The following is a 70,881-nucleotide window of genomic DNA, read 5'->3' as shown; positions in this document are numbered from 1 at the left end:
TAGTTAGCATGTTAGCATGTTAGCATGCTAGTTAGCATTTTTTACAAAACTGCTAAAAATGATTAGCTAAGTTAGCTAAGTCACATGGTTAGCATAGTTAGCATGCTAACATGTTAGCATGCTAGTTAGCATTTTTTACAAAACTGCTAAAAATGATTAGCTAAGTTAGCTAAGTCACATGGTTAGCATAGTTAGCATGCTAGCATACTTAGCATGCTAGCATACTTAGCATGCTAGCATACTTAGCATGCTAACATGTTAGCATGCTAGTTAGCATAGTTAGCAAAACTGCTAAAAATGATTAGCTAGATTAGCTAAGTCACATGGTTAACATAGTTAGCATGTTAGCATTGCTAACTACTAAAAATGCATTAGCTAAGTTAACTAAGTTAAGTATTGTCCACCTATTTAACCGTTCAATCATTCCAACTTTATTAAACCTTATCTTCCAAGCAAATCATTTAACCATATAAACTATCCACCTATTTAACTGTTCAGTCACTCCAACTATATTAAACCTCATCTACCTAGCAACCAATATAGTTTGTTTTTACTCTGTATGATATTTTACATCATATTTTTTGCATTTTCATGCACTGTATTTCCTTCAGGAAATGCTTTTCTAGTTATTATTATTCTTCTTCTAACGCACTTAATGCAGCTTCAACCGTTTAACGTAGAAACTTCATTCAAACTATGTTACGTAGGTCTTACTTAGGACATGTGAGCTTTGTATTTTTCAACTTTGTAACTTTTATACTTTTTAAACTATTAATTAAAAACTAATCAAAATTTCCCCATTGACTTAACATTATGATTATGACATCACAATACGGCCGTTAAGCAATTAGAATCCTATGGCAGGTGTTCGGGCCACCTGTTTCAACTGCCAGTCTCAGGCTTTAAGCATACAAACTGGCCCTATTAAGACTACACATCCTGTTCAACTGCTTCCTCTGCCAAAAACTGTTTCAAAATAAAAGTCCTCACTACAATATTTCACTGTTAAACAATTTAACCCTTTAAACTACTGAACTTTTTAACTGTTCAGCCATTGTAACTGTTACTTGTCATCAACTATGACTCCTACCCACTGTAGCTAGTTAGCATGGTTAGCATAGTTAGCATGTTAGCATGTTAACATGCTAGTTAGCATTTTTTGCAAAACTGCTAAAAATGATTAGCTAAGTTAGCTAAGTCACATGGTTAGCATAGTTAGCATGCTAGCATGTTAGCATGCTAGTTAGCATTTTTTACAAAATTGCTAAAAATGATTAGCTAAGTTAGCTAAGTCACATGGTTAGCATAGTTAGCATGCTAGCATGTTAGCATGCTAGTTAGCATTTTTTACAAAATTGCTAAAAATGATTAGCTAAGTTAGCTAAGTCACATGGTTAGCATAGTTAGCATGCTAGCATGTTAGCATGCTAGTTAGCATTTTTTACAAAACTGCTAAAAATGATTAGCTAAGTTAGCTAAGTCACATGGTTAGCATAGTTAGCATGCTAGCATGTTAGCATGCTAGTTAGCATTTTTTGCAAAACTGCTAAAAATGATTAGATAAGTTAGCTAAGTCACATGGTTAGCATAGTTAACATGCTAGCATGTTAGCATGCTAGTTAGCATTTTTTGCAAAACTGTTAAAAATGATTAGCTAAGTTAGCTAAGTCACATGGTTAGCATAGTTAGCATGCTAGCATGTTAACATGCTAGTTAGCATTTTTTGCAAAACTACTAAAAATGATTACCTAAGTTAGCTAAGTCACATGGTTAGCATAGTTAGCATGCTAGCATGTTAGCATGCTAGTTAGCATTTTTTGCAAAACTCCTAAAAATGATTAGCTAAGTTAGCTAAGTCACATAGTTAGCATGCTAGCATGTTAGCATGCTAGTTAGCATTTTTTGCAAAACTACTAAAAATGATTAGCTAGGTAAGCTAAGTCTCATGGTTAACATTGTTAGCATTTTAACATTATTAGCATGCTATTTTTGCATTTTCATGCACTGTATTTCCTTCAGGAAATGCTTTTCTAGTTACAGTGCATGAAAATGCACTGTACTGTTATTCCAAGGCATTTTATTATTATTCTTCTTCTAACGCACTTAATGCAGCTTCAACCGTTTAACGTAGAAACTTCATTCAAACATTGACGCGTAGGTCTTAATTAGGACATGTGGGCTTTGTATTTTTCAACTTTGTAACTTTTATACTTTTTAAACTATTAATTAAAAACTATCAACATTTTCCCATTGACTTAACATTGCCCTTTATGACATCACAGCAATTAGAATCTTATGGCAGGTGTTCAGGCCAGCTGGCCCAACTGCCATTCTCAGGCTTTAAGCATACAAACTGGCCCTATTAAGACTACACATCCTGTTCAACTGCTTCCTCTGCCAGAAACTGTTTCAAAATAAAAGTCCTCACTACAATATTTCACTGTTAAACAATTTAACCCTTTAAAGATGAACTGAACTGGAATTTGAAGTAAAGGTGATATAACAGATGTATTTTATTTCTTCTCATTGGTACAATGATTAAAATGGCTGAATTTATTAAAAGGGATAAAATTGTACGTTGAAAGTGGTGTTGTTGTTACACGGGCGCCGCCATGTTGGATTTCAACAATCGGCTACGTCACTGGCATGGTAAGCTACTCTGCACTAGCACTAGCAGCCATAGCAGATAATGAGTCTGAGGCTAGCTGACATGGCTGAGGAAACTAACATTAGGCCTAGCTGAGTTACATATTGGCCATAAGCCATTTATCATAGGCTAGCCTACATCACAAAATCTCATACAAAATGAAACCAAACTAGTGAAACAAAGGCGAACACTTTAACAGGGGAAATTAATTTGGCATGAATCATACTGAACGCTATTTTGTCAATGAGCAGAAACACACACGACATTCAAACTATTGATAAGATGTGCACTATGGAAACTGGTCTGTAACTTTGGACGAATAAATGCCATTGACTTGCCATATCCTGACTTAAAAAACCCTTTTCTTGCTTACTTTATCGCAAACTCGGTGGAACAGCTTGTAGTCTTTTTCAATTCATAGAAAGGCGAGCCCACAGTCTATGTGCCATGGAGCCTAAGTTTCAACTTCGGCTTCGTTCATTCAATGCAGTCACTGGTCGCAATTACAAAGTCTGGGAAGGTTCGTTCAATCGTTTAAAGTTTTAAGTGCAGTAGCCTATCTGTCTCCTTTGGAATAATATCTCAAAGTAGCCTCAGGTGAGGTCCAGTGTTAGATAGGCTACCATACGATCCAACCTAGGAAAGGGCTAGCAGCTAACACCTTGGAAACACTCTTATGTCAAACTCCACAAGCTAGCACTCCGACCATAGAGAGTAAACCATGACTCCGACGATATCACAGATCGATAATAATGCTTTTACTAGCTGGTAACTAAACCACAGCGGGTCTGTAAACAGAATCCAATGTCCCTTTCTACTCACCCTGAAGCCAGTTGTTCACCGTCTCAGGACAGATTGTTGATGCGAGGGAGTTTAACTCGCAGTACTGCTATCCAAGAGACTCGTGCAATATCAACATCCACAAGGTAAAAATCTGCAAACTCTCCACTAACGTTAGCCTAAAATAAACGGCAAACTCGTGTATCCTCCGTGTATCTGGGGTCAACTTGGGGTAACGAAGTTTTTAACAGTTTCAAGGGAGGGAGAGAGAGAGCCCGTGTGAGTTGCTGTTACTAGTGCCAGTAGTCCATACTGCGTTAGCCTACATTGACGTGACAATGCGTGTTATATAGCTTATTTGTATATGCACGTAGCCTTCGCATAGGCCTAATGTAGTGGTGGTGAGTGAGTATGCAGTTGTGTGGAGGATGTACAGTAGGCAATGTATGTGTGTGAGGGATGGAGGGAGACAGAGAGACAGCGTGCGTGTTGCTGTCTCAAGCGCCCCTCGTCCAGTTTTCTACATGACCTAGGCTAGGTCTACAGTAGCCTATGTTGTGCCGCACAAAATGTATCTATGTTGTACATTGCACAAAATGTATACCCCCCGAAATAAACACATACATAAATAAACACATTTTTCCCGTCACTTTGGCTTCCTTGAACATTTTCCCTACGTTTCGCCACTGCTTTGCAACAGATAGATTCCAGTGTCCATGCTCCGGCAGCGCCCACAGTCATTTTCACCCAAATGATCCTACTGAAGGTTGAGCTGGAGCCTGAAACCCATCTAGTGGTAGTCAAGACACTACAGGCCTGTCCCTCACAGGCTCAAATTTGTAACCCATGCCATTAAAATTACAAATTTTCGTGTATACATAATATGCTGCAGCTGTTGCCTATAGAACTTCTCAGGTCCTACCATGCCAGTGACGTCATTGAACCTGGCAGCGTTCTAATACTAACAAACGCAATTTTGGTGTTGCTTAAAAAAGGCTACGTATTGATTTTTTTAAATTATTTTTTTAGTGTCATTTATTTTTAATTGTCATAATCAACACATTATCAATGTTGATTCTTTCAGTTCAGTTCATCTTTAAACTACTGAACTTTTTAACTGTTCAGCCATTGTAACTGTTACTTGTCATCAACTATGACTCCTACCCACTGTAGCTAGTTAGCTAAGTTAGCTAAGTAACTTGGTTAGCATAGTTAGCATGCTAGCATGTTAGCATGCTAGTTAGCATTTTTAACAAAACTGCTAAAAACGATTAGCTAAGTTAGCTAAGTCACATGGTTAGCATAGTTAGCATGCTAGCATGTTAGCATGCTAGTTAGCATTTTTAGCAAAACTGCTAAAAATGATTAGCTATGTTAGCTAAGTAATATGGTTAGCATAGTTAGCATGCTAGCATGTTAGCATGCTAGTTAGCATTTTTTACAAAACTGCTAAAAATGATTAGCCCAGTTAGCTAAGTCACATGGTTAGCATAGTTAGCATGCTAGCATGTTAGCATGCTAGTTAGCATTTTTTACAAAACTGCTAAAAATGATTAGCTAAGTTAGCTAAGTAACATGGTTAACATAGTTAGCATGTTAGCATTGCTAACATGCTAGTTAGCATAACTACTAAAAATGAAAACATTAGCTAAGTTAACTAAGTTAAGTATTATCCACCTATTTAACCGTTCAATCATTCCAACTATATTAAACCTTATCTACCAAGCAAATCATTTAACTGTATAAACTATCCACCTATTTAACTGTTCAGTCATTCCAACTATATTAAACCTCATCTACCTAGCAACCAATATAGTTTATATAGTATATATTTTTTGCATTTTCATGCACTGTATTTCCTTCAGGAAATGCTTTTCTAGTTATTATTATTCTTCTTCTAACGCACTTAATGCAGCTTCAACCGTTTAACGTAGAAACTTCATTCAAACTATGTTACGTAGGTCTTACTTAGGACATGTGAGCTTTGTATTTTTCAACTTTGTAACTTTTATACTTTTTAAACTATTAATTAAAAACGAATCAAAATTTCCCCATTGACTTAACATTATGATTATGACATCACAATACGGCCGTTAAGCAATTAGAATCCTACGGCAGGTGTTCGGGCCACCTGTTTCAACTGCCAGTCTCAGGCTTTAAGCATACAAACTGGCCCTATTAAGACTACACATCCTGTCCAACTGCTTCCTCTGCCAAAAACCGTTTCAAAATAAAAGTCCTCACTACAATATTTCACTGTTAAACAATTTAACCCTTTAAACTACTGAACTTTTTAACTGTTCAGCCATTGTAACTGTTACTTGTCATCAACTATGACTCCTACCCACTGTAGCTAGTTAGCATGGTTAGCATAGTTAGCATGCTAGCATGTTAGCATGCTAGCATGTTAGCATGCTAGTTAGCATTTTTTACAAAACTGCTAAAAATGATTAGCTAAGTTAGCTAAGTCACATGGTTAGCATAGTTAGCATGCTAGCATGTTAGCATGCTAGTTAGCATTTTTTACAAAACTGCTAAAAATGATTAGCTAAGTTAGCTAAGTCACATGGTTAGCATAGTTAGCATGCTAGCATGTTAGCATGCTAGTTAGCATTTTTTACAAAACTGCTAAAAATGATTAGCTAAGTTAGCTAAGTCACATGGTTAGCATAGTTAGCATGTTAACATGTTAGCATGCTAGTTAGCATAGTTAGCAAAACTGCTAAAAATGATTAGCTAGATTAGCTAAGTAACATGGTTAACATAGTTAGCATGTTAGCATTGCTAACATGCTAGTTAGCATAACTACTAAAAATGAAAACATTAGCTAAGTTAACTAAGTTAAGTATTATCCACCTATTTAACCGTTCTATCATTCCAACTATATTAAACCTTATGTACCAAGCAAATCATTTAACCATATAAACTATCCACCTATTTAACTGTTCAGTCACTCCAACTATATTAAACCTCATCTACCTAGCAACCAATATAGTTTGTTTTTACTCTGTATGATATTTTACATCATATTTTTTGCATTTTCATGCACTGTATTTCCTTCAGGAAATGCTTTTCTAGTTATTATTATTCTTCTTCTAACGCAGCTAATGCAGCTTCAACCGTTTAACGTAGAAACTTCATTCAAACTATGTTACGTAGGTCTTACTTAGGACATGTGAGCTTTGTATTTTTCAACTTTGTAACTTTTATACTTTTTAAACTATTAATTAAAAACTAATCAAAATTTCCCCATTGACTTAACATTATGATTATGACATCACAATACGGCCGTTAAGCAATTAGAATCCTATGGCAGGTGTTCGGGCCAGCTGCAGCAACTGCCAGTCTCAGGCTTTAAGCATACAAACTGGCCCTATTAAGACTACACATCCTGTTCAACTGCTTCCTCTGCCAAAAACTGTTTCAAAATAAAAGTCCTCACTACAATACTTCACTGTTAAACAATTTAACCCTTTAAACTACTGAACTTTTTAACTGTTCAGCCATTGTAACTGTTACTTGTCATCAACTATGACTCCTACCCACTGTAGCTAGTTAGCTAAGTTAGCTAAGTAACTTGGTTAGCATAGCTAGCATGCTAGCATGTTAGCATGCTAGTTAACATGCTAGTTAGCATTTTTAGCAAAACTGCTAAAAATGATTAGCTAAGTTAGCTAAGTCACATGGTTAGCATAGTTAGCATGTTAGCATGCTAGTTAGCATTTTTTATAAAACTGCTAAAAAATTATTAGCTAAGTTAGCTAAGTCACATGGTTAGCATAGTTAGCATGCTAGCATGTTAGCATGCTAGTTAGCATTTTTTGTAAAACTGCTAAAAATGATTAGCTAAGTTAGCTAAGTCACATGGTTAGCATAGTTAGCATGCTAGCATGTTAGCATGCTAGTTAGCATTTTTTACAAAACTGCTAAAAATGATTAGCTAAGTTAGCTAAGTCACATGGTTAGCATAGTTAGCATGTTAGCATGCTAGTTAGCATTTTTTATAAAACTGCTAAAAATGATTAGCTAAGTTAGCTAAGTCACATGGTTAGCATAGTTAGCATGCTAGCATGTTAGCATGCTAGTTAGCATTTTTTACAAAACTGCTAAAAATGATTAGCTAAGTTAGCTAAGTCACATGGTTAGCATAGTTAGCATGTTAACATGTTAGCATGCTAGTTAGCATAGTTAGCAAAACTGCTAAAAATGATTAGCTAGATTAGCTAAGTCACATGGTTAACATAGTTAACATGTTAGCATTGCTAACTACTAAAAATGCATTAGCTAAGTTAACTAAGTTAAGTATTGTCCACCTATTTAACCGTTCAATCATTCCAACTATATTAAACCTTATCTTCCAAGCAAATCATTTAACCATATAAACTATCCACCTATTTAACTGTTCAGTCACTCCAACTATATTAAACCTCATCTACCTAGCAACCAATATAGTTTGTTTTTACTCTGTATGATATTTTACATCATATTTTTTGCATTTTCATGCACTGTATTTCCTTCAGGAAATGCTTTTCTAGTTATTATTATTCTTCTTCTAACGCACTTAATGCAGCTTCAACCGTTTAACGTAGAAACTTCATTCAAACTATGTTACGTAGGTCTTAATTAGGACATGTGAGCTTTGTATTTTTCAACTTTGTAACTTTTATACTTTTTAAACTATTAATTAAAAACTAATCAAAATTTCCCCATTGACTTAACATTATGATTATGACATCACAATACGGCCGTTAAGCAATTAGAATCCTACGGCAGGTGTTCGGGCCACCTGTTTCAACTGCCAGTCTCAGGCTTTAAGCATACAAACTGGCCCTATTAAGACTACACATCCTGTTCAACTGCTTCCTCTGCCAAAAACTGTTTCAAAATAAAAGTCCTCACTACAATATTTCACTGTTAAACAATTTAACCCTTTAAACTACTGAACTTTTTAACTGTTCAGCCATTGTAACTGTTACTTGTCATCAACTATGACTCCTACCCACTGTAGCTAGTTAGCTAAGTTAGCTAAGTAACTTGGTTAGCATAGTTAGCATGCTAGCATGTTAGCATGCTAGTTAGCATTTTTTTAAAAACTGCTAAAAATTATTAGCTAAGTTAGCTAAGTCACATGGTTAGCATAGTTAGCATGTTAGCATGTTAGCATGCTAGTTAGCATTTTTTATAAAACTGCTAAAAATGATTAGCTAAGTTAGCTAAGTCACATGGTTAGCATAGTTAGCATGCTAACATGTTAGCATGCTAGTTAGCATAGTTAGCAAAACTGCTAAAAATGATTAGCTAGATTAGCTAAGTCACATGGTTAACATAGTTATAGCATGTTAGCATTGCTAACTACTAAAAATGCATTAGCTAAGTTAACTAAGTTAAGTATTGTCCACCTATTTAACCGTTCAATCATTCCAACTATATTAAACCTTATCTTCCAAGCAAATCATTTAACCATATAAACTATCCACCTATTTAACTGTTCAGTCACTCCAACTATATTAAACCTCATCTACCTAGCAACCAATATAGTTTGTTTTTACTCTGTATGATATTTTACATCATATTTTTTGCATTTTCATGCACTGTATTTCCTTCAGGAAATGCTTTTCTAGTTACAGTGCATGAAAATGCACTGTACTGTTATTCCAAGGCATTTTATTATTATTACAGTGCATGAAAATGCACTGTACTGTTATTCCAAGGCATTTTATTATTATTATTATTATTATTATTATTCTTCTTCTAACGCAGCTAATGCAGCTTCAACCGTTTAACGTAGAAACTTCATTCAAACTATGTTACGTAGGTCTTACTTAGGACATGTGAGCTTTGTATTTTTCAACTTTGTAACTTTTATACTTTTTAAACTATTAATTAAAAACTAATCAAAATTTCCCCATTGACTTAACATTATGATTATGACATCACAATACGGCCGTTAAGCAATTAGAATCCTATGGCAGGTGTTCGGGCCAGCTGCATCAACTGCCAGTCTCAGGCTTTAAGCATACAAACTGGCCCTATTAAGACTACACATCCTGTCCAACTGCTTCCTCTGCCAAAAACTGTTTCAAAATAAAAGTCCTCACTACAATATTTCACTGTTAAACAATTTAACCCTTTAAACTACTGAACTTTTTAACTGTTCAGCCATTGTAACTGTTACTTGTCATCAACTATGACTCCTACCCACTGTAGCTAGTTAGCATGGTTAGCATAGTTAGCATGTTAGCATGTTAGCATGCTAGTTAGCATTTTTTACAAAACTGCTAAAAATGATTAGCTAAGTTAGCTAAGTCACATGGTTAGCATAGTTAGCATGCTAACATGTTAGCATGCTAGTTAACATTTTTTACAAAACTGCTAAAAATGATTAGCTAAGTTAGCTAAGTCATATGGTTAGCATAGTTAGCATGCTAGCATGTTAGCATGCTAGTTAGCATTTTTTACAAAACTGCTAAAAATGATTAGCTAAGTTAGCTAAGTCACATGGTTAGCATAGTTAGCATGCTAACATGTTAGCATGCTAGTTAGCATTTTTTACAAAACTGCTAAACATGATTAGCTAAGTTAGCTAAGTCACATGGTTAGCATAGTTAGCATGTTAGCATGCTAGTTAGCATTTTTTTACAAAACTGCTAAAAATGATTAGCTAAGTTAGCTAAGTCACATGGTTAGCATAGTTAGCATGCTAACATGTTAGCATGCTAGTTAGCAAAACTGCTAAAAATGATTAGCTAGATTAGCTAAGTCACATGGTTAACATAGTTAGCATGTTAGCATTGCTAACTACTAAAAATGCATTAGCTAAGTTAACTAAGTTAAGTATTGTCCACCTATTTAACCGTTCAATCATTCCAACTTTATTAAACCTTATCTTCCAAGCAAATCATTTAACCATATAAACTATCCACCTATTTAACTGTTCAGTCACTCCAACTATATTAAACCTCATCTACCTAGCAACCAATATAGTTTGTTTTTACTCTGTATGATACTTTACATCATATTTTTTGCATTTTCATGCACTGTATTTCCTTCAGGAAATGCTTTTCTAGTTATTATTATTATTCTTCTTCTAACGCACTTAATGCAGCTTCAACCGTTTAACGTAGAAACTTCATTCAAACTATGTTACGTAGGTCTTACTTAGGACATGTGAGCTTTGTATTTTTCAACTTTGTAACTTTTATACTTTTTAAACTATTAATTAAAAACGAATCAAAATTTCCCCATTGACTTAACATTATGATTATGACATCACAATACGGCCGTTAAGCAATTAGAATCCTACGGCAGGTGTTCGGGCCACCTGTTTCAACTGCCAGTCTCAGGCTTTAAGCATACAAACTGGCCCTATTAAGACTACACATCCTGTCCAACTGCTTCCTCTGCCAAAAACCGTTTCAAAATAAAAGTCCTCACTACAATATTTCACTGTTAAACAATTTAACCCTTTAAACTACTGAACTTTTTAACTGTTCAGCCATTGTAACTGTTACTTGTCATCAACTATGACTCCTACCCACTGTAGCTAGTTAGCATGGTTAGCATAGTTAGCATGCTAGCATGTTAGCATGCTAGCATGTTAGCATGCTAGTTAGCATTTTTTACAAAACTGCTAAAAATGATTAGCTAAGTTAGCTAAGTCACATGGTTAGCATAGTTAGCATGCTAACATGTTAGCATGCTAGTTAGCATTTTTTACAAAACTGCTAAAAATGATTAGCTAAGTTAGCTAAGTCACATGGTTAGCATAGTTAGCATGCTAGCATGTTAGCATGCTAGTTAGCATTTTTTACAAAACTGCTAAAAATGATTAGCTAAGTTAGCTAAGTCACATGGTTAGCATAGTTAGCATGCTAGCATGTTAGCATGCTAGTTAGCATTTTTTACAAAACTGCTAAAAATGATTAGCTAAGTTAGCTAAGTCACATGGTTAGCATAGTTAGCATGCTAGCATGTTAGCATGCTAGTTAGCATTTTTTACAAAACTGCTAAAAATGATTAGCTAAGTTAGCTAAGTCACATGGTTAGCATAGTTAGCATGTTAACATGTTAGCATGCTAGTTAGCATAGTTAGCAAAACTGCTAAAAATGATTAGCTAGATTAGCTAAGTCACATGGTTAACATAGTTAGCATGTTAGCATTGCTAACTACTAAAAATGCATTAGCTAAGTTAACTAAGTTAAGTATTGTCCACCTATTTAACCGTTCAATCATTCCAACTATATTAAACCTTATCTTCCAAGCAAATCATTTAACCATATAAACTATCCACCTATTTAACTGTTCAGTCACTCCAACTATATTAAACCTCATCTACCTAGCAACCAATATAGTTTGTTTTTACTCTGTATGATATTTTACATCATATTTTTTGCATTTTCATGCACTATATTTCCTTCAGGAAATGCTTTTCTAGTTATTATTATTACAGTGCATGAAAATGCACTGTACTGTTATTCCAAGGCATTTTATTATTATTATTATTATTATTATTCTTCTAACGCACTTAATGCAGCTTCAACCGTTTAACGTAGAAACTTCATTCAAACTATGTTACGTAGGTCTTAATTAGGACATGTGAGCTTTGTATTTTTCAACTTTGTAACTTTTATACTTTTTAAACTATTAATTAAAAACTAATCAAAATTTCCCCATTGACTTAACATTATGATTATGACATCACAATACGGCCGTTAAGCAATTAGAATCCTATGGCAGGTGTTCGGGCCACCTGTTTCAACTGCCAGTCTCAGGCTTTAAGCATACAAACTGGCCCTATTAAGACTACACATCCTGTTCAACTGCTTCCTCTGCCAAAAACTGTTTCAAAATAAAAGTCCTCACTACAATATTTCACTGTTAAACAATTTAACCCTTTAAACTACTGAACTTTTTAACTGTTCAGCCATTGTAACTGTTACTTGTCATCAACTATGACTCCTACCCACTGTAGCTAGTTAGCATGGTTAGCATAGTTAGCATGCTAAAATGTTAGCATGCTAGTTAGCATTTTTTACAAAACTGCTAAAAATGATTAGCTAAGTTAGCTAAGTCACATGGTTAGCATAGTTAGCATGCTAGCATATTAGCATGCTAGTTAGCATTTTTTACAAAACTGCTAAAAATGATTAGCTAAGTTAGCTAAGTCACATGGTTAGCATAGTTAGCATGCTAGCATGTTAGCATGCTAGTTAGCATTTTTTACAAAACTGCTAAAAATGATTAGCTAAGTTAGCTAAGTCACATGGTTAACATAGTTAGCATGCTAACATGTTAGCATGCTAGTTAGCATTTTTTACAAAACTGCTAAAAATGATAAGCTAAGTTAGCTAAGTCACATGGTTAGCATAGTTAGCATGCTAACATGTTAGCATGCTAGTTAACATTTTTAGCAAAACTGTTAAAAATGATTAGCTAAGTTAGCTAAGTAAAATGGTTAGCATAGTTAGCATAACTGCTAGCAAACATTGGAGCCATTCCAACTGTTAGTTATCGTCAACTATCTGCCTAAATAAGTTAACCATTTCAATTATCAACTTATTTAACTGTTCAGTCATTCCAACTATATTAAACCTTATCTACCAAGCAAATAATTTAACCATATGAACGCATCATATTTTTGCATTTTCATGCACTGTATTTCCTTCAGGAAATGCTTTTCTAGTTATTATTATTATTCTTCTAACGCAGCTAATGCAGCTTCAACCGTTTAACGTAGAAACTTCATTCAAACTATGTTACGTAGGTCTTACTTAGGACATGTGAGCTTTGTATTTTTCAACTTTGTAACTTTTATACTTTTTAAACTATTAATTAAAAACTAATCAAAATTTCCCCATTGACTTAACATTATGATTATGACATCACAATACGGCCGTTAAGCAATTAGAATCCTATGGCAGGTGTTCGGGCCAGCTGCATCAACTGCCAGTCTCAGGCTTTAAGCATACAAACTGGCCCTATTAAGACTACACATCCTGTCCAACTGCTTCCTCTGCCAAAAACTGTTTCAAAATAAAAGTCCTCACTACAATATTTCACTGTTAAACAATTTAACCCTTTAAACTACTGAACTTTTTAACTGTTCAGCCATTGTAACTGTTACTTGTCATCAACTATGACTCCTACCCACTGTAGCTAGTTAGCATGGTTAGCATAGTTAGCATGTTAGCATGCTAGCATGTTAGCATGCTAGTTAGCATTTTTTGCAAAACTGCTAAAAATGATTAGCTAAGTTAGCTAAGTCACATGGTTAGCATAGTTAGCATGCTAGCATGTTAGCATGCTAGTTAGCATTTTTTGCAAAATTGCTAAAAATGATTAGCTAGGTTAGCTAAGTCACATGGTTAGCATAGTTAGCATGCTAACATGTTAGCATGCTAGTTAGCATTTTTTATAAAACTGCTAAAAATGATTAGCTAAGTTAGCTAAGTCACATGGTTAGCATAGTTAGCATGCTAGCATGTTAGCATGCTAGTTAGCATTTTTTGCAAAACTACTAAAAATGATTAGCTAAGTTAGCTAAGTCACATGGTTAGCATAGTTAGCATGCTAGCATGTTAGCATGCTAGTTAGCATTTTTAGCAAAACTGTTAAAAATGATTAGCTAAGTTAGCTAAGTCACATGGTTAGCATAGTTAGCATGCTAACATGTTAACATGCTAGTTAGCATTTTTAGCAAAACTACTAAAAATTATTAGCTAAGTTAGCTAAGTAACATGGTTAACATAGTTAGCATGTTAGCATTGCTAACATGCTAGTTAGCATAACTACTAAAAATGAAAACATTAGCTAAGTTAACTAAGTTAACCCTTAGAACCCTAAGCTGTTTTTAGGGCATTTTCACTACCTTTATTCATAAGGATTTATTCTGGTCATTGTAAGTGCCACACACATATATTATATATTGTTTTTTTCAGGAGAGTTTAGGCTATTCAGATCTGCCATCATTTCATGTATTAATACTAGCATTGATTTTATTTTGATTTTTAAAGAATTAAAATATAAAAAGTGTATTATAAAAATTCTTATATTTCGACATGTATCTCACCACTGCAAGCTCACAGCTCTACATGCATTTCATGTGTGTGTAGGGCAGACTGTCCTGAATCGGGCAATATAATTGCCATGTTGGAGGGATACTCTGGGGCTGAGCAATTTACAGAAATATTTGCTGTGTGATTTACGGAAATAAATGCCATTTTTTATTTATTGATGAAAAATGAACTTTCTGCGCTCCATATCTGTGACACGAACTGATCTGACCTGACTTGACCCGAGGTTGCGTGTTAGCCTGCGTGCCTGTGTGTATGCAGTCATAATAATTCTCAACTGTGTTCGAGTTATCAAGGAACTGCACGATATCGCTGTTGCTAGCCAACTAGCAAACAAACGTTTAAAAGAAAGTTGACACCGACGAGCCCTCGCCGCGACACGATGCCTCCCCTCAGCTGTGCACCAGGCTGCGACTCCTGCGTCCTTCTCAGCGAAAAGATAGTGGAACTCGAAGCCAGAATAGCGACCCTCCATCAGATTGAGAAGGATGAACAGTTCCTCGACACCATTCTCTCCGTAAGTAACGTTACCTCTCTTACACATACTAATGCCAGATGCCCTGATTTCACTCTGTCCTCCAATACTTTAACCATGCCATGCACTAATGCAACTTCTGTCCCTGTTGCCTCTCCCCGGCCTCTGCTGAGAACCAAGCCTGCTCTGCTGGCCAGCTCCACTCCACATCAGCCTGAGCCATGGCGTAGAAGCAAGCATCACAAGCACGGCAGACGGTCCGGACGGCACTCAGGCCCAGCCCAACCTATACGACTGGAAAACCGCTACGCCATTCTGACCGAGGATGAGGAGCCCCTCCTGCCCCGAGACAACCATCCTGGTCCCTCCTCAAAGTCGGCGCCCCCCCGACCCCCACCTCCCCGGACCTCATCAACCTCCACCCTGGTCATCGGCAGTTCCATGGTTAGAGACCTCTGCATTCCCCCATCATGTAGCGGTCCCTCCAAGGTCTACTGCTTCCCTGGTGCCAAGGTCCTTGACATCCAGCAGAAACTCCCAAGCATCCTGGCCTGCCACATCAAGGTCAACAACATCATCGTACACGTGGGCACAAACGACATCAGAGATAAGCAGTCAGTAGCACTGCAGGAAAACTACAAAACTCTCATCACCACCCTGATGGGCACAGAAAAACGCTTTGTCATCTCTGGGCCTCTCCCTACCTACAGAAAAGGTGCTGAGAGATGGTCCAGACTGTTCGATCTCCACACCTGGCTCAAACGCTACTGCGCTTCCCTAAGCATCCCCTATGTCAACAACTGGGGCTTGTTCTGGGAGAGGCCCAGTATGCTGAAGCGTGATGGTCTCCACCCAAACCAACATGGAGCCAGGCTACTCTCTGACAACATAGCGTCCACACTGAGGCATTGACATTCTGTAGAAAATATTACAGATTCACGCCCCCCAGGTATTGATTCGAATGGCATTATACATGTGGATGGGTCTGAGAATGTTTTCTGCAGGGTAACATACAATACTACTACCATAGATCAAGCTGCTTCATGCAATAGCATGACTTATGCTTATAGTTCTATTCCAACGTTGATTTCTACCAAACGTATAGTAAAAAGAAAAGACAAATTTAAAACTAGAAACCTAACAAATATTCTTTCCATACCTCAGCATATTCCTCAAAAGCCAGAGGCATTTTCAGCTAACATGGGTTTACTGAATATAGGTGCACTTACTACCAAAACCTTTGCAATCAATGATTTTATTAGTGAAAAACAATTGGATTTTCTGTTTCTTGTTGAAACCTGGCTGACTTCAGACAGCGAAGCTGTTCTTGTTGAAACTTGTCCCCCAAATTATAATTTCTTCCACTCAATTAGACAAGGCAAACGAGGTGGTGGAATTGCCTCCATTCTCTCAAACAAATATAGTTGCACTAGAGTCAACTTTGGTGAATTCGCTTCCTTTGAGTACATTGCCCTCACTCTGAAGGCTGACCCAGCTGTACTTCTATTAACCTTATACCGCCCTCCTAAACTATGGGCTGGCTTTCTCGACCAGTTTTCTGAACTTATGTCGCTCATCATCACTAGCTATGATCGGATAATTGTAAATGGCGACTTTAATATTCATGTCAATAAGACAACTGATGCTAAAGCCAGTAAGTTCCTTAATGTGTTGGACAGTTTAGAGCTAAAGCAGCATGTTACAGGACCCACCCACAACCTTGGCAACACCCTCGATCTAGTCATTTCTAGAGGGATAGAAGTCACAGACTTATCAGTAAATGATATAAATATGTCTGATCATTATTGTGTATCTTTTAATATAGTACTACATACTCCAAAAATTCATCCCGAAATTGCAATCAAATCGCGACTCTTGGACATTAGAGCAGAACAGCAGTTCATAGCTCTTATAGACTCCATAAATTTAGATATTTTACATCATCCCATTGATCAAATGGTAGAGGCTCTCAATCATGAATTAGGCGCTATGCTTGATAGAGTGGCACCCTTAAAGACTAAAAAAAGGCCCTGTAGCAAACTGACACCTTGGATGAACGAAAATATCCATGATCTAAAAAGATCATGTAGAAAAGCTGAGAGAACATGGAGAAAAACTAAGTTACAGGTTCACCGTGCCATTCTAAAAGAAAAAATAGCAAATTATAATAGAGCTATTCGGAATGAGAGAAGGAACCACTTCTCTAAGGTAATTGCTGAAAACAGTGGAAACTCTAGGGTGTTGTTCTCTACCATTGATAGGCTATTGCATCAAACACCTTTTGATACACTCAGTCAGGCATCCTCTCTAAGATGCGAAGAATTTGCAGACTTCTTCGAAAACAAAGTAATTTCTATAAGGGAGGCTATTGGTAATACAAGTAATATGTTTGATAGTACACCCAAAAACAGCCCCCCAAAATTAAGGTCCTTTAGCACTATTACTCAATCTGAGCTTGGTAAAATTATAACTCAAACCGGCTCCTCAACATGTGTTTTAGATCCAATCCCTACTAGATTCCTCAAAAAACTATATGATAGCTTAGCTCCCTTTATTCTCAAGGTAATAAATACCTCATTAGAAACAGGTATATTTCCAACTGCTTTTAAAACCGCTGTTGTGAAACCTTTACTTAAAAAGTCAAATCTTGACCATACCAATCTGAGCAACTACAGGCCTATATCAAATCTACCGTTCCTGAGCAAAGTACTTGAAAAAGTTGTTTGTAATCAGTTAAATACCTTCCTCAACGAAAACAGTATCCTTGAAAAATTCCAATCAGGTTTTAGATCAAATCACAGCACAGAAACGGCTCTAGTAAAAATAGTCAATGATCTCAGACTGGCTACTGACTCAAACAAAGTCTCAATCCTTATTCTTCTGGATTTGAGTGCGGCATTTGACACCATTGATCATAGCATCCTAATTCACCGCCTTGCGAAGTGGGTGGGTCTCTCTGATAATGCTCTAAACTGGTTTCAAACCTACATTACTGGCAGAGATTTTTATATCAGTCTAGGAGATCATGTATCTGAAAAACATGACTTGCCTTTTGGTGTGGCCCAGGGGAGCTGCCTTGGTCCCCTGCTATTTTCCCTATATATGCTTCCATTGGGAAATGTCATAAGTCAGCATAATGTAAACTTCCATAGCTACGCAGATGATACCCAATTGTATATTTCTGTGGAGCCAACTAACCCAGATGGCCTTTGCTCCCTCACTGCATGCCTAACCTCCATTAATCAGTGGATGAGCAAAAATTTTCTGAAACTAAATGATGACAAAACAGAGGTACTTTTGGTGGGACCAAAACTAAAGCGAGATATTGTTCTTAGTAATCTGGGGAACTTGGCACACCAGGTCAAACCAAAAGTAACAAGCCTCGGTGTCATCTTAGATGCAGAGTTAAGTTTTAAGCCCCATATCAGTAAAGTTACTCAAACAGCCTATTTCCACTTGAGAAACATTGCCAAAGTGCGGCCCTTTTTAACTCAACAAGATGCAGAAAAACTAATTCACGCCTTTATCACTAGCAGGTTAGACTACTGCAATGCACTTTTCACTGGTCTTCCCAAAAAACATCTAAAGAAATTGGCACTCATACAGAACTCTGCGGCTAGACTTTTAACTAAGACTAAGAAGAGAGAACACATCACCCCTGTGTTGGCTGAACTGCACTGGCTCCCTATTTCCTATAGAATTGATTTTAAGGTTATGTTAATTACTTACAAAGCTCTGAATGGCACAGCACCTTCATATATCTCTGAGCTTTTAATATCTTATCAACCACAAAGGAAACTTAGATCATCCAATTCTAATCTTTTAATCGTACCCAAAGTGCTCCACAAACAAAGTGGAGAAGCTGCTTTTATCCATTATGCCCCCAAACTATGGAACACCCTGCCTCTGTACATCAAGCAGGCGAGTTCAGTAAATATTTTTAAAAAAGATCTGAAAACATACCTGTACAGGAAAGCTTTTAGTTAACTCGTCTTATCCTGTAGACTACTTTTTCAGATTATTCTACATCTGCTGCTATTGGAGGGCGCAGCCAGCCAGAAGCAGATGGGCTCCCCCTATTAAGTCAGGTTCTGCTCAAGGTTTCTTCCTGGAATATGGGAGTTTTTCCTTGCCACAGTTGCCATATGGCGTGCTTGTGGGGGGTAAGAGGGTTAAGGCTGCCAGTCTTATGACATGTCATTTTCTATATTTTTGATATGTTGCTGAGTGGATCATAAACGGCCCCAGCAATGAAGAAATGTGATTGATAATGACTGACTGACTATTATTTTGTTACATGCTTCAAATGTAAAGCACTTTGAGCTGCATTCTGTGTATGAAAGGTGCTATACAAATAAAGCTTATTATTATTATTATTAACTCTTTACTGCATTGCCATGAACAAAGTAAAGGCAAAAAAGGTGTTTATTTGTTGAACAAATTGGGATGCAATGTGAGCCTTGAATTGGATGCCATGAAAATGCACTGTACTGTTCTTCCTAGGCTTCTTATTCTTATGCTTATTCTTATTCTTCTTCTAACGCGTTTAATGCAGCTTCAACCGTTTAACGTAGAAACTTCATTCAAACTATGTTACGTAGGTCTTACTTAGGACATGGGTGCTATGTATTTTTCAACTTTGTAACTTTTATACTTTTTAAACTATTAATTAAAAACTATCAAAATTTCCCCATTGACTTAACATTGCCCTTTATGACATCACAGCAATTAGAATCCTGTGGCAGGTGTTTCGGCCACCTGTTTCAACTGCCAGTCTCAGGCTTTAAGCATACAAACTGGCCCTATTAAGACTACACATCCTGTTCAACTGCTTCCTCTGCCAAAAACTGTTTCAAAATAAAAGTCCTCACTACAATATTTCACTGTTAAACAATTTAACCCTTTAAACTACTGAACTTTTTAACTGTTCAGCCATTGTAACTGTTACTTGTCATCAACTATGACTCCTACCCACTGTAGCTAGTTAGCATGGTTAGCATAGTTAGCATGTTACCATGCTAACATGTTAGCATGCTAGTTAGCATTTTTAGCAAAACTGCTAAAAATGATTAGCTAAGTTAGCTAAGTCACATGGTTAGCATAGTTAGCATGCTAGCATGTTAGCATGCTAGTTAGCATTTTTTGCAAAACTGCTAAAAATGATTAGCTAAGTTAGCTAAGTCACATGGTTAGCATAGTTAGCATGCTAGCATGTTAGCATGCTAGTTAGCATTTTTTTCAAAACTGCTAAAAATGATTAGCTAAGTTAGCTAAGTCACATGGTTAGCATAGTTAGCATGCTAGCATGTTAGCATGCTAGTTAACATTTTTAACAAAACTGCTAAAAATGATTAGCTAAGTTAGCTAAGTAACATGGTTAGCATAATTAGCATGCTAACATGTTAGCATGCTAGTTAGCATTTTTAGCAAAACTTAAAAATGATTAGCTCAGTTAGCTAAGTAACATGGTTAGCATAGTAGGCATGCTAGTTAGCATAGTTAGTATAACTGCTAAAAATGATTAGCTAAGTTAGCTAAGTAACATAGTTAGCATGTTAGCATGCTAGTTAGAATAGTTAGCATAACTACTAAAAATGAAAACATTAGCTAAGTTAACTAAGTTAAGTAACTTGGTTAACATTATTATCTTTGATAACATAGTTAGCATAACCGCTAGCAAACATTAGAGCCATTCCAACTGTCAGTTATTGTCAATTATCTACCTAAATAATTTAACCATTTAAATTATCCACCTATTTAACCGTTCAATCATTCCAACTATATTAAACCTTATCTACCAAGAAAATCATTTAACCATATAAACTATCCACCTATTTAACTGTTCAGTCACTCCAACTATATTAAACCTCATCTACCTAGCAACCAATATAGTTTGTTTTTACTCTGTATGATATTTTACATCATATTTTTTGCATTTTCATGCACTGTATTTCCTTCAGGAAATGCTTTTCTAGTTCTTATTATACTTCTTCTTCTAACGCGTTTAATGCAGCTTCAACCGTTAAACGTAGAAACTTCATTCAAACTTTGTTACGTAGGTCTTACTTGTGTCATAGGGGCTATGTATTTTTCAACTTTGTAACTTTTATACTTTTTAAACTATTAATTATTAACTTTTAAAAAATCCCCATTGACTTAACATTGCCCTTTATGACATCATCGCAATTAGAATCTTGTGGCAGGTGGCCAGGCCAGCTGGCCCAACTGCCATTCTCAGGCTTTAAGCATACAAACTGGCCCTATTAAGACTACACACCCTATTCAACTGCTTCCTCTGCCAAAAACTGTTTCAAAATAAAAGTCCTCACTACAATATTTCACTGTTTAACAATTTAACCCTTTAAACTGCTGAACTTTTTAACTGTTCAGCCATTGTAACTGTTACTTGTCATCAACTATTACTCCTACCCACTGTAGCTAGTTAGCTAAGTTAGCTAAGTAACTTGGTTAGCATAGTTAGCATGCTAACATGTTAACATGCTAATTAGCATTTTTAGCAAAACTGCTAAAAATGATTAGCTATGTAAGCTAAGTCACATGGTTAGCATGCTAACATGTTAGCATGCTAGTTAGCATGCTAGTTAGCATGCTAGTTAGCATTTTTAGCAAAACTGCTAAAAATTATTAGCTAAGTTAGCTAAGTCACGTGGTTAGCATAGTTAGCATGCTAACATGTTAGCATGCTAGTTAGCATTTTTTATAAAACTGCTAAAAATGATTAGCTAAGTTAGCTAAGTCACATGGTTAGCATAGTTAGCATGCTAGCATGTTAGCATGCTAGTTAGCATTTTTTACAAAACTGCTAAAAATTATTAGCTAAGTTAGCTAAGTCACATGGTTAGCATAGTTAGCATGCTAACATGTTAGCATGCTAGTTAGCATTTTTTACAAAACTGCTAAAAATGATTAGCTAAGTTAGCTAAGTCACATGGTTAGCATAGTTAGCATGCTAACATGTTAGCATGCTAGTTAGCATTTTTTTTAAAACTGCTAAAAATGATTAGCAAAGTTAGCTAAGTCACATGGTTAACATAATTAGCATGTTAGCATGCTAATTAGCATAGTTATCATAACTAATACAAATTATTAGCTAGGTTAGCTAAGTCATATGGTTAGCATAGTTAACATTTTAATATTGTTAGCATGCTAGTTAGCGTAGTTACTTGGTTAGCATTATTATCTTTAACATAGTTAGCATAACTACTAGCAAACATTGGAGCCATTCCAACTGTTAGTTATCATCAACTATCTGCCTAAATAATTTAACCATTTCAATTATCAACCTATTTAACTGTTCAGTCATTCCAACTATAGTAAACCTTATCTACCAAGCAAATAATTTAACCATATGAACTCATCATATTTTTGCATTTTCATGCACTGTATTTCCTTCAGGAAATGCTTTTCTAGTTATTATTACAGTGCATGAAAATGCACTGTACTGTTATTCCAAGGCATTTTATTATTACAGTGCATGAAAATGCACTGTACTGTTATTCCAAGGCATTTTATTATTATTATTATTATTATTCTTCTTCTAACGCAGCTAATGCAGCTTCAACCGTTTAACGTAGAAACTTCATTCAAACTATGTTACGTAGGTCTTACTTAGGACATGTGAGCTTTGTATTTTTCAACTTTGTAACTTTTATACTTTTTAAACTATTAATTAAAAACTAATCAAAATTTTCCCATTGACTTAACATTATGATTATGACATCACAATACGGCCGTTAAGCAATTAGAATCCTATGGCAGGTGTTCGGGCCAGCTGCATCAACTGCCAGTCTCAGGCTTTAAGCATACAAACTGGTCCTATTAAGACTACACATCCTGTTCAACTGCTTCCTTTGCCAAAAACTGTTTCAAAATAAAAGTCCTCACTACAATATTTCACTGTTAAACAATTTAACCCTTTAAACTACTGAACTTTTTAACTGTTCAGCCATTGTAACTGTTACTTGTCATCAACTATGACTCCTACCCACTGTAGCTAGTTAGCATGGTTAGCATAGTTAACATGGTTAGCATGCTAGCATGTTAGCATGCTAGTTAGCATTTTTAGCAAAACTGCTAAAAATGATTAGCTAAGTTAGCTAAGTCACATGGTTAGCATAGTTAGCATGCTAGCATGTTAGCATGCTAGTTAGCATTTTTTGCAAAACTGCTAAAAATGATTAGCTAAGTTAGCTAAGTCACATGGTTAGCATAGTTAGCATGCTAACATGTTAGCATGCTAGTTAGCATTTTTTATAAAACTGCTAAAAATGATTAGCTAAGTTAGCTAAGTCACATGGTTAGCATAGTTAGCATGCTAGCATGTTAGCATGCTAGTTAGCATTTTTTGCAAAACTGCTAAAAATGATTAGCTAAGTTAGCTAAGTCACATGGTTAGCATAGTTAGCATGCTAGCATGTTAGCATGCTAGTTAGCATTTTTTACAAAACTGCTAAAAATGATTAGCTAAGTTAGCTAAGTCACATGGTTAGCATAGTTAGCATGCTAGCATGTTAGCATGCTAGTTAGCATTTTTTACAAAACTGCTAAAAATGATTAGCTAAGTTAGCTAAGTCACATGGTTAGCATAGTTAGCATGCTAGCATGTTAGCATGCTAGTTAGCATTTTTTGCAAAACTGCTAAAAATGATAAGCTAAGTTAGCTAAGTAAAATGGTTAGCATAGTTAGCATGTTAGCATTGCTAACAGGCTAGTTAGCATAACTACTAAAAATGAAAACATTAGCTAAGTTAACTAAGTTAAGTATTATCCACTTATTTAACCGTTCAATCATTCCAACTATATTAAACTTTATCTACCAAGCAAATCATTTAACCATTTAATCTATCCACCTATTTAACTGTCCAGTCATTCCAACTATATTAAACCTCATCTACCTAGCAAATAATTAAACCTTTTAAACTATCCACCTATTTAACTGTTCAGTCATTCCAACTATATTAAACCTCATCTACCTAGGTCAGTCATTCCAACTATATTAAACCTCATCTACCTATCAAATAATTTAACCTTTTCAACCATCCACCTATTTAACTGTTCAGTCATTCTAACTATATTAAACCTCATCTACCTAGCAACCAATATAGTTTGTTTTTACTCTGTATGATATTTTACATCATATTTTTTGCATTTTCATGCACTGTATTTCCTTCAGGAAATGCTTTTCTAGTTATTATTAGAGTGCATGAAAATGCACTCTACTGTTCTTCCTAGGCTTCTTCTTCTTATTATTATTATTCTTCTTCTTCTAACGCAGTTAATGCAGCTTCAACCGTTTAACGTAGAAACTTCATTCAAACTGCGTTGCGTAGGTCTTACTTATGACATGTGGGCTTTGTATTTTTCATCTTTGTAACTTTTATACTTTTTAAACTATTAATTAAAAACTACTCAAAATTTCCCCATAGACTTAACATGGGCTGATGACATCACAATGGACTAATTAACTTGATTTGCACCTGGTATCATCTTCCAGCTGCTCATCTAGGCCCCATCAAAGAATCAGTTCAACTGATTGCACCTGTATCAACTGCTTTCTACTGAACTAGACAAACTCTCTTTGTCTCTCCATTCTACAAGGATATAAGACACATTTCATCCAACTTTCTATCCATTCATCCTCTTCAAACCATTCACTCATCCACCCATTAAACTATCCATCAACATCCATTAAACAATCTGCCTATCAACATCCATTCAACTTTCTGTCTATCAACATCCATTACACTATCTACATTTAACTTTTAAACTATATACTCTGTCTGAGGCTTTAAGCATACAATAAATATGGCTCTATTAAGACTGCCGTTAAGCAATTAGAATCCTAGGCCAGGTGGCCAGGCCACCAGCATCAACTGCCAGTCTCAGGCTTTAAGCATACAAACTGGCCCTATTAAGACTACACATCCTGTTCAACTGCTTCCTCTGCCAAAAACTGTTTCAAAATAAAAGTCCTCACTACAATATTTCACTGTTAAACAATTTAACCCTTTAAACTACTGAACTTTTTAACTGTTCAGCCATTGTAACTGTTACTTGTCATCAACTATGACTCCTACCCACTGTAGCTAGTTAGCATGGTTAGCATAGTTAGCATGCTAGCATGTTAGCATGCTAGTTAGCATTTTAGCATGCTAGTTAAAATTTTTAGCAAAACTACTAAAAATGATTAACTAAGTTAGCTAAGTAACGTGGTTAGCATAGTTAACATGCTAACATGTTAGCATGCTAGTTAGCATTTTTAGCAAAACTGCTAAAAATGATTAGCTAAGTTAGCTAAGTCACGTGGTTAGCATAGTTAGCATGCTAACATGCTAGTTAGCATTTTTAGCAAAACTGTTAAAAATGATTAGCTAAGTTAGCTAAGTCACATGGTTAGCATAGTTAGAATGCTAATATGTTAGCATATTAGTTAGCATAATTAGCATAACTACTAAAAATGATTAGTGAAGTTAGCTAAGTCACACAGTGAGCATAGTTAACATGTTAACATACTAATTAGCATAGTTATCATAACTAATAAAAATGATTAGCTAGGTTAGCTAAGTCATATGGTTAGCATAGTTAACATTTTAACATTGTTAGCATGCTAGTTAGCATAGTAACTTGGTTAACATTATTATCTTTGTTAACATAGTTAGCATAACTACTAGCAAACATTGGAGCCATTCCAACTGTTAGTTATCGTCAACTATCTGCCTACATAATTTAACCATTTCAATTATCAACCTATTTAACTGTTCAGTCATTCCAACTATAGTAAACCTTATCTACCAAGCAAATAATTTAACCATATGAACTCATCATATTTTTGCATTTTCATGCACTGTATTTCCTTCAGGAAATGCTTTTCTAGTTAATGTATATTCCTGTGTGCAAAGAGCACATAATTAATTTCTTGGATTGTATTGCAATTATTGTTGCCTGCTTTAACTTAGCATTATAGCATTCACAGGAGACAATAATATGAAAGAGAAAGTGTGCATCATATAGGCCTACTCAAATCATGCATGATTAACGTGCACACTCGCAGTGTGGACATAAGGCCACCCTTTAAATATATATCGTTATATGTAGGACAAAAAAAATTAAAATACTTAACACAAGTCAGCATCACACAGAGAGAAACCTACTTGGCATGATAAGCCCTCAAAGGTAAAAATAAATTGAATTGTGGAAACTTACGGACTAAGGCAGCCGTCAGCGTCAGGCTGCGGTGACAGTTCAGGTAGAGAGGCATCAGGTGCTGGCCGCTGCAGGAGTGCTACAGCTGGCAAATACTGAAACACCAAATGTTTCCTGTCCCAAAGACCGAGAAGAAGGCGTACTCCATCCACTTGTTGGGCATCCAGTCCTCAAATAGCCTAGGCTACTGAAGGTGCGTCCGCGATTAATGTGATTAATGATTAATGTTAGAGTTGAAAACTCTAAAGTCCTGTTCACATCTGTCAATACCACAGTAAACTCAAAAAGTCCGGGCTGCGACTGTGACTTACATTAATGTGGCTAAGGACTACTTTAACACTTAAAGCAACAAAGACGAAACATATAGTAAAAGTAAAGTAAAAGACAGAAACATATCCTCCACCACCATGATGCACCCTCGTTGTCGCGGGCTAATGACCTTGAGGTGGATGGCGAAGGGGGGCACTCATGCAATCATTTGTTATTATTTTAACAATACATTTCTCCAATTATAAATGTGACTTAATTAATTTTATGATGGTAAATGTTTGGTTTTACTAATATTTTACTAACAAGTTCATGTTTACATCCGATAATTTCAGCGCATCCTCCAATGGTCCCACCTCAATGACGTCAGTGATCTCGGTTCTCCGCTTGAGTAACTGAAAGAGTTGGGTGTGATACATTTGAAGAAGTGCAAGAACAGCGGCTCAAGGTCAGTAAACTTTATTGAATTGGTAAATATTACTTGTCAAAATCATATTAGTTGTTGTGGCAGTATTACAAAATCTGCCAAGAAGCAGAAGAAGAACATGCGTTGTCCGTATGTCGGTATGCTTAGCAAGCTAGCTAATTGTTAGCTTATGTGCACTTTTACGCTAGCCGCTAGCTAACGAGCTCTGTTTGCCTATGGGTTTTCCTAGGTAGAACTAGTTAAAGGTCCAGTATGTAGGAAATCATGGAAAATAAACTGTAACCATTCCAAAAATGATCACCATATGTTGTCAGAGAATGAGGAAACACGATGAATTGAAGTAATGGCTTATTTGACAACATTACTCTAACCCGTGAAACCCCGTAAAACCCATGAAAAAAAATCAGTTACGGGGCGGAATCTCTTGGAATTTTCGTTTATGTTTTGAACGATTAATTCTAGAATACCGTATTAATAATGGGCTAGCGCGTCCTCCTATTTGGGTTGCCAAATTAGCAAAGGCCAACTGTCAACAGCTGTCAGTTGTAGTCATGAACGCCTACAAGAGGCAGGCAAATTTCCAAAATTAAAACAAGAAACAAATTAAGTGGACATCGGAGGAGCTTCCTGAGATGGTGACGTCTTCGTCAAACTAAGAATATCAAGTCTGACGCAGAGCTGGCCATATTTCTCCACAACAGGTAGCCTATGCTAAACTTCATCTGCATCGATAACTTCAGCTAAATATGTTACGTTGGTTAGAGAGGTATTTTTTGTTTTCACTGTTTCCGTAATGTGTAGCTGGGTCATGGTTGGAGAAACGTTAAAGCAGCTGCAGGTCAACTAACGTTAGCTAAGTCTTCATTACATCTGGCAACCCAGAAGAGGCTCTCGTTTGGTAGTCTTGAGAACGTTCACCAGTGTTTTGATTTTGGCCTGCAGAACGTTCGTTAACAATCCTACAAATCGCACCTTTAATGCTTCAGGGAGCTGATGAATCTAGGATGGATACTTTTGACGATGCCACTCTATCGCTGTTGGAGGGTAAGTCATGAATAAAGTTTATATCTGATGTATTGATGCTATTTATAGCGTGTACATTATTAATAACTGAATACCTTATTTGAAATCCAACATTTTTCTGCTTGCTGGGGTTTTCCTCAACCTTCATTTGCTAAACGAATTTAAAATATGCTTAGGATGAAACATTTTAAGTAAGAGTCAGAATTCTAAAGCAAAATATATGATTGCGAAATAGAAATCCCACAATTTAAAAGCACGCGGTCTGCAGTGTCCCGCAGGCGGGAAGGTTACCCTTCCCCCCAACCCCCCAACATTGTAAATCATCCGCCATTCATCAGATTGTTATGTAGCATAGTGATTATACCTCATTTGAAAGCTTGGACTCTTGGTAATCAATACATGACAATGTAAAATATGTGGAGTGTTTTTACAATGTCAGGTTAATCTAACTATGCCTCAATTAAATTGAACCAAAAATGCCCTCTGTCTCTGGTGCTTCACTACCTTCTAGCTGCAGTGTATAGCCTTACAAAATAAATTGATTGGTTCTGTTGCTAACTATTGCTTTATCTAAAGACAGATATTTGTCATATCTCACAGCTGCCAGTGTTGATGAGGAGGCTTTAAAAGGCCTTAGCCGGGATGACCTGAGGGATCTTTTTCCTGGCCCAGAGAATTTCCTCAAAAGAAAGAAACTTTGGAATTTCATCAGTGAAAATGTAAACGCAAATTGGAATGAGTTAAAATTAGTAAAGTATAAATTGTACCATATTTTAATGGTTCTAAGGCATTTTGTTTTCATCCTACACGATCCTAATAGTGTGAAAATACAACGGACCAAGATGCCAACAGTTGTGCCATGCCAGCCTCAAACCTCAACCCCCATATCTTCTGAGAAAAAAATGAAAATGCCAGACCCTCCAGAGTATGTGGTGTACACAGATTCAGAGTTAGACATGGTGTGTAGTCAATACTTTGCACTGCTCTGCAATGGAAAGGAAAAAAATTACAAAATGTCCAAGGAGCTATGTTGCAGACTTGTAAGGAACACAATAACCAGTATGGTTGCTATCCTGCGTGCTAGTCCCATGGGGAAAGAAGTCAGATACCCGTCAAAATTGGAAATGAGAGCCATGTCACAGAAGATTATAGACTATTACCCAATGTTACGGGATGATGATCTAAACATGCCATATGTAAGTATTATTTTTTATCTAAACCAAAACTGTCAGCAACAAGACAAACAACGTATCTAACACTCTTTCACCACAGCTGACCATCTACACCAAAATGTACAAGCGACTCCAAAATATGAGATCCCCACGGAAGAGGCAAGGCTCTGTACCACAAAGAGGAGTGGCAAAGACAGCTCTCTTCAGTGCAGACAACCAAGACATAGAGACGGATTGGACAGACACAAGCAACTCGAGTGATAACACCGTACTACTTGAGAGCAATGATGACCTTAGCGAGGACAACTCCAGTGCAGGTGTGCAAATTTGGGCAAAAAACGAAGGGGTGCTGTCATACAACTTGTTTTTTGTCTAAAAATTGTCTAATCATGTAATGAAACTATAGTTGTCCGTATTTGTCGAGCCAGAGTTCATGGCTAGGCATGCACTGTGTTTAACTGCCTGTTTTGCTTGTTATCATGCTTTTAATTGTGTTGAGATTTTTTTTCATTATTTCCCAAAAAAGCATCCCCAGCACAACGACCCCCCTCTGTGCCAAGGAAGCCAAAGACCAAAACCTCGCTGCTGCCATCCGCATCATCCTCAGGCTCCTCACTCGGGACTGTGATCGCTTCACCAACCACGCCTGCAAAGGATGATGTTGGTAAGCCCACCTCAGCACACCTCTCAGCCTGTTATCCATGATAATGGCTTTCAGAGTGGCAAATCAGAGTCTAAACTGTTGGAGATTCAATTTAAATTTCCTTAGATTGTGGATGTTACACTTTTTTCAGACAACTCCCATTGTTTATATATAACAACATAAAATGATTGTATTGACCTTATTTCAATTAAGTTCATTGATTTGGGTGTTACAAGGGAAGTAGACCGACCTGCATAATAATGCAATAAAGTTGTGTTTACATTGAAATGTCTGCTCTGTTTTTTGCCATTTCAGTCTGCCAGGACAGTCTAAAGATGCAGGCTAGGCACTACAAAACCTTGAGCAACATGTACAATAAGCCAAATGCAAAACCCAATCAAAGCGATGTTGCTCAAGTTTTGGACCTTGAGTTTGAGGCCAGACGGGCTTTCATTGATGCAGATGTTACAAGGGAAGAAGACCGACCTGCAAAAATCTTTGAGGCATATCCATGCTTTAGAGATGTTCGAAATGTATGATTTTTTTTTTTCAATACTTGCACTTAAATTACTGTCTATCCATCTGTGCTCTAAATGGCCGATGGTTTAATAACTGTGCACAATGTTTTAGGCAATGGATGAGCTGCGGCGCATAGTAGGTGGCACCAACAGCAGATACATCGAGGAAGTGAAAGGAAGATGGGCAGACTTTTGTGCCAAGGTGCAGTTCTATGGTGTGTGGAAGAAAGCCCTGAAACCCCCTTTTCCATTGGATGTCCATGGAGGTAAGTTGCTGTTCCATATGCAAATGTATTGTGATTTATACCATATTCAGACCATTATGACCAATCTTTCTATTCTTTAGTGGAGTTCACGCTCGCCCTCTTCAATGCACTCCCATCCCTTTTCCCCTCACCAACTTCACCACCAAAGAAGCTTGGGAATAGCTGTGAGGCACTTCTTCATGTCCTGAAGGTAAGAACATTTTTGTCTTGATTCCTTACTGTCTCTTATTTTTCTCACATTGTTGTGCATGTTCAAATAACAATACACCCTAAGTTCACAATCACAGATATGACCTACTTTTTCCAAAAAGGGGAAAACATAAGTGCCTCTTGTGTCCCTCAAATGGTGTTCACAGAAAGGAATACCAAGAAATGTTTAAAAACCTTTCATTAATTAATCCATTCATTCATTCCAGAAACATTAAAAATATACCACCTTGCATCAGCTTGTATCAGTTTTTAATCCATCCTAAATTCCTACACCTTGATCTGTCAAACAAATGTTTTTTAAACACGTCCCCCCGTCCCATTTTGAAGTAATTCATGCTTATTTCTTCCAGGGTGCAAATAAATCAGTATTTTTTGTCAGTGTTTTTAATAATGACTATTTTAAGAGTGCTGAAGTCATTGGTTGAAACCTGATCATTATAAAAATCATTTTAGATTAAATGAACATACACCTGACTTTCAATACATTTTTATGTCTTCTCACTCTCTACACATTGTTCTTTTTATTCTGTTCTAGTCAGGCGAAGACCCTACCCTGTACCTGGAGAAGCGTCCTCTCTCCTCCCCAGTTCTGCTTTCTGATGGATCAACCATCATCGTGGCTGTGGGTAACGTACCTGTGACCACCCTCCCTCAGGAAGATTTCTCAGACGGGATGTTGGTGTTAATGGCTTATTACTACACTTTGCACTTAAGATATCCGAAATGTGTTGCTACTCTCCTGTCAGTTATTCAAACAGAGGTAATTGGTGACACAATCCACGATCAAGATGCCACTAGTTCTTACAAGAAAGCAATGGCTGATTGGAAGTCTTTCATTGAGAAGTAGCTGAGTATTTTGTCATGTCAGTTCTTTTTATTGTTAGCTGTGCCAACAATAGTTTTGTGTGTTGCGCAAGCTTATACAGTGTCACTGAGGTATTACTTCATTGAGGCCTGTATTTCAAAGGATATGTTCAATAAAAAAAAAAAACATAACGGAGAGGGCTGAGAATTGCTTTTAGATTTTTTTTTTTTTTTTTTATGGAAAAGTATTCAAATGTCTATAGCAACCTTGACTTGCTGACGTTAAATAAATGTTGTCTTATAAGCCATTCTGGTTATTTCTGTACCATTATTCTAACAATAAGGACAGGCTTTAGATTTTAAGGTTTAAAGATGCAGTAAACCTTTTTTCAAGATAAACCAGCTTGCATTAAGACAGAGCTTAGTCATTCTTCACTAATACTGAGTATTTTCTTCTAAATTTGATATATTTATTTTACTAATCTTAAGCTTAATTTGCTAAAAGTAAGTAAACAAAATATGTAATTGCTTATATTTAGTATATTTTACTTATTTTGAGGCTGTAAAAAGTTTACATTTAAGTAATCTAGACTTAAAACCAGCATTTTATGCTTATATTTAGTATATTTCACTTATTTTGAGGCTGTAAAAAGTTTACATTTAAGTAATCTAGACTTAAAACCAGCATTTTATGCTTATATTTTAGTATATTTCACTTATTTTGAGGCTGTAAAAAGTACAATTATAAGTAATCTGATCTTAAATCCAGCATTTTCAGCTTATGTTAAGCCTTCCAAATACCTCTGTAGACATGCTTATTTCTAGATTTAATTATCTTAATTCAAGAAATCTTGTCAAGTGGAATTATCTTGCTGCATGGACAGATAATTTCACTTGTTTTAGGTACATTTTACCTCAAATCTAGTGTTTTTATCTTGTTTTCAGACACCCCTTTTTTGCAGTGTATCCACGTGATGGAGAGATGGTCACCATGCCAACCCATTGAAGACTTCTGGGGAAAACTTCCACCAACAGAGGAATTCAGTAGACATTGCAGCCAACGGAACACTACTACCAACACAATTTGCACCTCAGAGGACGCCACTGTCCTCATACAAGCAGAGTATAAGAATAAGTATAAGTATAAATACTCTTTTGATCCCGTGAGGGAAATTTGGTCTCTGCATTTATCCCAATCCGTGAATTAGTGAAACACACTCAGCACACAGTGAGGTGAAGCACACACTAATCCCGGCGCAGTGAGCTGCCTGCAACAACAGCGGCGCTCGGGGAGCAGTGAGGGGTTAGGTGCCTTGCTCAAGGGCACTTCAGCCGTGCCTACTGGTTGGGGATTGAACCGGCAACCCTCCGTTAACAAGTCCGAAGCGCTAACCAGTAGGCCACGGCTGTATGTGGGTGACACTTCACAGTGTTATCCCCTGAATCAGGTGTGTGTGTGTGGGGGGGGGGGTAGTGGAGTTGGTTCTTGAATTGTTATGTAATTGAAACTTTGAGAGATGTTATTGTACCTAAATGGCTCCAGTGCAGTAACACAACCAACTAGGTATTCTCCCTTGACTCCAGTAAAGCAGGTTCAGCCTCTTCTAGTGGGAAAGAAACGCTGTTTTAGCCTTGGCACTGGTCCAGCAACTTACCAGAAGCCCTAATGTGATACAAGGAAGTTTGTCACATGCATATAGCTACTGGAAGTAAGAAATGCAGTGAAATTATGGGAGGGGGGGGGGGGGTAAAAAGTGCAGTAGAAGAGGGGTTTAGTAGATTAAGTGGCAAGGGCTGCATAAGAAAGGTGGGGGAGGATTGGGATTGGGGGGGCACCAACAAGGAGCACCCAAGAGCAAAAGGGGCAAGGAAAAACTCCCTTAAACCTTGGGCAGATCCACTGCTCAAGGGGCTAACCCAACTGCCAGGGGTCTTGGTGTGTGTGTTGGGGGGATGACAGGGGAGATGGGATAGTGTGCTGTGTATGTGGGGAGAGGGCAGTGTGCAATATGCGTGTTGGAGAAGCTTCCTCATGAGACAATGTGCTGTGTATTGGGGGGGGGGGGGGCAGTGTACTGCAAGTATGGTGAAGGGACTTACTATTGCAAGCAGAGTACTGTATGTATGATGTATGTGCACTGCAAAAAATGAAATCTAACCAAGTGTTATTAATCTTATATTAAGATTAAAAAATCTATTTGGTATTGTTTTTAGTACGAAAAGACTTACCTAGCGCCCTCTCAAAAGAACATTTTGACTTAATTTAAGAAGATTTTGACTTATTTTAAGGAGTCTTATCAAGACAAATTTGCTCAACGCACTGGCAGCCAAATTTGCTTGTTTTTAGGACACATTTGCTTAACGCACTGGCAGCCAAATTTGCTTGTTTTCAGGATGAGATGTCTTAAAATAAGTCAAACTTTTTTTAAATTAAGTCAAATGTTTTCACAAGGAAGCGCTAGGTAAGTCTCTTTATACTGAAAACAATACCAACTAGTTTTTTTTATCTTGATATAAGATTAATAACACTTGGTGAGATTTTGTTAGATAAGCAGTTTTTGCAGTGTGAATGATGACAGTGATGATGTGTGTGTGGGCAGGCGGGGAGTGGAGCAGTGACTGTGTGTGTGTGTGTGTGTGTAGTGTGTGTGTGGGTAGGTGGGGGCAGTGTGCTGTAAGTATGTAGAGGATGTGATGAAGACCATGCCCTGGCTCCAAACCCATTGGCACATCCCACACCCAGCTCCGCATCCTCACTATAAAAGCAGCCAATCAGCAGGTGCTCAGGCAATCTTGGTCTCTCCTCTGAAGCACAATGCTGGCAACAAAGCTCAGTCTGGTGGCCTGTAAGTCATATTTAATCTGGTATTATTTTAGTCTGGTGGTAAATCATATTTAATCTGGTATTGATTATTTTAGTCTGGTGGCCTAAAAGTTTTATTTACTTTGTTATAAAATATTTTAATGTGATGGCCTGCAAGTCATATTTAATAGGTATTGATTATTTTAGTCTGGTGGCCTGTAAATCATATTTAATCTGGTATTGATTATTCTGTAAATCATATTTAATCTGGTATTGATTATTTTAGTCTGGTGGCCTGTAAAGAGGGCTTAAAGCAAGGACAAATTATGTACCTGGAGTTAATATTTTTTAAAGCTGTTACAAAACAATGACCTAACTTTCAAATCTTTAAACTGTGATCAACACTGAAATCAGACAGTGAATGAGGACTTTAAACCCTATGTAAACCTCTTTCACTCTTTTGTTGATTATTTCACTTTTGTCTGATGGCCTGTGAGCCTCTTTCACTCTTTTATTGATTATTTTAGTCTGATTGCCAATTTGTCTCTTTCACCCTGTTATTGGTTATTTCAGTCTGTCACCCTCTAATGAGGCCTTCAACTGCTATCAGAAACAGTGTAATATAAACACATGAATACTTAAACAAAGTTGTATTTATGAGTAATTGCTAGATACTCAAACATTTCTCTGATACACAAGTTGTGACGTTGGGAGGACATGCCAGTATCAGAAATGGCTAGGAAGGACGTCAGTCCCAGTAATGATAACTTCTGTTCTTCTGTGATAGTGTTGGTTGTCAGTGTTGAAGTTTGTGTCCTAGTGTTAATGTTTGATTGTTCTTCTGTCCTAGAGTTGGTGTTTGTGCTAACTCTGTTCTTCTGTCCTAGTGTTGATGGCTGCATGCTCGGTGTACACTGATGCAAGTGAGTGATTTTGCTGACAAACTGAAACTTTGTTAGAAAAGGGTGAAATATTGTGTAGGTTACACAGCAAAATGTCCAGAAAATTATTACATGTTGATTTTCAAGTGAATTAATTCATAATTAGCTGTGATTTTGAGCAATATTAGAAGCCCCAAAATGGTTTTCCATTTACAGATTGATTGTATCAAAGTCAAATGATGTCATTATGTCACTGTTAATGAGCATTTCTCTCAGATTATCGTGCTGACTTTTCTGAGCAGGCGTCGCAGTATCTCACATGACTCTTAATCCTTTTCCATCGCATTTCTGTTGAATTCATTCTCGCTAATCCACCGCCAGAGCGAGTGTATTAAATCAGTTAGAGTGTTGTCAATTTGTTTCCCATCAACCGTGCCGCACTTGGTTTTGCCCTCCTTACCCAAAATCACAGCCAGTTTAAAAGCTTTCAACAACATGTGAAGCCATGTTTAGTACTCAAAGCCCCAGGTTGTAAAGAAAATGGAGTAAAAGTGAAGATGTAATATGGGTGTTGAGATGTGAGATGGGTGTTGATATGTAACACTGGTGTTAACTGAGAGAGTTATGAGGGCCTCTTCACACTCTGGGTGTTGATATGTATTAACTGAGAGAGTTATGAGGGCCTGTAACACTCTGGGTGTTGATATGAACACTCTGGTATTAACTGAGAAAGTTATAAGGGCCTTTAACACTCTGGGTGTTGATATGTATTAACTGAGAGTTATGAGGGCCTGTAACACTCTGGGTGTTGATATGAACACTGGTGTTAACTGAGAGTTATGAGGGCCTCTTCATGTTGTACTTCCTGTGTGTCTCCTACAGAGAGCAGCATTGCCTGTGAGCAAACTCCAGTCAGCCTGACCTGCGGTGAGTACAGCCATCTCTCACAGTCACAACCAATCACAAACACAGCTCAGAGGTCACATGGTCTCTCAGAGCCAATCACAAACGCAGCTCAGTGGTCATTGTTTCTCTCAGCCACTACTCACTCACAATCCTCACTCAGGAGTCACATCTCTCAGAACCAATCACAACCCCACCTCAGAGATGTTAATCTCTCCTACAATGTGTACCGGTAATTTGCTGATTCACAGCGTAAACATCTCTCTTTTTACCCATCAGAAACTGGACAGATCGTTGTTTACGCGGCTAACTACGGACGAACAGACGCAACCACGTGCCCAGGTGGACCTATTCAAACCACCAACTGTGCTGCCTCAAACAGTCTCTCCATCGTGGCAAACGGGTCAGTTTCTAAAGGCCTTGCTACAGTTGCCTGGTTTAACCTGATTCACTACTTTATTTCACTTTTTAAAAAGAGTCTCGCCACTCACAAATCATGATTGGGAAACATTTCCATCTTCCAACATTGACCATGGATTCCTAAGGTTACTTCCTACTTTGCCTAACTGATTCTGAAACGCATTGGCAGTCAGGAAACAATGTATTAGGCCTACCTTCACGGTACATTAATGTACACATTCTTCTGACTGCATTTTGTTGATGGTTGCAGGTATTGCTACTGCCGTTTAATACGAATTAGTACAGTAGTAGGGTCAGTCAGGGATTTTGCAGGAAGTGTTGTTTGTGTTTATATTTAAAATTATTACCAGATGCTTTTGTGCAAAAAAAACATACTCTATATTTCTATATTTTAACCACAGACAAAACAAAACACGCTAGCGAGGTAGCTCACTGTTATCTTCAGTAGTCCCCCAAGAAATTCCATGCAGGGTTTCATTTTTGTTTGGGGGACAGGCTGCCCTCACATTGTTTGGGGTCCAACAGTTATTACGACATAGCGTTATTACGACAACCCTCTATTACGACATACATGCCTCTATTTAGACATCCCCCTACTCCAATTTTTTTTAGTACCACTATTGCGACATAACCTATCCTCATTTTTTTTAAATAACTTTTTAGTAGGCCTACCTCTATTCCGACATTACCAATCCTCATTTTCAATTTATCTCAGTTCCTGTATCCTATCAAATTCCAACATCCTAGATGCATGGATGAGCTGTAGTCATGTCATCTGCACCTGCAGCTACATCAACAATCCACCTGCCATCCACTTCAAACAATGTTTTTCCCAATAATTGATATCGGCACACATTTCAGTCAAAACCTTAGGTGATTTTGAACTGGCCATGTGAATAAATGTTACACATTATGTAAAACACAGGTAGCTCTCCTCATTTTTATTCTTTAAGCTCTCAGGGGAAAAAGGTCGGAAACTCCATGAATAAAACAAACTCTGTGCGTGCAGGCCAGGCTACTTAAGAAGCACAAATAAGGCTCTAGGACCTGAAGTTTGGACTTTTTTGTTACAAACAATAGTCCTTGACTGATTCTTGCGTGTTTTGAGGGAATCTTTTTTATAATGTTTTTATATGTGACTCACTAATCAACTTTTTTTAGCTCTTAAACACGGAAAATACACTGTTCAGAGCTAACCTTTCAGTTTCATTCGGTTAAAGTTCTTGTGCGTAGGCTATTAGGCTATAGAATCCAATCCAGTCGATGCCCCTGCTATTTATCAATGTAGCCTTTCATTGTTTTTTTGCCATGAATCGTCTGAGCTGTGATGAAATCGTGTGTTGTTTAAAGTTGGGACGATTGCTGTAGGCCTAGGCTACTGCCCATATTGGAATAAAAAAAATAAAGGCCCACCCTACTTCGCAAAAGTCCACTCTGTTGAAAAATCCTGGCTACGCCACTGATAATGACCTCATCTCGGAATGGCAGGATGTTTGAAAAAAGGTCAAGTGCCGCTACTCCGACAATGGAAAAAAAAATTGTCGCAGTAGTGGGACGCTTTAAAATGAATGTTAATGCCGCCACTTCGACAATTAGACACCAATGTCTACACTGTAAGTAGCGGCATGTCGGAATAGCAGCATGAAACCACATTTTTTGTTTCCAGTTTTTGGAGCCTGGGCTGCCTACAGTAGTATAAGAGAGAGTTTGTTTTAACAGTGTACTGTTAACAGTGTGCAAATTTAACAGCAACAGGAGTTGACTCAAAGTGTGTTTCAGGTGGAGCAAGTAAGTTGAGGATACAGCATAGATCAGAAGGAGAGAGTGAGTTGAGGATACAGCATAGATCAGAAGGAGAGAGTGAGTTGAGGATACAGCATAGATCAGAAGGAGTGAGTTGAGGATACGAGTGAGTTGAGGATACAGCATAGATCAGAAGGAGAGAGTGAGTTGAGGATACAGCATAGATCAGAAGGAGTGAGTTGAGGATACAGCATAGATCAGAAGGAGTGAGTTGAGGATACGAGTGAGTTGAGGATACAGCATAGATCAGAAGGAGTGAGTTGAGGATACAGCATAGATCAGAAGGAGTGAGTTGAGGATACAGCATAGATCAGAAGGAGAGAGTTGAGGATACAGCATAGATCAGAAGGAGTGAGTTGAGGATACAGCATAGATCAGAAGGAGTGAGTTGAGGATACAGCATAGATCAGAAGGAGTGAGTTGAGGATACGAGTGAGTTGAGGATACAGCATAGATCAGAAGGAGTGAGTTGAGGATACAGCATAGATCAGAAGGAGTGAGTTGAGGATACAGCATAGATCAGAAGGAGTGAGTTGAGGATACAGCATAGATCAGAAGGAGAGAGTTGAGGATACAGCATAGATCAGAAGGAGAGAGTTGAGGATACAGCATAGATCAGAAGGAGTGAGTTGAGGATACAGCATAGATCAGAAGGAGTGAGTTGAGGATACGAGTGAGTTGAGGATACAGCATAGATCAGAAGGAGTGAGTTGAGGATACAGCATAGATCAGAAGGAGTGAGTTGAGGATACGAGTGAGTTGAGGATACAGCATAGATCAGAAGGAGTGAGTTGAGGATACAGCATAGATCAGAAGGAGTGAGTTGAGGATACAGCATAGATCAGAAGGAGTGAGTTGAGGATACGAGTGAGTTGAGGATACAGCATAGATCAGAAGGAGTGAGTTGAGGATACAGCATAGATCAGAAGGAGTGAGTTGAGGATACAGCATAGATCAGAAGGAGAGAGTTGAGGATACAGCATAGATCAGAAGGAGTGAGTTGAGGATACAGCATAGATCAGAAGGAGTGAGTTGAGGATACGAGTGAGTTGAGGATACAGCATAGATCAGAAGGAGTGAGTTGAGGATACAGCATAGATCAGAAGGAGTGAGTTGAGGATACAGCATAGATCAGAAGGAGTGAGTTGAGGATACAGCATAGATCAGAAGGAGTGAGTTGAGGATACAGCATAGATCAGAAGGAGTGAGTTGAGGATACGAGTGAGTTGAGGATACAGCATAGATCAGAAGGAGTGAGTTGAGGATACGAGTGAGTTGAGGATACAGCATAGATCAGAAGGAGTGAGTTGAGGATACAGCATAGATCAGAAGGAGTGAGTTGAGGATACAGCATAGATCAGAAGGAGTGAGTTGAGGATACGAGTGAGTTGAGGATACAGCATAGATCAGAAGGAGTGAGTTGAGGATACAGCATAGATCAGAAGGAGTGAGTTGAGGATACGAGTGAGTTGAGGATACAGCATAGATCAGAAGGAGTGAGTTGAGGATACAGCATAGATCAGAAGGAGTGAGTTGAGGATACAGCATAGATCAGAAGGAGAGAGTGAGTTGAGGATACAGTGTACAGTAGATAAGAAGGAGGAGCAAACATTTAAAGGGGAATCACAGAGGAATTACGTAAATGGATACATAAAACGGATGAAATATGAAGATAAAATAAGGAGTAAATATGGATAATATGGAGTAAAACCTGTTCCATGTCAAACTGAATCTGAACATTTTGTATTTTCATTTGAACTGTTGAATTGTATTAAAACAAAACATTTTGAATAGTATATTTTGAAACTGAATGAATTAGCTTGGAACTAATATCCCAGTACATTTTTTACATTTAATTAGGTTGCTCTGATAGGTACATTATCCTCACTGAAAATTCGGCACTCTGCACTTCAACATTCAGTTCTCTGGTAACTAATTGGTAACTAATAATCATTAGTATTCTTAATTAAGACAGGACAACTAGGAGCTCACCTAGAGCTGTGTACAGGCTGCTGGTCCAATCGGCCCACTCTTTATCAACAGGTGTGATGGAAAGACTTCCTGCTCCGTGCAGGCCTCCAACAGCATCTTCACTGACCCATGCTTTGGCACCTTCAAGTACCTGAACGTCTCGTATAGCTGCATCAATACCAGTGAGTACAAACACACACACACAAGCACACACACACAAACACACACACACAAACACACACAGACAAAAATAGCTTGTAGCAGAGGGCGTTGAGCTATCAAAATAAATCGCTATTTTCAAAACGGATCAGTCTTCTAAAACGGATAATTCCGGCCCTAGATTATGATTGGCTAAATCATGTTGTAAAACCCAACACAACCATTCACGTTGACCGCATTATTCTATATCAGGAAAGGGCAACATTTGAATGATATTTAATAATTAATCTGCGAGCCGCATGCAGCCCTCCTCACTCAGTGCTGCACGCGGATTAATAATCAAATATCATTACACAATTGGTTTCTACCACATCGGAAACGGATCAATAATTAAATGTCATTACACAATTGGTTTCTACCACATCAGAAACAGATCAATAATCAAATATCATTACACTATTGGTTTCTACCACATCGGAAATGGATCCTTCATCGTAATGTTGTCGTACCAGATGATCTTTTTGCAGAATTCAAAGGCAAACCTATGTGTTTAGTATGTTTGGAAACAAAATCAGCCTTGAAAGATTTCAGCTTAAGTCGCCACTACACCACACACAGAGATCAATAAAAGTAGGGAACACCAGAGCTTCTAGCCATTTCAAAGGAAAGATAGACTACACAACAAAAGATAGACTACACCACTTGGGCAGCCGTGGCCTACTGGTTAGCACTCTGGACTTGTAACTGGAGGGTTGGGGCCGTGGCTGAATTGCCCTTGAGCAAGGCACTTAACCCCTCACTGCTCCCCGAGCGCCGCCGTTGAAGCAGGCAGCTCACTGCGCAAGGATTAGTGTGTGCTTCACCTCACTGTGTGTTCACTGTGTGCTGTTTGTGTTTCACTAATTCACCGATTGGGTTAAATGCAGAGACAATGCAGATTCCCTCACGGGATCAAAAAAGTATACTTATACTTATATACAACAGAGCCTTTTTACCAGAGCCACAATTACCCATAGCAAAGGATAAACATGTTTATTGTTGAAATGTGTAATACTTTTTTTGTTTATGTTAAAAGTTCATTAATGAATAGAAGCAATATTAAAAATGCATTTGAGTATAGAAAATATTAAATTAAAGCATGTTTGTTTAATACACATTACAGGCACACTGTAGCCTAGATATATTTTGTTCTTCTCTAAAATTGAAGCTTTAACTCTCCTATATCCCAGTAGTGGAAGTGCCAGCAACAATAGAATATTTGTGGCTCTATCGTCAAAGTTGCCCATCCCTGCTCTATGTTACTATATCCTCTATCATCAAAGTTGCCCATCCCTGCTCTGTCATCAAAGTTGCCCATCCCTGCTCTATATTGACTGCATTTAGCGGACATTTCGGCTAAACTCTAATAACTTGACTATTATTCTACTTTGCTACGGAAATTCAAACAGAAACGGCAATGACATTTGTCATTCTTTATTATTCCTGAATAACAAATGGTATTTTAACACCGGCAGTCTGAGGCTTTCTGGTGGAATGGAATCCTCCATCGCTCTGTCACCGACTCGTATTCCCTGGCTTTCGACCATGCTGCCCGTTGACGTAAACATGTTGTTCATGTTCATCAGTTCCGAAGTGGGGCGTGGCATTTGCATTCAAGGCTACAGACCCCAGAAACAGCATATTCTGAAATGAACTGAAACAGGCGAGAATAGAGCTGGTGATAATGTGTAATCTGAGAGGAATTTTGGGCAAACAGCTTCAGGGACATGTTTTGTGCAACACCTAGGCCTATTTTGACTTGTTGAGTATAATATGGGACCTTTAAAGGACCCATGTGTAAGAACTTCTCCCATCTAGTGTTTAGGGATTATATTGCAACCTACTGTATTTGTAAGTGAAGGACTTATGAGTAATACTTAAAATCGTTCGTGTTATTTTTTTGTTAAATCACAAATCATTTTTACAGTTACAAATCCTGATACACACACACACACACACACACAATACATATAAGACGCTTCTCATCCCTAAGGTGGTGCAAAAGTCTGTGCACCTGCAGAAAAAAATGGTAACCTTAGGACAACTTTTTGTACATAGAATATTGATTTGTAATTGTAGAATATATTTGTAATGGTAAAATATTTTTAACTGTAGGATGATTTGTAGCTGTAAAACCGATCCGTACCCGTAGAATAGATTTGTAAGTGTAGAGCACATTTGTGATATTGACAATTACTTGTACAGATCATTTTTACAGTCACAAATAATTTCTACATTCCACGTCAGTTCAACCAGGGCCCACGCACTTAGGTCTCAAAAAATTCTGAAAAAATTACCAGGTGTACCTATGTTACCCAGGAGACATACTGTAAAATTACTCTTATGTAAGATCAATACTTTCCAAGATACAGCCAGTTTTACAGGTGGAGGGGGGTGTCGATTTTGTCCAGCCTCTTTTTTTTTGTCAAAGTTCACAAGCCCACAGCGCAAGAACTAAACCATGTAGGAGGCTCAAATTTTGCATGGTGGTACATAAATAGGAATAGTATGTAGCAAAATCGTCACGTTTGGTCTGGATAATCCTGCATGGTCATAGCTGACCCTCAAAGTTGATACAAATTTTATTGTAGTTTTTGGCTGGGCTCTGTTTAAGCCTTCAGAAGACATATTTGTACTCAACATAGGCTCTTAATTTATTTTTCTTTCTGAGATAAGTAGAAACACTCTCACAAAAAGCAATGAACAGAAAATAAATCCCTTCAGGGTCTGAACAGCAGACCTCACAAGTCTGAAAAATCATTTTGGTTATCATTTTCAGAGCACCCAAACACCTTGTGGGAATATACAAAGATTTTTAAAATATGTTTTTCCTTATTCTCCATGATCCCTTCTTTTTGAAAACACCAATTTGACTTGTCTTATGCAAATCTTTCTTTTTTATTTTCCACCCTGAACATAGGCAAAATGCCCCATTGACATCAATATGTTTTATATAGAGTCACCACACTGCCACCTGTGGTTGTATAGAGTAACCTGTGGTAGCTCTATACAAAACATATTGATGTCAATGGTGCATTTTGCCCATGTTCAGGGTGTTGATATGTATTAACTGGTATTAACTGAGAGTTATGAGGGCCTCTTCACACTCCTGCTGATGTTGTGCTTCCTGTGTGTCTCCTACAGAGAGCAGCATTGCCTGTGAGCACACTCCAGTCAGCCTGACCTGCGGTGAGTACAGCCATCTCTCACAGTCACAACCAATCACAAACACAGCTCAGAGGTCACATGGGCTCTCAGAGCCAATCACATACACAGCTCAGAGGTCACATGATCTCTCAGAACCAATCAGAGCAGCTCAGAGATGTTAATCTCTCCTACAGTGTGTACTTTGTCTGCTGATTCACAGCGTAAACATCTCTCTTTTTACCCATCAGAAACTGGACAGATCATGGTTCACACTGCTAACTACGGACGAACAGACGCAACCCAGTGCCCAGGTGGACCTATTAAAACCACCAACTGTGCTGCCTCAAACAGTCTCTCAAATCATGGAAAACAGGTCAGTCTCTCAAATCATGGAAAACAGGTCAGTTACTCCTAGCGTAACTGCCTCAAACAGTCTCTCAATCATGGAAAACAGGTCAGTTACTCCTAGCGTAACTGCCTCAAACAGTCTCTCAAATCATGGAAAACAGGTCAGTTACTCCTAGCGTAACTGCCTCAAACAGTCTCTAAATTATGGAAAACAGGCCAGTTACCATCTCAAGCCATCCCAAGTTAGCTTCAGAGAAGCCTGATGGAGCAGTGATGCCCAATAGTCCCAAGTTAGCTTCAGAGAAGCCTGATGGAGCAGTGATGCCCAATAGTCCCAAGTTAGCTTCAGAGAAGCCTGACGGAGCAGTGATGCCCAATAGTCCCAAGTTAGATTCAGAGAAGCCTGATGGAGGATGCTAGCCCAGCTCCTTATCCACTATGTTACCACTGTCAGTGTTGGGGAAGTTACTTTTAAAAAGTAGTGTTTGCTCGTTACTCTTTACTTCTCAAAAAAGTAACCCGTTACTTTACTTAGTTACCCTCTATGGAAAGTAACTTTTTACGTTACTCGTTACTTTTACATTGCTCGACTTTGGGCAGAACCCAATATCTGTTCCTAAATGTGTAGGCCTACATAAAGTTCTACTATGGAGGACATAACAGGTATTTCTTTTGTGCTCTTTATTATAAAAAATGCCACAAACAGAGCACTTGACAAGAAAACATTGGGCTTATAGGCTTCAACACCACCACTAAGCCCTATGAAACAATATAAAATAACATAGCCTCGCTACATCTTGGGCATATAGGTGAACACAAAATATATGAGGGCTTATTTTATAGCCTTATACTCTTTCATTAAAGAGGCGCTCCTCCGAAATTTGGTGCAAAGCTAGTGCAAATCGTATCAATAGCTGGCAGTTGAGTTAACGGCAGTAGACAAAATCAGGGGACCAGTGGCGCAAAAAGTGGGTATGCACTATATGCGGCGCATAGGGGAGCAAAAAGTGGGTATGCGCTATATGCGGCGCATAGTGGAGCAAAAAGTGGGTATGCGCTATATGCGGCGCAGCACCATGGGGGCGCCAAAGCGATTGAAAAAAAATAATAATAATATATTTGGTATTTCTATATGTAGCTACTGCTGTCCGTTTCTAAATCATTTCAACATTTTCTCAATGTTCTATAACATTTTAGAGGACTAACAGGCCAGAGCAGGGGTTCCCAAACTTTTCCACGACAAGGCCCCCCAAATACCACTAGGTTCTGGACAAGGCCCCCCAAATACCACTAGGTTCTGGACAAGGCCCCCCAAATACCACTAGGTTCTGGACAAGGACCCCCAAATACCACTAGGTTCTGGACAAGGACCCCCAAATACCACTAGGTTCTGGCCAAGGCCCCCCAAATACCACTAGGTTCTAGCCAAGGACCCCCTTGATGTGTTATTAAACCCATCTACAATACTACGGCAAATGTAAAAATACATTATATAGTTAATTCTAATAATTATTTTAGCTACAAGCACTTTGCGATGGAGCATACAGCGTGTAAAAATTGCATTTGGGGCTTTCTGCTATATGAGAGCTATCACTCTACTATTATTCCCAGTCATTATCATGGACAATATAATGTTCAGATATAAATTATTGTAATGGCATTGTATAGCAACCCTCATATTAATAGGTATATGTAAAATGTATTTGTTGCTTTTATTTTTCCCTCCAACTTACTGAGGCCCCCCTGGCACTCCCTCGCGGCCCCCACTTTGAAACCCACTGGGCTAGAGGACGCCCTCTCTCATTAGATTCACACACACACACACACACACATACCCAGGGGGAACTTTGTTGATCTCTCCATCCCACTGGGCTAGAGGACGCCCTCTCTCATTAGATTCCATCATAGAATTTTCACATAGAAGAGGGAGTGGGGGCGCCGTCAGCGCTGAGTGAGCAGATAGGCCTACGAGTAGTGAGTTGCCGTCTATGGAAAAAGATGGATACAGCAAAAAAAAGCTGTTGGCGGCTAAAAATAGAAAAAGAAAGAGGGAAAAGGAGATGGCATGTCAAGGGATGCAACAGCAGTTAAATAAGTGGACGGTGAAAGGCAACAGGTAGGATTTGAAGTGATGACGTCTGTGCTTGGAGGCTTGCAAATATGAATGTTACAGCAGACTAACTAGCGTTTGTTAAGCATAATGCCGATTGAAACAGCCTTTTCCATTCAGATAGCTAGGTGGCTACCATGCTCATACTGCACTTTTAATGGCCAACTGCAAACAGAAATGTCACGCTAGCAGCAACTCATTACATGTTTCCATATCCTAATAATGAAGGCTTCTTGTAATAACTTAATATTGCGTTGTCAATGTGGTGCAAACAAACAAGGCTAGAGTTGGATCAGCCTTATCCATTGTGAATAATAGCTGGCAACAAGGGCGTCGTAGTGGGGGGACACGTGGGAATAAATTACCCGGGCCCCAAGTGGGGGGAGGGCCCCTAAGGAGTTGAATTTTATTTTCCTTAATAATAAATAATTTCCTTAATTTAAAGATCTTAATAAATGTTATTAACTAATATAGATGCAAATATTTCGGGTAAATGCATCAGTTGATTGATGTATTAAATTGTGTCCAAGCCAACATTGTTTGAGGGCAGGTACCCTCTCCCTTGCACGAAATGGTTCAGTCCGCCTTCCCCTGCTAGGCGCATTTTTGAAGTAACGTTCATTCTGCAGACGGTCACGGTGTGAAGATGTCTAAGTCTAAGAAAGCTAAATCCGGTTCCCAGAAAAGAAAAGAGAGGCAAGAAAGGGAGAAAAAAAGAAATGAGGGAAAACAAATGTTAACAGCCTTCTTTCCCAAGAAAGGTGAGCCCAATGTGAAAGCAATAGTCTACAAATGAAATGAACTCCTGAAGGTTACAAAACACTTCAATTGACCCCTTGCAAGTGACGTCACGTTTTGTTCGCGCCACAGCAAAATAGCCTAGTGGACGGCAAGAACACAAATCAAATCAATGGGTTCTAATGGGACATATCGCACAGCTAGGAGATTATAGTGAGATTTAACCGTAGTAATGCCCTTCCACGACTGTTGGCTTATTGTTTGGAATACAACAACATCCCATGTTCTTACATAGATATATTTGGGGGCCAAGCAGCGAAGCTGCGAAGGCACCCATTGTGTTTCTACGTTTTCTTCCCTATTATTATTGGGGGCCAAGCAGCGAAGCTGCGAGGCAACCATTGTGTTTCTATGATTTCTTATTATTATTACAGTGCATGAAAATGCACTGTACTGTTATTCCAAGGCATTTTATTATTATTCTTCTTCTAACGCACTTAATGCAGCTTCAACCGTTTAACGTAGAAACTTCATTCAAACTATGTTACGTAGGTCTTACTTAGGACATGTGAGCTTTGTATTTTTCAACTTTGTAACTTTTATACTTTTTAAACTATTAATTAAAAACTAATCAAAATTTCCCCATTGACTTAACATTATGATTATGACATCACAATACGGCCGTTAAGCAATTAGAATCCTATGGCAGGTGTTCGGGCCACCTGCATCAACTGCCATTCTCAGGCTTTAAGCATACAAACTGGCCCTATTAAGACTACACATCCTGTTCAACTGCTTCCTCTGCCGAAAACTGTTTCAAAATAAAAGTCCTCACTACAATATTTCACTGTTAAACAATTTAACCCTTTAAACTACTGAACTTTTTAACTGTTCAGCCATTGTAACTGTTACTTGTCATCAACTATGACTCCTACCCACTGTAGCTAGTTAGCATGGTTAGCATAGTTAGCATGCTAGCATGTTAGCATGTTAGCATGCTAGTTAGCATTTTTTACAAAACTGCTAAAAATGATTAGGTAAGTTAGCTAAGTCACATGGTTAGCATAGTTAGCATGCTAACATGTTAGCATGCTAGTTAGCATTTTTTACAAAACTGCTAAAAATGATTAGCTAAGTTAGCTAAGTCACATGGTTAGCATAGTTAGCATGCTAGCATGTTAGCATGCTAGTTAGCATTTTTTACAAAACTGCTAAAAATGATTAGCTAAGTTAGCCAAGTCTCATGGTTAGCATAGTTAGCATGCTAACATGTTAGCATGCTAGTTAGCATTTTTTGCAAAACTGCTAAAAATGATTAGCTAAGTTAGCTAAGTCACATGGTTAGCATAGTTAGCATGCTAACATGTTAGCATGCTAGTTAGCATATTTAGCAAAACTACTAAAAATGATTAGCTAAGTTAGCTAAGTCACATGGTTAGCATAGTTCACATGTTAATTAGCATAGTTATCATAACTAATAAAAATGATTAGCTAGGTTAGCTAAGTCATATGGTTAGCATAGTTAACATTTTAACATTGTTAGCATGCTAGTTAGCATAGTAACTTGGTTAACATTATTATCTTTATTAACATAGTTAGCATAACTACTAGCAAACATTGGAGCCATTCTAACTGTTAGTTATCGTCAACTATCTGCCTAAATAATTTAACCATTTCAATTATTAACCTGTTTAACTGTTCAGTCATTCCAACTATATTAAACCCTATCTACCAAGCAAATAATTTAACCATATGAACTCATCATATTTTTGCATTTTCATGCACTGTATTTCCTTCAGGAAATGCTTTTCTAGTTATTATTTAACATCTTTCTTCCGCCATTGGAGTCTATGGCAGCCCATAGAACCGTCTGGTGAAAAGTTGTGAAATTTGGCACACTGATTGAGGACAGTCTCATGGTCAATTTCACCAAGTTTCATGTTGGCACCTTGACCGCTCTAGCGCCACCAACAGGCCAAAGTTGGACGTGCGTTCACGCACGTAACTTCTGACCCGTATGACCGATTGTCAAAAATGAGGTATCGTTGGATTCCTTGGGCCAAGACGAGTTCAACGCACCCTATGACGTCATTTTCCGCCATGATGGATTTTCCGCCATTTTGGATTTTATCAAAAACACTAAAACGGCTTCTCTGGTCACAAATGTTGTCCAATCGACACCAAACTTCACACACATCATCTACAGAACACGATACTTTAGCGAATTACTTTTTGTCTTCGGAAATAAAACCGTTCGCCCGTAACAGCCAATCAAATTTTGCGGCGAAGTCGCCAAACAGGAAGTGAACTCATATCTCAGCAACTCTTTCATGTATCATAACCAAACGTAGTATATAGACTACTGACCCCATCAAGAGGACGCTCAAAAATTTTGGTAACCTTTGACCTCTAGGGGGCGCTGCAATTAAGACACATGCCTTTTGGCCTTTAGCTGCTGTTGTGCTTAGAATTAAAATGCACTAGTGGTGTCTGACAATACTGTGGAAGGTCCTTAGGTCAACAGAGGACAACTTGTGACATCAACATAATTGATTTGGCTGCCATATTGGATTTAATCAAAAACATGAATAAGTATTCGCAAGTCACAAATTTCAGCTGATCCTCGCCAAAATTGGCAGAGACCATCTTCAGACCATGCCTTATCAGTGTATTTTTTTCTGGAACAATTGACTGAAGCGTTCGCCTGTAACAGCCAATCGAAATTTGCGGCGAAGCCGCCAAACAGGAAGTGAGCTCATATCTCAGCAACGCTTTCATGTATCAAAACCAAACTTAGTACATGGTCCTCAGGACCCACCAGGAGGACGCTCAAGAAATTTGGTGACCTTTGACCTCTAGGGGGCTCTGTAATTGGCAAAAATGTATTTTGGCCTGTAGTTGCTGCATTATTCTGCAATGGAGGTCAATGGCAGCCCATAGAACCGTCTGGTTCATCCTGATGATGCACAAATAATTTGGTGACCTTTGACCTCTATGGGGGCATTGAAATCACAGCAAGCATGATCATATCTCAATCGATCTTTTATTTTTGATGTGAAACTGATGACAGCGAGTTCCATCCAGTTAATTCTAATGCGTGCGTGCAAGGGTGGGGCAGGGTGGGACGGGCAGGGGCAATTGCGGCGGTGGGTTGGCTGGGTGAGGGGGCGGCGACACTCAGCCCTGGTTCAGCCACACAAAATCAGTTATGTTTTGATGTGAAACTTGACCTTGTAACTCAGCCAATCTTGGGTTGTTTGACATGGAACTTGCTGTGACTGCTTAATGCTATATGCCTGATGCCACGGCATTGAGTTGCATGGCAAATCTGGCCTGCTGAACTGCCTGCTTGGCCCCCACATTGCTGCTTGCAGCTATATTTATTATTCCGTCATTGAAGTCAATGGCAGCCCATAGAACCGACTGGTGAAAAGTTTTGAAATTTGGCACAGTGATTGGACACAGTGCCATGATTCATTTCACCAAGTTTCAGGTCGGCACCTTGAGCACTCTAGCGCCACCACCAGGCCAAAGTTGGACGTGCGTTCATGCACGTAACTTTTGACCCGTTCACCCGATTGTCAAAAATGAGGTATCGTTGGAATCCTTGGACCAAGCCGAGTTCAACGCACCCTATGACGTCATTTTCCGCCATGATGGATTTTCCGCCATTTTGGATTTCATCAAAATCACTTAAAACGTATCAGAGGTCACAAATTTTGTCCGATCGACACCAAACTTTACAGATATCATCTACAGACCATGCTTCATTAATGCATTGCTTTTTGTCTTCGGAACTAAAACCGTTCGCGCGTAACAGCCAATCGAAATTTGTGGCGAAGCCGCCAAACAGGAAGTGAGCTCATATCTCAGCAACCCATTGATCTATCATAACCAAACTTAGTCCATGGACTCAGGACCCAATCAGGGGGACGCTCAAGAAATCTGGTGACCTTTGACCTCTAGGGGGCGCTGTAATTAAGAAACATGCCTTTTGGCCTGTAGCAGCAGTTGTGCTTAGAATTAAAACGCACTAGTGGTGTCTGGTACTACTGTTGAAGGTCCTTAGGCCGACCCAAGCCAACTTGTGATGTCATCATAATTGATTCGGCCGCCATATTGGATTTAATCAAAAACACATACAAGTTTTTGGAGGTCACAAATTCCAGCGGATCCTCACCAAAATTGGCAGAGACCATCTTCAGACCATGCCTTATCAGTGTGTTGCTTTCTGGAACAATTGACAGAAGCATTCGGCTGTAACAGCCAATCGAAATTTGCGGCGAAGCCGCCAAACAGGAAGTGAGCTCATATCTCAGCAACCCTTGCATGTATCAAAGCCAAACTGGGTGCATGGACTCAGGACCCAATCAGGGGGACACTCAAGAAATCTGGTGACCTTTGACCTCTAGGGGGCGCTGTAATTAAGAAACATGCCTTTTGGCCTGTAGCTGCTGTTGTGCTTAGAATTAAAATGCACTAGTGGTTTCAGGTAATACTGTTGGACGTCCTTAGGCCAACCCAGGCCAACTTGGATTTAATCAAAAACATCAAAACGTTTTCACAGGTCACAAATTTCATCTGATCTTCACCAAAATTGGCAAAGACCATCTTCAGACCATAACCTATCAATATATTGCTTTCTGGAACAATTGACAAAAGCATTCTTCCGTAACAGCCAATCAAAAATTATGGCGAAGCCGCCAAACAGGAAGTGAGCTCATATCTCAGCAACCCTGCCATGTATCATAACCAAACTTACTACATAGATTCATGACCCCATTAGGAGGACGCACAAAACATTTGGTGACCTTTGACCTGTAGAGGTTGCTGCAATTTGCAATATTGCATTTTGATCTGTAGTTGCTGATGTGTTTCATCGATCCTTTATTTTTTGATGTGAAACTGATGACAACATGTTCCATCCAGTTCATTCTAATGCGTGCGTGCAAGGGCGGGGAGGGGCAGGACGGGGTGGGACGGGCAGGGGTGATTAGGTGGGGGGCTGGCTGGCGGAGGCGGTAGCAATTCTCAGCCCTGTTTCAGCCCTACAAAATCAGTTATGTTTTGATGTGACACTAGTTGAAAGTGTTGATCGCGGATGTCTGCTGAGTTCTATCTTGTCGCCATGGCTACTCAACCACAGTATTTCAACCACAATTGCATGCTTATCTCCTCAGTGTATGAAGCGCAGCAGCGGTTGCTATAGCAACCATTGACTCTGAACAGGATGGCAGATAGCACTTAGGCAAAGTCTTTAGCAAGATCTGAATGTAAACAGATAATACCGTTCAAGTTTTTTTATTCCCTATTTCTTTCAATTCTTTAACTTAAGACATGTAGGCCTAAGAAGTTTATTCACTGGGCAACGTACAAACTGACGAGTTACATTAGCCCTAGCACTATGAGCTACGATAAACGTTAGCTAGAATAGCTAGCTTCTAAGTGTGGCAGCTAAGTTATTATTTCATGTTCTGATATGACATTCTTAACGTTTTGACTACGTTACAACTGATAAAAGCAATACAAATAAAGTAACCAAATCGCTTTGCAATATTTTAGTCTAGAAATACTTATGGGTGTTCATTTACCATAATGTTAATTACAGTAGCCTAACGTTACGACCTAACGTTATCTCCACTTGCTGTTACCACCAGTTTTAATAACTTTACATTTGCGATCATGACCCATTTCGTCTAACAACACCACTGGCATCTTTCTTTGACTATCAGACCCCAAACAGCAATACATTGAACTACAAAGATGTTATAGTAATGGTGTTCAGTTCATCATAATCGTTATGACATAATGTAATTTGCCGTCTGTCTCCTATATTTTTGCCGTCCAGCATGGAGCCGTCACGTGACTTAAGTCACGTGTCTGCAAGGGGTGAATACCACCGCGAATCCGCGATTATCAGTGCTAAAACAGCATTAACACAAAATTAGAAATAACATGATGCCTGATTTATAGCCTACCACAACATTTCAATAGCCTACTAATTCGAAAATTATTATGAGCTAATAGCTTAACTTAGTAGGCTCAATGTTATATAGGTTCATGAAGAAAAGGCTGTCAAATTAGTAGCAAAGCTAACTTGTGAAACGCATCACACTCAGTTAGCTATAGATAGCTGTTCTCTCAGCCAAAAGTGTTCAATTTGTATAGATAGCTGTTCTCTCAGCCAAAAGTGTTCAATTTGTATAGATAGCTGTTCTGTCAGCCAAAAGTGTTTTCATTCATTTCATGTTCTAGCTTTTAAACATTCTTCAAATAAAACAGATATTCAGTGAAGTCTTGGGTAATAAGATTATTTTCTGTTATACAGTACATATAAGAGTTGTTAGATTAATTCAATGTGTGATTAGATAGTTAGTTGTGAACCTCATGCTTCATGCTTACAGCCGGTGGTTGGTTCGTTGGTTGGGGGGGCCCATGGCCACCACTTGTGCATAGGGCCCAGAATTTGGTGCTACGCCCCTGGCTGGCAAAAGGACGTTATGAGAACCGTTTAGACTCTCTTAAAGTGACAATGCACCATTAATCAATACTTATCAAGTATAACATGAAGTTAAGCATAAAATTGGCAGCATTTCTTTAAAAACATATTCAATACACACTAATGCACAGTAATAGTGTAAATTATTTGTTTTGCTTTAGTTTGTGTTTTTTTTTTGGGGGGGGGGGCAATATTGTTGTTGCATACCCCTTAAAAATGGTTAGCTGCACCCCTGCAGGGGACAGTGTAGGCTAGGCTACAACTAACACTCACATTCCTCCCCTTAGTTTCAACGAGTTCGAGTAATGTGAATAGGCTACCTCCATCCCTCAGAAGTTAGCGTTGGCTGCGTCTCGTTTGCTATGATTGCTCTTCATTGCCACCAGCCTCTGTCACATACCGTGTGGAGCTTGTGCCTATTGCACAAGTGCGCAACTGAGAAAGCAGCGTCACTGTCAAATCTGTCCCTGGGAAAAGTAACGTTGCGCAGATATGAAAAAGGAACTACGTTACGTTACCAAATTTTCAGTAGTAGCGCGTTACACTACTTTTTACTCGAAAAAGTAGTTACGTTACTGTAACTCGTTACTTTGTAACGTGTTACACACAACACTGACCACTGTACAGGCTGCTGGTCCAATCTGCCGCTTTTTTCAACAGGTGTGATGGAAAGACTTCCTGCTCGGTGCGGGCCTCCAACAGCATCTTCACTGACCCATGCTTTGGCACCTTCAAGTACCTGAACGTCTCATATAGCTGCATCAATACCAGTGAGTACAAACAAACACACACACACACACACACACACGCACACACACACACACACATTTCAGGAACTCCCTTACCGGCAATCAGCAGCAGGTGGGACCTAAACAAGGGCAAAGGCAAAACAGAGACAGATGGCGGTAACACACTAGGGCCGTAACAAGCTGCATCAATGCCAGTGAGTACACACAATAAAAACTGATCTGGTCCAGAATGCAGTGGTTAGTGGAAAGACAGGGCTCGCATGTACTGACACAGTGGAGATGGAATGAAGGGACAAGCGTCTGAGCCAGATACATTCTACAGCCCCCAGCGCCTGAGCTGATACATTCTACAGCCCAAGCGCCTGAGCTGATACATTCTACAGCCCCCAGCGTCTGAGCTGATACATTCTACAGCCCCCAGCGCCTGAGCCACATACTTCCACCCAAGCATCTGAGTCAGATACATTCTACAGCCCAAGCGTCTGAGTCAGATACATTCTACAGCCCAAGTGTCTGAGTCAGATACATTCTACAGCCCAAGCATCTGAGTCAGATTAACTTTAGGCACCACAGGGCAGAGGATGAGGATGAGGGACAGACTAGGGCAGTTGGCAGTCAACTCCCAAACACACCACAGGATCAGTATCAATCCCACAAAGACTTTAGGAAGTCAACTCCCAAACACACCACAGGATCAGTATCAATCCCACAAAGACTTTAGGAAGTCAACTCCAAAACACACCACAGGATCAGTATCAATCCCACAAAGACTTTAGGAAGAGTGGACACATCTCAAACAAAACCTCTATGCCTTCCTTCTCAAGAACACACTACTAGTGTTCCAATGCCACTCCATCAGTAGAACAAGAACACACTACTAGAACAGTGTTCCAATGCCACCCCGTCAGCAGTACAAGAAAACACTACTAGTGTTCCAATCAGCAGAACAAGAACAAGACCATCAGCAGAACAAGAACACTCTACTAGTGTTCCAATGCCACTCCATCAGCAGAACACATCAGAACACCCTACTAGTGTTCCAATGCCACCCCATCAGCAGAACAAGAACACCCTACTAGAACAGTGTTCCAATGCCACTCCATCAGCAGAACAAGAACACACTACAAGAACAGTGTTCCAATGCCACTCCATCAGCAGAACAAGAACACACTACAAGAACAGTGTTCCAATGCCACTCCATCAGCAGAACAAGAACACCCTACAAGAACAGTGTTCCAATGCCACCCCATCAGCAGAACAGCAGGACAGTTAAAAAAAAGAGGGAAACGGTACCATCCATGATTCAATATTTCTGTCACAACAAAATTATGACAGTGATCTGAGTTGTGTGAAATGCCAGTAAGTTGATTGTGATGAATCTTAAATTGTTATAACATTTAAATGATAACTCAAACACCTAAAGTAATTCTAATAATTATAATTTACAGACCGTTACTGTGTGTTTTTAAACATTAATGGCTAAAGAAATTTTATTTGAGCAACATTGATAGCACAGCAATAACATTAATATGCACAATATATGTTGTTATAAGTATATATTATATTAACATTAATATGCACAACATATGTTGTTATAAGTATATATTATATTAACATTAATGTGCACAATATATGTTGTTATAAGTATATATTATATAAACATTAATGTGCACAATATATGTTGTTATTAGCATATATCAACATTAACATGCACAATATATGTTGTTATTAGCATATATTATATTAACGTTAATATGCACAATATATGTTGTTATTAGCAGCATTCATGGCTTTGGGAAGGGAAGTGTGTAATGACATGCTTCACATTTCTGTTTCTAATTAAAAGTGAATTATGTAAGGGATAATGGACGACACGGTGGTCTGTTCACAGAAGTTAATGCACGGTCGAGGTTGTAAAACGGCCCCGACGCGAAGCGGAGGGCCATTTAAACCTCGTAGTGCATTAACTTCTGTGAACAGACCACCGTGGAGTCCATTATCCCGCTTATTCCACTGTTGCCACTTGCGTTGTGTTCATTTCCTGTTACAATTTAAACTTTTTAATCGCTAAAACTGTCTTGTTTGTAGAACTAATTTCTTCCGACACATATCAACTAATTTCTCAACTCACAGGACAAACTGCCGTTACTAGTTCTAAATGGATGGTTGCTACGGCCAAAGGCCAGTCGTTAGTTCTATCTCTCCCGTTGTCAAGCGGGCATATCCCAAGATTCTGATGAACTTTAGCTTTGAAACATCGCTATTTTACTTAGCCTGCTGTCATCCATCTAGCTAAAAGCCACCTCCGTCATATGCTACAATGTTGCAATGTTCTGAACGTCTGCATTTTACAGCTTGGATGCAACAGTTAATTTAAACTTCACAACGAGTTCGGCGAATTAATATACAAGTGTGATACGGCCAAAAAAATGGATCTACTTCATAGGTGGGCAGATAACATACGGTTAATGGTCGTTCTAAATTACGTAGGACAATGGGAAATTCAACCAAGAAGTGGAATAAGAGCCCGTTAGCCACCTAGCTATCTTAATGGAATGCAAGATGCGTTCCCAATTAAGTGGAGTAAGGAAAGTTAGATATGCCACGTGCTGTAGACTGAAAGGACCCAAAAAGTATAAGCCTTGCATGTAACATGGTGCTGGTGCATTTTAACAGTAAAGCTAGTATTTATTGGCTAAATGTTGGTGCCCCCTCTGTCCTTCGGTGCCCTACTCATAGTGTGTGATGCGTGTGGTGGGAGCGGCGGCACTGTCTGTCAGGCATATGTAAATATGGATGGCAAACAAGCTGATACACTGGAATTTGAGACGAGGGGAGGAGAGGAGAGGATCTGTGGCATATTTCTAGGAAAATTAGAATTAAGGCCAGTTCAGCAAAGAAGGTGCCTGTACGTGCATGTACAAATAGTTGAGGGTGAGTGTGTCTTCTCTGTGGAGTGGACTCTCGTGTGATATGCACGGAGAGCACCATGTCCATCGTGATTGTAAAGGTGAATGTGTCTTCCTTGTGTAGTTGAGTCTCGTGTGATTTGCACGGAGAACACCATGTCCATCGTGATTGAGAGGTCTTCTGCCATTGGGCTGCACGAGGACCACCTGCGTCTCAACGATCCCCTCTGCACACTCTACTCCAACGGCACCCACGTACTCGCCAACACGTCCCTCAGCACATGTGGCACACAGATGGAGGTGAGACATACACACGCACTCACACTAGAGATGCGCGGATGGGCTATTATTTCAACCGTAACTGCATAGCAAAACTTATCATCCATCCGCCATCCATCCGCATCAACGTTTTTTGACCAATTTTCAAAACCGCACCCGCCCGCCATCCGCTGGTTGTTTTAATGTATATGGGTGATGCGGTGCTGCTGACGTAAGGCTAGAAAGCTCTTGCCTGTTCTAGAAAGACTGATCCAATGCAGCAAACATATTAAAAGGCTAAAGTCCTACATTGGCTATGTTGTAGCCTATCCCCAGAATATCAGCAGCAAGCCTACACAAAAAGCAGCATGGGAGAGATGAATGTGCATTAGTCAGATTTGTGTAGGCTAGCCTTAGTTTTTCATCCTAATTCATTTTTGTCTTATTTAGGCGTTACAGAACATTCATCACAAATAAAAAATGACAATTTAATTTGTTTGTTTGTACTTAAATTAATGTAAGCCTAAACTAGAATGGAGCAAAGCCTCCTGGGAATGGGGAATGTGATTCTGTTTGGTTTGATTTATATGCTGAGGAAATAAATGGTTGGTTGGTTTGGTTAATATGCTGAGGAAATAAATTCAAAAGTGCTTCGGGAAGAAGTTGTTTTTCACATACAACACATACTTTTCACATACTTGCTGTTTGGTTTGGTTTATCCAATGAACCGATTGCAGGTCAAGTCTATTTACAGAAATGTAGGGGGATAAATGAGCGGCCCCTCATCTAATGGCATGACCCTACAAACGATCAAGTTCGAGGAAAGCTACAGGAGTTTTGACAGTCGACAGATTTGCGTGGTTGCTTGCTGTTTTACATATGGATGGAAGGCAGAGAGAAAGGTTAGGAGCTAAAGCATTGACGTTATTGAAACTAGCACAAGCTAGTCTTATGTTGATATGTAGCCTAGGCCTAGCCTAATGACTAATTAGTAGGCCATTCAGGCTGATAAATGGTTTGTGGAACTCGTTGGAATTGTCTATATGTAAGCCTATATATAGGCTTACTTTAATCGTTTTCTACAAAACTATTCATAGTGCCTGTTTTTTCAATGATTTAATAACATGTGTTATTAGGTTGACATTGTCTGTAGGCTAGGCCTTTTTTAAATTTATACAGGCAACTATTGGAGTGCTATATACCCAGATATGTCCTTGCATGACGCTTGAAATTTCCATCCACCCACAAAGCTGTTTTTATACTGCACTCTTGCATATCTAGTTCCTTAGACATTTATTGAAAGTTTATTGTGGTTGATTGGTTTGCTGTATCCATTGCATTAGCACTATATATTTTGTTTGTGCTATTGATATGTGTGCGTGTTGGGGGTGGGGGGCCGGTGCCGTCAGAATTTTCCCGGTGGATTTTAGTGCCCCACTCCGCCCCTGCCCCATCCCCCATCTCTCAGTCCACGCTAACCGCTAACATCTTCCCCATCCGCCATCTCTGTCCACGCTAACCGCTAACACCTCCCCATCCCCCATCTCGCTCTGTCCACGCTAACCGCTAACACCCTCCCCATCCCCCATCTCTCTCTGTCCACGCTAACCGCTAACACCTCCCCATCCCCCATCTCGCTCTGTCCACGCTAACCGCTAACACCCTCCCCATCCCCCATCTCTCTCTGTCCACGCTAACCGCTAACACCCTCCCCATCCCCCATCTCTCTCTGTCCACGCTAACCGCTAACACCCTCCCCATCCCCCATCTCTCTCTGTCCACGCTAACCGCTAACACCCTCCCCATCCCCCATCTCTGTCTACGCTAACCGCTAACACCCTCCCCATCCGCCATCTCTGTCTTGGCCAGGATGATGGGGAGAACCTCATCTTCAGTAACGAGGTAGTGTCCTTTGATGACCTGACGGACGTCATCACCAGGAGACACGACGTGGAGATCCAGTTCTCCTGTAAGTATCCGAAGCGCACCAACGTGACGGTCCAGTTCGCCGCCCACCGGCCACCCCTCACCTTCATGCAGCGTGGCTTCGGCACGTTCACGTACCGCTTCGAGTTCTTCAGCTCCAACGGCTTCAGCCAGATGCGCGACCCCGACTCCTACCCGCTGGAGTTTGACCTGGGGGACATGATGTTCATGCAGATCGAGTCCATCTCCTCCATCCCCAACACCGAGCTGTTTGCCGAGTCCTGCACCGCAGCTCCCAGCGATGACCCCCAGGAGGCGCTGTCCTACCCCATCATCCAGAACGGGTAAGACCTACCGCCCCCTCTTAGGTAAGGGATCATATTTTGTCCACTGGTCATTATCGGAAAATAAGTTCCGTCTTGCTTTGTCCTGGAGGGCCTTATTTTCCAATAATGACCAGTGGAAAATACATTATCCCACTTATTATACAGCTATTTGCCAAAATGACTAAAATAAAAATTATTTTGTTACTGTTTCGTGGCTTCCAGTGAGAAAACAAATAGTTCGCCACACAAATAGAACTTGACAGTTAAAGGTGTTGTGTAGCAAGACTGAAACAGAACAGTTAAAGGTGTAGCCAGTGTTGCCAACTTAGCGACTTTGTCGCCATATTTAGCAAGATTTCAGACCCCCCAAGCGACTTTTTTTGTAAAAAGCGACTAGCGACAAATCTAGCTACTTTTATCTAGCTGATAATCATTTAATCTAGCTGATATCATCACGGGTGACGGGACTGTAACAAACTGCAAAGTTGTCTCAGAATGGTTTTATTGGTTACGCACCAAAACACACGAACGTCATTACACAGGCAACACAAAGGAGGTCAATTAAACAAGCACGATACACAAACAGGGTAGTCACATACAATACACGGGGTAAACACATTAGGTACAACATAAAGAAAGACTATACCAGCTAACACATACATGACAAGGTAAACGCAACTACTCTCACTAAAACTAATATCAACATTACACACACACACATACACTGCACAGCATTATGGGAGTTCAGTCATGAACCAGCTAGGCTCAGTTCACTACAGGACGGATCTGGTACTGAACTTGGCAGGGGCGGGTCTCCAAAAATGGACCCGTGCAGGACTCTGCTGCTAACATTGGGAAGGCCCATTCACGTGAACGGAACATTGGGAAGGCCCATTCACGTGAACGGAACTTTCTGCAGCAGTCTGAAGAGCCGTATATTAATTGAATATAATACATGAAACAGAGTCGTCATTTCAGCATAAAAATGTGATAAAACTCTTGGTTAAACTTGTTAAGGTCTCTCTCTCCCTAAGTTTGGTTTGTGAAGGTTTCTCTCTCTCTCTCTCTCTCTTTGCACACAGGTGTGAGGTGGATGACACGGTAGAGTTCTACTCGGGCCATCAGTCGAAGGTCCAGTTTGGGATGAAGGCTTTTAAGTTCATTGGACTACATGACCATGTGAGAAATACTGCCAGCCTGTTAGTATCGCGCTCAAAGGGTGCTGAAGACACTGGCAACCCCTGACCAATCAGCACTGTGTATTACCTTTACATGTATCCATTTAGCAGATACTTTCCATCCAATCAGCACAGGGTATTACACTTTTCATCCAATCAGCACGATGTATTACACTTTTCATCCAATCAGCACAGGGTATTGTCTCTACATGTATCCATTTAGCAGCAGCTTGGGGTTAGGTGCCTTGCTCAAGGGCACAACAGAGGATGGTGGGAATTGAACCAACATCTTTTTAGGTTACTGCATACTAGCCCAGTTCCTTAACTACTGCGCTACCACCACCCCAATTCCACTGTGTAATATGAGTCATAATGAAATGACCTGAAAGAGCAGTGTCCATCCGGAAGCTGGATGACTCACCTGTCAATCATGTGACTCACCTGTGTGACTCTCCTGTGCACAGGTGTTCATCACCTGCTCAGTGATCCTGTGTGAGGCTGGCGTACCTGGCAGCAGGTGTTCCCAGGGCTGCACCAACGGTTCGGTCTCTGGACACCAGATCCACAAAAGGGACGTCCTTGTCCAGACCGCCAGCCACTTCATCTCCCAGGGTCCCCTGCGCCTCAGACGGGCTCTCGTCAACGCCAACAACAGAGCTGACACAGGTGATAGAGCTAACACAAACCAGCTAACACACACCAACCAGATAACACAGGTGATACAGCTAACACACATAAACCAGCTAACGCAGGTGATACAGCTAACACACATCAACCAGCTAACACAGGTGATACAGCTAACACAAACGAGCTAACACACATAAACCAGCTAACGCAGGTGATACAGCTAACACACATCAACCAGATAACACAGGTGATACAGCTAACACACATCAACAGGTGATACAGCTAACACAAACCAGCTAACACAAACCAGCTAACACAGGTGATACAGCTAACACACATCAACCAGCTAACACACATCAACCAGGGGGATATTCCATCAACCTCGCTAATGAAGGCGGCGCTTAACAGAAATAGCCTGGCTTGAACTAGCGTAGACTTCCACTTGGGGCTGAAGCCGTTTCATTAACTCAAGTTAGCGGCATCTTGGTCTCGTTTATTCAAGCGAGGTTAAAGTCAGCTTCATCTCTGCTCGTGCACGAGGTAGAACAGTAGACCAAAACAGTAGATTGACGAAAAGAGGATATATGTCTTAAAATTAAGACAATACTAGACGCTTTCTGTTCGATTTGGCAAGTGCCATCTACAGGATTTTCGTCGAAAGTCATCAAATTTAACATCGAGAGAAAAAAATAGATTGCCTACAGAAATGGGAGAATAATGAAAACATACATTTAAAACAACAATGCTAATGGTTTTGAAATCAATTGCAAGTTTGATTGGCTTCACTCGAACACATAGGTCTACAGTCTATGCTTGAACAAAACGAGTGCATGAATAAATAGTATAAACTCAAAAACAACTTATGGATATGCATATAGATATTCAAAACTATCTATAGCCTAGCTTACGTTCTTAGATTAAAAGAGTTCATTCACTCCAAATTATTGTCTAGGTGTAGGTGGTCATAAAATAAATTAGTATCAACATAATAGGCTATTGTCTCCAATAAGTCCCAAAGTGTTTTGAAATAAAATGATCTGAAATGCAATGGCTTTCAATTCAATTTATGCCTAATATTTATTCTGTGTAGCACACAGTTGATTTGACATTCATGAACAATCGTCGACACATGAAGCAGTTTTAATTATTAGCTGCTAGGCTACAGAATAATTATCCTTTGGCTTGCATCAGATATAATAGGCTATAGCCCACTGGCAAAGCTGTCACTGAACAGCCTACCAAATGTGCATGACCCTTTATCAGCAGTAGACATATGTCTTTCATCAAAGATTATAACTAAAAATGCCATTATCAAGGTGATAAACAATGTAGCCTTAATACTTCGTATGGGAAGCGAACCTGCGAACATGCAAGAATGTAAATCCTATCCTATGCCGTCTCGCTGCACGTTACACCACCACCGAACGTAAATGACGCAGAGTAGCACGATTCCTAGAACCACACGCGTGTGAAGTTAAAACATTTTTAATCGTATAATCTTCATACATTCTTTGGAGCTAGTGAATGTGTAAATCCATGCTTGGTGCACTGTCGGAAAAAACATTTCTATAGGCTTCTATTTTTGAAGTAGTATGCTACAGGTGACGAGAGCACAGGTTGACCGAACCATCTTTTTGGACTCGTTTTCCGACTGATTGTCAAGCTGGGATTCACGTTAACCTCATTTATGGAACGGAATTCTCACTAAAATTAGCGAGACTTATCGAAATAAACCAGGTTTGGCCTTTAGCGAGGTTGATGGAATACCCCCCAGCTGACACAGGTGATACAGCTAACACAAACCAGCTAACATAAACCAGCTAACACAGGTGATACAGCTAACACACATCAACCAGCTAACACAGGTGATACAGCTAACACACATAAACCAGCTAACACAGGTGATACAGCTAACACACATCAACCAGCTAACACAGGTGATACAGCTAACACACATCAACCAGCTAACACAGGTGATACAGCTAACACACATCAACCAGCTAACACACATCAACCAACTAACACAGGTGATAGAGCTAACACATATCAACCAACTAACACAGGTGATACAGCTAACACACATCAACCAGCTAACACAGGTGATAGAGCTAACACACATCAACCAGAAAATATAAACCAGATAACACAGGTAATACAGCTAACACACATCAACCAACTAACACAGGTGATACAGCTAACACACATCAACCAGCTAACACAAACCATCTAACACAAGTGACATGGCTAACAGACATAAACCAGCTAACCCAGGTGACACAGCTAACACACATCAACCAGCTAACACAGGTGATACAGCTAACACACATCAAACAGGTAATAGAGGTCTCTAAGACATCTAACAAACTTCACACAGGTAACACCTCACACAGGTAGGAGATTTAACACAGCCAACACACCTCATTCAACTAAAACAGATAACACAACTAATCCAGGCAACACAGATAAAACACTGCATTCAGATAACACTGCTGACACTGCCAGCAGAGCTAACACAGCTAATCTAATTGTATTTGGGTTCAGTTTGGTCAGTAATCCAGCTAACACAGCTAATCCAGTTAACACAGCTAATCTAATCGTATTTGGGTTTAGTTTGGTGACTGAATTTACGCGTCTCTCTTCTGTTTTCCAGGAGTGGCCAACAAAGGCCTGAGTCTGAACCTGGTGTTCGTTATTGGGGGTCTCCTGGCAGCTGTTGCTATGGTGTGTGGAGTCCTAATCCACAGGAACAGGAGCCCCAACATCAGATACGATAAACTGCCCTCTGACATCTGAGGTCATCTCTGCTGAGAGTTTAATAATCAATGGCAGATTAATTTCCCCCTGATTTCTGCTGTGTGTCTCCAACCATCCTCAATGAAGTGATTTTTATGATCATCGTGACAATAAATAATTAAGTGAACTGTATAAATTAGACTTTCTAAAAGGCTGATATGGCATTTCTGTAATAACGTTACATTAATAAGAGGTTTCAGATGGTTTTCCTGCTGATTTTAGCTGAGAGCTGGATCACTGCTAGGCTATATGAAGATTAGCTAGTAGCTGGATCACTGCTAGGCTATATGAAGATTTGTGTAAGAACTCTACTTTTTTATGTTGATTGCTTTCCTGTTGATTTGATCTGGGAGCTGGATTTCTTATGAAGATTTTTGTGGGCCTACTTGATTTACATGTGTCTTGTATCACTGAGCACAGTGACTCCTGATCAGAATATATCAGTTTCTGGCCTCTGATTACTTACTGATTAATGATGATCTATTGTTCCGGTATTCACTGGGTTGATCTTTAAGAGCGTGAAATAAAGATGCTCTTAGCAATATTATTGTGTGTGTGTGATTGTGTGAGAGAGAGAGAATTGTTCTTCAATAATATAATATAATATCAAACACAGCATTACCCTAAAACATATAGCTCATCACTATAGTTCATTTGAACGATATCTTAAACATAATGGCAAAAGTCTAACTGATAAGTTTATCAGCACAGTTAATCAGCATTGTTTGAATGATAACTTTAAAGGGCCGTTCTGTAACTCCAGTTTTCTTTGCTGATTTTCTTATTTTTGTTGTTGCATTTTTCTCTACGGAGCTCCCCCTACAGCTTTGGGGTGCATATTTCACAACCGTATTTTCATTGGCTCTGCCATGATGAACATGTAAAAATGAGGCCATCTAATAGCTAGCCAGCATGGCTAACCGGTGCTTGAGCTAGCCGGCGTGGCTAACTGGTGCTTGAAGGGGACGTGTGTATGTCCAGAGAATTTTAAGCATTTTGTGTTCCTCGTCCGTTCTCGCTTCTCAAGGGTCTTCCTGATTCAGACACTTAGGCTAGTGACAATGGCCCCAATTTTTTTAGATACCCCTACCGGAGGTAGAACTAAACCCAACAATGTTTTTCCTCATCTCTAAGGTCTCCCATATATGAAATGGATTCTTGGCTAAAAATATTTTACTGCTAAGATTGTTAAATTAACAGATATTGTTATACACCCCAAAACCAAAAAAGGACTAAAATATAGCCTGTCCGTATTGGAGTTAAGGCATATAAATTAGTGCAGATCAATCACACAAGCTCTGAGACCTTTGAAACTTGGCATGTTTATAGTCAGGAAGTTGCTTTACCTACTAGAAAAGACTGGATGAGAATATCTTGATGTATGGAATGAGTAGAGACATGTAAACATACACCTAAAATAAGCGGACATGCAACAAATTAATATCTATGCAGAGTGTTTTCATTTACTTTGTGGCTGCTTTGCCAGGGATTATCATAGAAACACATATGATGGCTTGTTGGAAAGGTGGGGTTGTACTGAATCCAACAATACCAAATATGTAAATATAGTATGACGAATTAGGGTGTTCTGTCACTCAATGTATGAGGTGTCCAAAATGAAAGAAAACGGAACACTGGCAAAATACAGTCTCAAGTCCAAATCACATTATCAGTGGTAAGAAGAATGTTGACAAATTCATTGTTACTGCAAGGTAAGTTACATAAGGTAAGTGCTGCTCTATATTTACATTTAATAATGATACATGTCATATGTCCTAGTATTAAACAATTCATATGAAACACAGATCCAATTGATCAGGCTAACATTGGGATGGAACACCTTTATTAAAATATTTATATTCACTTGAATTTTGTTTTGGTCATGTCATTACTGAATAATGGAAAATAATATTGTTAGCTTTTGTCTGTCCAGACCAGCAGTGAACAGTAGAGCCTACACTGCTTAAGAAAAAAGATCCCTATGTCCAAAACCCCACAGTAGAAGGCCTCCAACGCATACTTACCCTTGCTCAGCAGAGAGTGAGATGGTGATGTCCATAAAACTCTGGCTCCATATACAGATGATATTTCCTCCAAAATCAAAGTTTCATATAGATAGATAGATAGATGATAGATAGATAGATACTTTATTGATCCTCCAGGGGAAATTTAAGGGTCTCAGCAGCATAAAGACATAACACACAACATGCATTTACAACAGAAATGGTAAACATTAGTATAAGTATAAACATATAACTAAACTCCACTGTACAATAAAGTCAGTAGAAGATAAGATAAGAATCTAACAAACTAAATACCAAATACACTATATAAGTTAAATTAAGAAAGTCCAATGTGCTTTAAGGTGATCAAGCATAAGACGCTTGTAGTGACAGGGCCAGGACTGGTGAGGTGCTAAAGGGAGTGAGTGTCGTGATTAAGGTGCAAACAGTAGTCCAACCATAGTCCTTAGTTGTGTGTGCCTGGCAAGGTGCTCAAGAGAGTGGGTGTCATGGTGAAGGTGCAAAAAGTAGTCCAACATTAGTCAACAGTGCAACAGTAGGGTCTAGAGACCAGCATAAATAATAAAGTCAAATAGGAGAGTAAAGTGTAATGTAAACAAGGTAAAATAAAAACTATTTCAGTGCAAGAACGGGTTGAGGTAACAGTGTAGCAGTAAAACAGTAGTGAAAACATTAGGCTGTGTACAATAGTAAAACAGTAGTAAGCAGTAGTGGGCAGTTAGTACTCAAAAAACATGGACGTGGAGAGGGTGGAGAGGCAGACAGACTAAGCAGAGAAGTCTATCTCTCCTCTCCCCTTTAGTGAGGCATTGAACAGTTCAATGGCCCTAGGAACAAATGACTTCCTCAGCCTTTCAGTTGTGCATGGCAGTGAGCGAAGTCTCCAGCTGATCAAGCTCTTTTGGTTTTTGATAGTGCTGTAGAGCGGATGACATTCATTGTCCAAGATGTTGATCAGTTTGTTTAGGGTCCTTTTGTCAGCTATTGAAGTGATGCACTCCAGTTCAGCTCCCACCACAGAGCCAGCCTTCCTTACCAGCCTGTCAAGTCGCCCAGCATCCCTCTTCTTTGTGCTTCCTCCCCAGCATACCACTGCATAGAAGAGGGCGCTGGCCACAACAGACTGATAGAACATCCTGAGGAGCTTGCTGCACACATTGAAGGACCGCAGCCTCCTCAGGAAGTACAGCCTGCTCTGTCCTTTCTTGTAGAGTGCATCAGTGTTGGCTGACCAGTCCAGTTTATTGTCCAGGTGGAGACCCAGATACTTGTAGGTGCTTACCACCTCCACATTGACCCCATCAATGGAGACTGGTAGCAGAGCGGGCTTAGATCGTCCCTGATACACCCCACAATTGCAGTATCGTCAGAAAACTTCTGCATGTGGCATGACTCGGTGTTGTAGCAGAAGTCAGATGTGTACAGGGTGAACAGGACTGGAGAGAGCACAGTTCCCTGTGGCGCTCCGATGCTGCTGATCACAGTGTCAGAGAGGCAGTTCTTCAGTCTGACAATATCATGTAGAGTGAACTACTAGCCTCGCGGGCCATCCTATATCATTGAAATGTATAGTCTGGAATCGAGCCATTCACCTCGCTTAATCCAAGGGGCGGGCAGAGAATTGTCTTTCAAACTGCCTAGGCATGCAATAGGCCAGCGCTACGACCATCCGTATCCGGGTCTGCAAAACGGCAAATACATCCTTCTTCGAAAGGAATGACTTAAGTGCATTGTGTTGCTCAACTTTCAAAGAAAAGCACAAGTCCAACTCCTCCAAAGTTGACGCCAACGCCGATTCAAATAACCGCTCTTCGTTCGCCATAGCCACCTTCCTTGTTGTTCACCGTCGCAGGACTGTCGTTATCCTGTTAAGCCCGCCTTAAGACTCTCTAACAAAATAGAGCGCTGTGATTGGATGACGTCCACGGCGTCAGCCAATAGAAATCCCTATGGTTTGATACTAGACGTACAGGCTGAGCAAATTAATTTGCAAGTTGCAAATGTTGAGAGTGAGAGCACATCTGCACCAAGAAGGCTGAGTAGGGTTGATACAACATCATTTCAAATACGGAGAGATTGTTTAATTTGTGGGCCAGCTCTAGATCAGAACCTCTGACAGCCATTTCGACTGGTACAGAGGCAATGTAAATTATAGGCCAAGTATACTTGCGTATTACTGTAAGTATACTGCATTTATCCCATCCGTGAATTAGTGAACACACAGAGCACACAGTGAACACAATAAGGTAAAGCACACACTAACCCAAAGCAGTGAGCTGCTTTACTACAGCGGCGCTCGGGGAGCAGTGAGGGGTTAGGTGCTCAAGGGGAGCAGTGAGGGGTTAGGTGCCTTGCTCAAGGGGAGCAGTGAGGGGTTAGGTGCCTTGCTCAAGGGGAGCAGTGAGGGGTTAGGTGCTCAAGGGGAGCAGTGAGGGGTTAGGTGCCTTGCTCAAGGGGAGCAGTGAGGGGTTAGGTGCTCAAGGGGAGCAGTGAGGGGTTAGGTGCTCAAGGGGAGCAGTGAGGGGTTAGGTGCCTTGCTCAAGGGGAGCAGTGAGGGGTTAGGTGCTCAAGGGGAGCAGTGAGGGGTTAGGTGCCTTGCTCAAGGGGAGCAGTGAGGGGTTAGGTGCCTTGCTCAAGGGGAGCAGTGAGGGGTTAGGTGCCTTGCTCAAGGGGAGCAGTGAGGGGTTAGGTGCTCAAGGGGAGCAGTGAGGGGTTAGGTGCCTTGCTCAAGGGGAGCAGTGAGGGGTTAGGTGCCTTGCTCAAGGGGAGCAGTGAGGGGTTAGGTGCCTTGCTCAAGGGCACCGTGGATGTGGGCATGGGAGAGCAGTGCTCAATCACTTCCCCCGTTCAACCACTTTTTTCCTTTTTTTCCTTCTGGGTCGGGGATCGAACCGGTAACTCTTCGGTTACATGCCCGAAACCCTAACCAGTAGGCCATGGCTGTCCCCAGTACCAGAGACGAGGTCCTTCGGGCAGCTTCTGAAAGGCTTGATGAAGATGTACATCTTCAAATTCTTTCATGCCCAGATCTCTTTGCATATGATGCCAAATACCATAAAATGTGCCTTGCACACTACATATCTTAACAGCAGCCATAGAAAATAATCAAAAAAGCAGACCAATGTCTATAACAAAGCCTTTATTAAGCTCACTGAAGACATTGATAAAACAGTATTGTCCAAAGATATGAAAGTGAGGACTCAATTCTTCAACTGATAGCTATGACAACATACTAAACACCATTTCTGAACAAGGTGTGTCCATAGTTCAACACAAGAAATATAGATCCTGGAAACTAAAGGAAAAGCTGATACAGCACAAAGACAGGCTTGCATTTGTTCCACGTCCAAGACAGTCAGATATGATCTGCTCAGATAGTATGACCATATTGTGCACTGAGGGAAGCTGCTAAACTCAGACATAAAATCCAAATATTACACAGGGCTGCAGACATATTGAGGAAGAGCAATATGAGTACAAGAGTAATATGTCAGCAGTGACTGTCTATTATGTTTCCAATGCAGCAAATATGTACCCAACATCCTGTATGACTTTGTGAACTGGTGTGTTGATTAACATGGCCACAGAGATTACCAAACATGTGATGATGACCTAACCTGACTCTCGCCAGATGAATTTCGTTCCGTCTAACTCCGCCTAGCTCCACTCACATCTGGGATCGATTCCGTTGAGAGTGATTTCAGCACGAGATTGTATGGTAGAGCCAATCAGTACGCAGGGTGGGAGTTTCATAGATGTGCCCTAGCGTAGAAGCGACTGTGAGACTGTTCTCAGCGTCACGGGTTGGCTTTGATGTGAGTGGTTGCACGTCAAGTAGCACGTCAATAGATGACGGACAAGTGGCTTATCCAATCTTATGCAAGGATTTTTTAATAAGGCCCAGCCTTATGAAGCACCACTCCAATGGATCGATCCCAGATGGATGAGTGGAGCTAGGCGGAACGAAATTCATCTAGCGAGAGTCAGGTTAATGATGACCCAGCTTCAAAGGAGAATCTGTGTTATCGCAATTTGTCATGATCTCATTGAACAGAGCTGTCACATCTATACGCCAATCACACTGGGACTTCCTATTTTGATACATCATGAGTTTGGTAGTAAGACAGTCATCAATGAGCTCAGTGCAATGGGGTACTGTGTTTCCTATACAGAAGTCAGGCACTTGTCACATCTGTTGCAGCAGACCAGATATCAAGGACAGAGAGTGCTGTCTACATCCCAACTGGCCTCACTGGAGTTGCTGAACATGGAATTTTTGATGCAGCCATCAGCAACTTTGACCAAAATGAAGACACCCTGAATGTGAAGAATGGACAAAATAATGGACAAAATGTACCTGTAAAGTTTATCTCCATTCATATCAAACATGTTTAAGGTGGTGAGGGACCTCTGTGGAACCAGTGCTATAGGCATTTATCTGCTGTGGAGACTTGCCCTTTTCGGAACACAACGATGCCATAAAATGAGTTGTATGCTTCCCATCCAGGGTGTCTTCATTTTGGTAAAAGTTGTTGATGGCTGCATCAACAATTCCATGTTCAGCGTCTCAAGTGAGAACAGTTGGAATGTAGACACCACTGTCCTTGATCTATATTTCTTGTGTTGACACACCTTCTTGCTCAGCAATGGTCTTTAGTATGTTCTCATAGCTATCAGTGAACGAGTTGAGAGTCCTCACTTTCATACCTTTGGACAATACTGTTTTATCAATGTCTTCAGTG

The 70,881-nt window shown here is 39.5% G+C and overlaps 1 protein-coding gene across 1 annotated transcript; it reads left to right on the top strand.

The window, feature by feature from the left end:
- Nucleotides 1–34,307: 34,307 nt before the first annotated feature.
- On the top strand, nt 34,308–64,659 carry LOC143100957 (ZP domain-containing protein-like). The gene is made up of 14 exons (XM_076264546.1): nt 34,308–34,374; nt 35,219–35,254; nt 36,095–36,139; nt 36,395–36,518; nt 40,382–40,491; nt 43,652–43,696; nt 43,903–44,031; nt 44,142–44,163; nt 54,010–54,119; nt 57,132–57,307; nt 59,135–59,535; nt 60,600–60,696; nt 61,160–61,361; nt 63,973–64,659. Exons 1-14 carry the CDS (start codon nt 34,344–34,346, stop codon nt 64,113–64,115), a joined length of 1,671 nt encoding a protein of 556 aa, XP_076120661.1. The 5' UTR covers nt 34,308–34,343; the 3' UTR covers nt 64,116–64,659.
- The last annotated feature ends 6,222 nt before the right edge of the window (nt 64,660–70,881 follow it).

Source organism: Alosa pseudoharengus, unplaced genomic scaffold, assembly GCF_046254945.1.
Source record: "Alosa pseudoharengus isolate Yale_2024_CS ecotype anadromous, Long Island Sound unplaced genomic scaffold, YU_APseudo_1.1 YU_APseudo_1.1_scf_3, whole genome shotgun sequence".
NCBI lineage: Eukaryota > Metazoa > Chordata > Actinopteri > Clupeiformes > Clupeidae > Alosa > Alosa pseudoharengus.
Note: the sequence above shows the minus strand (reverse complement) of the source record. Positions and strands in the feature narration are given on the sequence as shown.

Bases quoted from the DNA above. Each gene is read 5' to 3' on its own strand.
- LOC143100957 (XM_076264546.1), top strand. From the start codon at position 34,344: ATGCTGGCAACAAAGCTCAGTCTGGTGGCCT. The intron at 44,032-44,141 runs GTCTCTCAAATC...TGCCTCAAACAG, and splicing joins AAATCATGGAAAACAGGTCA to TCTCTCAAATCATGGAAAAC. The intron at 44,164-54,009 runs GTCAGTTACTCC...TTTTTTCAACAG, and splicing joins TCTCAAATCATGGAAAACAG to GTGTGATGGAAAGACTTCCT.